This window comes from Cryptomeria japonica, chromosome 4 (genome assembly GCF_030272615.1).
Source record: "Cryptomeria japonica chromosome 4, Sugi_1.0, whole genome shotgun sequence".
In the NCBI taxonomy this organism is placed as follows: Eukaryota; Viridiplantae; Streptophyta; class Pinopsida; order Cupressales; family Cupressaceae; genus Cryptomeria; species Cryptomeria japonica.
This window is the reverse complement of record NC_081408.1, coordinates 220,638,577-220,710,665: the sequence shown is the minus strand read 5'-3', so window position 1 is coordinate 220,710,665 and position 72,089 is coordinate 220,638,577. Positions and strand designations below refer to the sequence as shown.

The following is a 72,089-nucleotide window of genomic DNA, read 5'->3' as shown; positions in this document are numbered from 1 at the left end:
ATCAATGTAATATCAAAACTATTGTTTTTAAATTAAGATTATTTCAAAAGTTTTCTATATTTATAAATATCAATATAATATCAAAACTATTGTTTTTAAAAAATATATTTGTTTCTTTTACATTGAATTCTCAAATCTTTCTATAATTTAATTATTTAAAATAAATTAAGAGTATATCAAAATTATATCAAAATTATCTTTTTATATTTATAAATATGAAGATAGTAATAAAATTATTATTTTGAAATTTTTTGTGAAAGATTTCCTTTTGAAGTTCTATGAAAAAGTAATGAATGAGAATAAATATGTTTTTATATTTTCAATTTTATTATGTTTCTAAAATTTAATTACTTAAATAAATTAAAATTTTGTTAAAGTATCTTTCATATTTATAAATATCAATATAGTAACAAAATTGGTTTTATTTATTTATTGCCTTTATATTCAATTCTCAATTCCATAACATCATTATAATATAATGACTTAAACTAAATTAAAATTATAAACCAAATTAAACCTTAAGTCAATGGGTCATTGGTGTACTGGTGAAGTTGAATGGCTCCAAATGAGCCCACCAGAGATCATGTCTTGGTGAGTGTAGTTTAAAGGATTCAACATCATAAGGGATGTGGTGGGATAAACCTTAACCATAAACTAAATTGAACTCTATGAATAAATGAAAAAGTAATTTATAACAATAAAGATGTTTCTATACTTTCAATTTCATGATATTTCTAAAATTTAAGTTCTTAAATAAAATTAAGATTATGTAAAAAGTATTTTTTCATATTTATAAATATCAATATAGTAACAAAATTGTTGTTTTTAAATATCTATTACTTTACTTTACATTCAATTCTCAATTCCACAATTATTCTATATTTTAATTACTAAAAATAAACTAAGATTACATTGGAATTATTCGTTCATATCATAAAAATCCATAAAAGAAACCAGACAAACAAATCTATATCTTTCTATGAACAATAAAAATAATTTAACATTAAGGGTTGGTAGGCATGTGATGATGATGGAATTTCTTGATTTTCACATATACATAATATAGTCTATCATTAAAAAATGGATCATGAAAATTCTAGAAATATTAATTCATAAACTATCATGTAATTATTAAAATAAAATAAAATTCAAATTTAATTAGGTGATTTTTTTTGAATTAATGTTTTGAATCACTCTATAATATGTAAGAAAAAAAAGAAAAATAGACCAATAGGTCATTGAAATATTACCCTAAACCAAATTAAATCCAAATTCTAATTTAAATGGGTACTAAACTCTAACACTAAACCAAATTCAACCCTAATCCTAAATTTTTTTAATTGTAACCCTAACCCTCAATTGAACTCTAACCCTAATCTTAATTAACTATTAAACCTAACTAAACTTTAACTCTGATCATGAACCAAAATCTACCATACACCTAACACTAAATCAAATTGAACCCCAACACTAAACCTAACTAAATAATATTTATCAAATTTAACCCTAACAGTAATCCTAATCTTAATAAGATCAAATGAAACTCTAACAAAAAACCACTTTTAACCTTAATCCTATACCAAATTGAATCCTAACCCTAACCCTAAACCAAATTGAATCCTAGCACTAAACCAAATAGAACCTGAAGCCAAATTTTATTCAAAATCAAATTCAAACTTAACGTATACTAAATTCAATCCAAACCCTAAATCAGATTAACTAAGTTTTTAACATATGCTAATAAATAGAATGACTAATAATTGATTGGTTAAATTGATTAAGTTTTTAACATATGCTAATTCATCCCCGCTCTCAATAAATTTTGTCATATATTGATGAATACTATTTTAAAAAAATGTGATCTCTTGACGTCCTCTACATGGATTTTATTTATAAAATATAGGTATTCTAGTTATTAATTATTGTTATTATTGAATCAAAGTTATAGAACCCTTTTTGTATATTTCTTTTGAAGACATATTTTTGAACTACCTAAACAAGAACAAATATATTAATTATGAGTAAAATATCATTTTCTAAAATAAGTATATTACAAACTTGATGATATGTTGAAGTACAAAGTATATACCTTATCTTCACCTATGAGCAAGGAGAAGATTAAGAATGTACCAAAGAAATGATTATTATTCATATCACATATTTATATCTTAAATAGATTAAAAAAGGCCTTTAGAAAACAATGATAAATCAATAATATATACAAAAGTCTTAAATTTACTAAGTTTCTAAATTTATACTAAAAAATCTTATTTACAATTATATTATATTTTGAAAAAATAATAAACTAGTATAGATTAATTAATTTCATATGGTTAATTTCTATTGGAATTTAGTCTTATTTTAGAATATGAAATGATTTGCATGAAAAAATAATTCTAAATTCATTTTTAAGATAATCTTATTACAAACATTTAAAAAATCAAATTGATTAAGTTTCTAAAATATCAAAATAGAAACTATTTTTTATTGGATAAGAAGAAAACAAATTCTTCTCCAACTTTTCATTTATATAGTAGGGTTAGAAAAATTATGTAAAAAAGTGGATAAATATCAATATTAAAACAAATGTTTTAAATTTTCATTATTATTATATTATATTATTATGTTTTAATAGAAAGTTGCTATTATTAAATTCAAATCAAATTTAATATAGATAACAAAATCAGTTAAATAGAAACATGCTCATACAAATTTTTAAAAAAAATCAAATCTAATGTGAAATTCCAAATCTAATTTTTGCTTTATCATTAGAAATTTAAAACAAATCAAATCCAATTTGAAATCTCATTAAATGTAAAATTAAACTTAATCTCAATAATGATACTTCCGACATATTTTATCTTGATTTTTCTAAATATAGATATGCTAGTCATTGGGTCTAGATCTACCTATATAAGAGATTATTTTAGTTCCCATCTTTCTATAAAGACGGAATAGGTGAAGGGAATAATTAAACTGGCTAAGAGGATTTGGGACAGGGTTCAATGAGTTTTTTTTTGTGGACTGTAATTTTGCCAACTTATTGGCCTTTTTCCATCATTGGGTGAATTCTAATCTTTGAGCGTTTTCGTCAATGAGGGCTGTGGGAAGAACAACTGCAACCTACTGTGTTCTACAACTTTAGACGTACAAGGGCTTTTGAATTAAGTTGAATCAACTACAATGGAGATTTCAATTGATAGGTTGAGCTACATGCCTGAGCATTTATTGTGCTGCAAAATTCTTTCTCTCCTTCCACTAAAAGACGCCATTCGCTCCTCCGTCCTCTCCACTAGATGGAGACACCTCTGGAAGCATATTCCCTGTCTCCATTTCTCAAATGACTTTTTTGAATCACTGAATTATCCAGAGAAAGTGCGAAGTGAATACTTAGAATATACAGTTGATAATATTCTTCGCCGCCATCGCGAATGCTTAGAATACCTAAAACATATAGTTGATAATATTCTTCTCCGCCATTCTGCCAAGCTTGAAAGTTTTAGTTTTTATTTTGTGCAGTCATTGAGAATAGTTAATGTTGATAAAATTGCAGAATGGATTGACTGTGCAGCTGCTAAAGGAGTTAGACATGTGGAGCTTCAGAATAGAAATTCATATAACACCACCTCTTTTTGATTGTCATTCCCTCAAAGTGAAAAATCTATAACAATTACTGATTATTATCTTCCTATCTTTGATAGATTATTTGAGCAACAAATATTGGAAAATAAGACAACTCCAATTTCACAAACTCATAAAAAATGTGTAACACAATGAACACAATATTTTCGGACAGTTGTCCCTGGAAAAACCCCTAAGGGAAAACCAGTACTACGGATGAGAACTATATTAAAACTTCAGCAAATTAAGAGATACAAATACTGCTTGCCTGTTACTGGCAGAGCTTCGACGACCTCCCAATTTCTCCTACTGAGATTCTACCCCGCTACTATCCCACAGAGCTTCGACGACCTCCCAATTTCTCCTACTGAGATTCTACCCCGCTACTATCCCAACGCTATCACTGCACCCTTGCTAACACTGCAAGACTACTTGCTAACACTGCAAGTTCTTCACACAATTCATTCATTCATTGTTTTCCAAATGCCCCCTGACCCCCTTATATACTACTCTCATTGGAAAACCAATGGCCGAGATTAATTCTCAATCAACAGCTGAGATTAAAAACAACTAAACAACCCTAACCAAATTGGTTGCTAGAAGTTTCTAAAAAGAGTCAAATAATTAATAAGAATTGTTTGAACTCTAACTACATTTGTTAGCAAACAATTATTTACTAATTATTTAGCAAATGGACAAACAGCTGTCCAAGCTAACAAACTAACACTCCCTCTTAGTGAGGAAGTTGTTCTACATGACACCCAACTTCTCTCTAAAGAAGATGAATTTCGCCTTCCCCAATGCCTTTGTCAGAATGTCTGCTACCTGCTGATCTGTAGGTATAAACTGTAGCTGAACAACTCCACGTTATACACAATCTCTGATGAAGTGATACCTGATGTCTATATGTTTCGACCTATCATGAAACACCCGATTCTCAATCAACTTAATGCAACTCTGATTGTTGCAATGTATCACTGTAGTCTCCACCTTCTGACAAAACAAGGCTACTAGCAACTTCCTAAGCCATATAGCTTCACATGTCGCCATGCTAGCTGCTATGTATTCTAACTCTACAGAACTCAGAGTCACAGACTTTTGCTTCCTGCTGAACCAAGAGACAACTCCTGATCCTAGACTAAAACAACACCCTGAAGTGCTCCTCTTGTCTATTGTACTGCCTGCCCAATCTGCGTCAGTATAGCCCATCAACCTGATTCCTTCACCTCGAGCATATCTAATCCCATACTCGATTGTACCTCGTAAATAACACAACACATGCTTTGTCGCTATCCAATGCACTCCCTTTGGCTCAACCATGAACTAACTAAGAGAGTTAACTGCAAAAGTTATATCTGGCTTGGTGTTGACCAAATACATGAGAGAACCAATCAACTGCCTGTATAAGGTGGGATCTACATCCTTCTCCCTGGATGTGTCTACCTTCCTCCAATTCGTGATCATAGGTGTAGACATGGCTTTGCAATCTTCCATCCTAAACCTTTTCAAGATTTCAATGCAATATTTCTCTTGTCCAAGGAAAATCTCTCCACCTGTCTGCCATAACTCCATGCCTAGAAAGTAGTGCATAAGTCCCAAATCCTTCATCTCGAACTCTATTGCAAGGTCCCTCTTGCACTCTTCTATGAGCCCTAGTGAACCTGTTAGAAACAAGTCATCCACATATAGAACAAGAATGAGAATCTCACCCCCAACCACCAAGTAGTAGAGATTAGCATCCGCCTCACTCTTCACAAATCCCATTTCCTGCAAGTAACTATCAATGCATTCATACCACGCTCTAGGAGCCTGCTTGAGTTCGTACAAAGCTCTCTTTAATCTACACACGTGGGTCTCTTTGTTGTGTGCTACAAAGCCTTCTGGTTGTTCTATGTATACCTCCTCTTTCAACTCACCATTGAGGCACGTTGTCTTGACATCCATTTGATGGATTTGCCATCCCATTTGTGCTGAAATTGAGATTACAGCTCGTATAGAAGTATAGCTGGCAACTAGAGCAAATGTCTCCTCATAGTCTATTCCCTCCTTCTGAGAGAACCCTTTTGCCACAAACCTTGCCTTGTATTTCTCGATGCTACCATCTGCACCGTGCTTGATCTTATAGATCCAACATGATCCAACCACAACTCTATATGTTGATCTAGGCACTACCTCCCAAACATCATTCTGCATAATTGAAGTATACTCCTCAACCATAGCATCTTGCCACACTTGATGTTATGCAACCTCCTGATAGCTAGAAGGTTCACTATTTACCAACTGACTAACTAATGCAACATAGTCATCAAACTTGCCTGGTTGTTTCCGTTGTCTACTACTCCTCCTTGGAGTACCCACTAACTCCTGAGTATTTCTTTGTGTTTGTTGAACCTTATGGTTGTTGCTACCAACTATAAAAGATGAAATATCAACCTCCATGTCTTCTTGATGCATCTCTTTTTGCACCTGTTGCTCCATACTCTGAGAACTCTCACCTCCTGAGCCTATGCTTGTACTAGTAACTTTACTAGAGCTTTGTTGACCTTGATTCGGTTGAGTGATCCTTGGAGCTTGTGTTGGCTGCTCACTCTGATCATCTGCTTGCAAATCTCTGGACCTTCTAAATGCCTTGTCCTCCATGAACTTGACATCATGTCGAACAATAATCCGCCTGGTCCCTAGAATGAATATCCAATATGCCTTTGAGGTTTCACTGTACCCCACAAAGTACCCTCTTTCTGCTGTCTGATCTAACTTGGTACGTGTATCCTTTGGAATGTGACAATATGCCAAACTCCCAAAGATCCTGAAGTGACTAACATATGGCTTCTTCCCAGTGAATGCTTCCTCTAGTGTCATCTTCCCTAGCACCTTATGTGGAACTTTGTTCTATATGTATACTATCGTACTACATGCTTCTGCCCATAAGTAATGGGGCATGTCCTGATCATGTAGCATAGCCCTTGTTGCCTCCAATATGGACCGATTCTTCCTCTCAGCAACCCCATTCTATTGCGGGTTGTAAGGAACAGTCCACTCTCTCTTGATTCCTTCCCTGGTACAAAACTCTTGAAATTCATTCCCCCTGTACTCGCCTCCATTGTCTGACCAAAGAACCTTTATCTTCCTTCCTGTTGAGTTTTCCACAAGAGCCTTGAACTCTTGGAAGCGATTGAAAACCTCATCCTTGGTCTTCAAGAAGTATATCCAGGTCTTCCTGGAGAAATCATTAATAAAAGTACTAAAGTACTCATACCCTCTGAGAGATTTCGTCGACATTGGTCCACATACATCTAAATGTAGTAGAACAATAACACCCTTGGATCTAGTGTCACTCCTTGGAAAAGTTGCTTTCACAAACTTCCCCAACACACATCCCTTACATACATCATCATGCTCTATGCTCACCTTTGGAACACCTATCACAGTCTCATGAAGCAATTTAAGTGCTCCAAGATGTATATGGCCCATCCTCCTATGCCATAGCTCTCCAAGATCTCTAGGATTACTGCTGCTCATGAGTACCTTAAGAGTATCAAACTGCAACCTATAAAGTCGACCACTCCTAACTCCAATAGCTATGGGCGATTTCCAATCCTTATGCTTAATCAATACATTTGCCCCTCTAAAGAGTACATTGTACCCTTTGTCCTAAAGGACAGATACAGAAATCAAATTCATCCCTAAGCCTGGAACATGCAACACATCATGAAGAGGAATCATCTTACCATTCTCCCTCTAAAACTGAACAGTCCCTTTCCCAACTGAGTTGAGTTTGGACATGTTTCCCATAGAGATTTGGATTCTGGTGCTCTCCTCCTTATAACTGGAGAAGTATTCTCTAACTCCTGTCATATGAAATGATGCCCCACTATCTATGTACCAAACACTCTGTGAGGTTGAGCTAACCATACACGCTATGAGTGCAAACTCATCTTCCATTCTATTCAAGAGCTCATCTGCACTTGCTGAAGCTGCAACTTGCTTCTTGCCTTTCTTGTCATTCTTCTTCCTTTAAGGGCAATCACTGACATAGTGGCCAAACTCGTGACAGCCATAGCACTTGATATTCAACAAGTCTTTCTTCTTCTTCTCACCTTATGGATTTGATCCTTTGCTAGACTCCTTCTTTGCTTTTCCTTTACCCGCTAGGGCAACGTTCTCCTATTCTGCCTCACTTTTTTGACTCTTATTGTTGGCTCCATTGACAAGGCTTAGTCTAAGCTCCTCCTGAGTGAAGTCACTCCAAAATCGATCCCAACTTGGTAAGGTGTCTTGTCCATCCACAACTTGAACAAAGACATCCCACTGCTTAGAAAACCCATTTAGGGCTATCCATACTAGCTCATCATCACTTGGTTTATCTCCAACAGTCGCTAACTCATCCTTGACAAGTCTGAGTCTGGTGAGGTAACTCGTCACGTCTTCTCCCTTATTCATTCGGGTATTCCTCAACTTTTCTCTGAGAATCAGCTTCCGATTAGTGGTAGCATTCTGGTACAGATTCAAAATGGCATCCCACATCTTCTTTGCAGTATCTAACTCAACAATATGTGGAACTATATGGTCCTTGACACCATCAAGGATTAGCCTCCTTGCCTTGGAATCGTCCTTCTTGTATGTTGCAAGTTGTGTTGCATCTGTAGTTACAGTCACAACAATGGTAACATATTCCTTGATACCATTCTCTTCTAGCAATAAAGAAATTCTGGCTTTCCAAACACCAAAATTAGAGGCTCCATCCAATCTATCATGATCTCTTAAACTAACTGAGGTCGTCTCAAAGGTTAAAGTAAATAAAAATTATAAAGAGGTTAAACTAAGTTTTATAAACCCTCAGTTTCCTTCGCCTAGGGTAAATCTCTTCTACCCTTAACTTAGCTCTGATACCATGTGAAAAATCTATTACAATTACTGATTATTATCCTCCTATCTTTGATAGATTATTTGAGCAACAAATATTGGAAAATAACACAACTACAATTTCACAAACTCATAAAAAATGTGCAACACAATGAACACAATATTTTCGGACAATTGTCCCTAGAAAAACCCCTAAGGGAAAACCAGTACTGCGGATGAGAACTATATTAAAACTTTAGCAAATTAAGAGATACAAATACTGCTTGCCTGTTACCGGCAAAGCTTCGACGACCTCCCAATTTCTCCTAAGATTCCACCCCGCTACTATCCCAACGCTATCACTGCGCCCTTGCTAACACTGCAAGACTACTTGCTAACAATGCAAGTTCTTCACACAATTTATTCATTCATTGTTTTCCAAATGTCCCCTGACCTCCTTATATACTACTCTCATTGGAAAACCAACAGCCGAGATTAATTCTCAATCAACGACTGAGATTAAAAACAACTAAACAACCCTAACCAAATTGGTTGCTAGAAGTTTCTAAAACGAGTCAAATAATTAATAAGAATTGTTTGGACTCTAACTACATTTGTTAGCAAACAATTATTTACTAATTATTTAGCAAGTCCAAGCTAACGGATTTGGAGATTGCAGATTTTACATTTTCAGAAATACCCACTGACTTTGGGGGTTTCTTGTCCCTTAAAACATGCTCTTTTTCTAGAATTGAAAATTTGACTGATGACAAGCTTCAACAGCTCATAGCATTATGCCCGCATCTTCAGAAATTGGTGCTGAAAAGCTATTTTCAGTTAAAAAATTTAAGAATTAGGGCTACGGGTCTTGATAGCTTGAATTTGACAGGTTGCAGTTGGATAGAATCATTGACAGCAGACTGTCCTCGACTGGTCAAACTCAAAGTGTTGAATTGTGACAGGCTATTTAAATTGCAGCTAAATTTTTGTGTGTTTCTACAAGATCTGACTGCTTCAGGTTTTGGGTCATTTGGAGGAGTTTCTACTGTGAAATCATTAAAAACATTATCTTTTATGCCATGCCCAGAGATCTCACATCCTCCTTTTCTTACCCTGCTTGGCAGTTTTCCTGATCTTGAAGAACTGAAATTAGCAGCCATCTTCTTCGAGGTTAGTAATTTCTTTTGTTTTTTAAATTATGTACTTTTTTATTTAATATAAATGACGTGCACTTTTTTTAAATCTCAGGGCATGACAGTAGGCAAGATGGTAGTACCGAAGGCAAGATGTGGCAGCGCAGAAGTTGTTAGCTCACACAAAGTTTCCAAATCTGAAGAAGGTATACATAGAAATTTCATCAGAGATGAGTCAAAATGAAATAGCTCTCCTGGCTTTTCTTCTTCAATATACTCCATCTTTGAAAGTTATGAGTGTCAGCCTACCTTACCGCCCCAAAATTCACAAACAGATGTTCATAGATCAAGTGCTGCATTTAGATAGGATGTCTCGTGAAGCAGAGATAAGAATATTAAATAACACAGAACTAGATCCAATTTGAGGAGGTAGATTAGAAGAAAGAAGAAACTAACAGGCCCTCTATTTTTATAGGTTATAGAAAACCTATAGGAAATTCATGAAGATTACAAGTTTTATCAATAGCATGCGTAGTACAATCTTTCATGATAAAGAACTACATCTATTTTGATTTTGGGTTGGTCATAAAAAAAAGGAAGAATGATTAGGAAGGAATCCTGCTTCAATGAGTCAATGGGCAGGGCAACTGTTTGTGGTAAGAGCTCTTGGTTTCTGGTATCTTTGGTTTGACTCTAAACTGTTAGTTTTGAAATAATAGCTGTTGGTTTACAGCCTTAGTGCTGTTGGTCCATGTTGTTGCTTCATTGTTGTTTGTGGGCCTTCATCACTGTATCTTTATTCAGCTTTGTGAAAGGGGTTGGGCCCTTTCCAAAACCCTCCTTTACCTTGAATAAAATAAAACATATAATTTGGTGTGCCAATTTTTTTCAATAGATTTTAAGCTCCGGTTTGCCTTTGCTCTTCACTGCTTCGTATTATTTAGGATTTTTGCAGAAGGTTCTAATATTAGACCTTTCTTTTCATATCATGTCAGTACAAGGATAGATAAGATGAATGAATGTTGCAGTGTACGCAGGAGGTCTCTTTCTAAAAAATGAACACATATAACAAATGTGTTTCTACCCCCAAGAGGAATTGACTCAATATTTTTTATGATATTTACAGATTTATCTGTGATATAAAATGTCAACTCTTACCTGAACCTCTCAAATTCTCCCATTCTGAGCAAGGATGAGTCCAACTGCCTCAAATTATTTTACCGATTTCTCATCCAGTACTCCAGTTTGGTCTGAAACTTTTGTGGGCATGCTGACCTATATGCTGCAACTTTTATAACTGAAGATTATGGCTTCTCATTCTTATCTGGAGGGACATTTTTGTTGTTTGAATTTTGGTTTGTTATGTCTGGGATTCATGTTCACACAAGCACTTCTTAATGGAACTACTCACATTCACATTCATGTACTAACAAATTGTTTTGTGCTAGGAAGGCCTAAATTTGATGACTGAATGTACACATCTTTGTCATAAGTTACAAAAAATTTACACCTTTTTGTCCTAAGTTACAGTAAAAGTTGGGAATTGAAAAGACATTTTTTGGTTGGGTTTTGGTTTGTTATGTCTGGGTTTCGGAGTCTCACAAGCACTGCTTTCTTACCAGGTGTGTTTCTGGAACACCTAAATTTGATGGCTGTATGGTTGTACATAAACATTTTTTTTCATAAATTATCGGGTAAATGTCCCCATGCCATTGCGTAGTTTATTTTGGCTAGCAGCAGCTCCTCAAAAACAACTTTTTGAGGACCAAATTGTGGAGCAAGTGCCCCCATGGAAAGTAAAGTTGCTACTTATTTTTATGCAAACCTCTTAAATTATTTTTGTAAATGAAATTATTAGTAATATTCTTGCAAATAAAATTTGTAGACAAAAATATGGCAAAGCCACATGTTTTTTTATTTAGGTTTTTTCAATAAGCAGCCACTGCTTATTTCTAGCCCCCCCTGTTTTTCAAAGCTAATTAAAATTTTGCATGGGAACACTCTGCTTAAATTTAAGCAGAAAATGTTCATAAGCAGCCGCATGGGGACATGGGGTAAGGGTGATTTTTCAATTCTCTAATAGAGTAGTTTCCTACATGTTTTCTCCCTGCAAATAATTGGTTATTGATTTGAAATTTGCTTACTACTTGTTTTTTAATGATTAAAACACCCAATAATAATTTCACAATCATCACTACAATCTTACTAATTCCCCAATGAGTTAGCCATCTATAAAGCCTTATTTATGTGATATACTATGTACCTATACTTGTTGGTTTTTGTATTGCTATTTGACTATATCTTCTTAGTTTACAAACTTTATCAATTTCTCATTATGGAGAGACTTAAAAAATTGTGATGAGAGTCCTTTTTTACAAAGAGTGATACAGTGAACTTTCTGAGCTAATTGGTCAGGTATTTAATTTCTAGTTTTATTGGGTAAATATATTAAATTAATAATATGTAGGCGTATTAAAAATGGTTGATTTTGTTTTAACAATTTACATATTAAAGGGTAATGGGTAGTTTAGAATGATTTTATCTTATTTCTAATTATTTTATTCTGATTATAGATCATGATGTTTGATCAGAAATATCGATGTTTCAAAGGTGCACATAGTCAAATCCAAAAATCAATGAGATTAGTTATTATAGACTTCAGAAGCTTTATTCTTTTAGTTCAGAATGTGTTAATGAAACTCAATTTTTAACTTTATTGACTGCCGATACATGTTAGTTGATAATTTTAGTGAATTATATTTTTTAATATAATTGAGAGTTGCCCTCCCTTACAAGTCGTTATCACCCATTGCAAGTTAGAGCATCACTGCCAATTTAATTTATTGTATGTACTGATTTCCATAATTGTATGTATTGATTTCCATAGAAGACCACAATTGATCCATAGGACTAAAAGTTATATATAAATATCAACTGCAATTTAAAGTATATTATACCTTTTTTCTCCAAATTCTACAATTAAAAGTATACAAGCTATTCACATAGGTACTTTGTATGTTTCTAGTTCTATGGAGTTTAAGTAATCTTCATTTTCTCTATAATGATCATATTGTATTAAGATATCAACATCTCTATCTTTAAACAAACTGTAATGTGATGAATAAGCATGGATCTATTCTAAAAGCCTCTATAATAATTCCCTTAATTACTACTTTTTTTTTTTTTTTTTTGGATATTCCTAATAGCCTAATCTGAAATTTTGTGCACTTTCAACTATATTAACATTGGGTTAGTAACTCCCTAATAGCACAACATATAGCCAACAAGATGGATTCTTTGTTTAAGAATTACATAATCCAGCTGTACTACTAATTTAAGGCCTTAATCTCTTCACAATAAGACATAAAATTAATAAAACTATTTAAGGCCTTAATCTCTTCACAATAAGGCAGAAAATTAATAAAACTAGTAGGATCTGACTGGGTCGTAATTTTTCTATTTTGAACCATAAGAAACCATAATTTTCAGATCATCTTGCAACAAATAAAATCTTCAACAAAGATATTAGTATATGCTCAATAAATATTTACAACCATATTTGGCTAATTTAAGATGATTAACAACAATTAAAAGACCACCACCTTTGTTAAGATAATATGGGACTAGGGTGCAATGCTATCCCAATTATGTCGATAAGTCCTTATCCACTTATCCTGTCTACCCCTTCCAAGTAGATTCTATGACCCTTCAAGAGAGGTTATTAATGTCAATCATTTAGTGAGCAAGGTAGCTACTTATTAACAACTAACCCTTACTAAGATATTCCTTCCTTGGTTAGAACACAAAAACACAAGAAAAGAGATACTAAGTTTTCTCACAAGGATAGCCCGATCTCTTCTTCATTTGTATTCATCTCTTGTTATACCTTTTTCCTATAATCCATAGAATTGCTAAGTAGAATAAAATGACATCCATCGTCTACATGTCATTGGTTCAATGGCATGCAAGCTATTGGAAAAGTTGTTGAAGCTCCACTGATAACTCTTAACATCCATCACTTGAATACCTAGGTAATAGGAAACTAACTATAGGATACAATCGAATCACTCTACTTGTAGATAAATCTCTCTGGTCGCGAACAAGTTGGAGCAACAATAAGCTTATGTATTGGAGGATCATAGGATTTATTGTTTTAGTGATCATCTCAAAAGGAGACGAACAAGCTACCTTTTGGGGGCATACAACCCTCTATCTATGCCCTTGTAGAGTCCATTACTCCAATCTTCATGTGTTAAGATGACCCTTGTACCCAACTTGGTTCTACAAGTGGAAGATGCTCTATAATAAGATAAGAAAAACCAAAGTCCTATGGCTAGTTTCATCTAGGACTGTTCTATTAGTCATTAGGACTAGCATATTAATAGGGACATGATAGCCTTTTTAATCATAGGGTCCACCCTTTAGGATGGTACATAAGCTTTTAGAAGGATGCCCCACATAGACCATAATAGATGATAGGAAAATCATATATCTTGCAATTAGACCTTCAACAAGAGATTGTGAAACTTAAACTAGTATGACATTATCTAATTAAACTTAGTTTTCAGTCTTGCATCAAATTTTAAAGTTAGGTAGTTTGCGATGGAACATACTTATCAAGATGGTCCAGTTTCAAGTATAAAATAGGCTTTTCTACCACCTCGGTGACCTCACCCTCTAGAACAACCCTTAGTCATTCAACATTAAGATAATATATACATATATGAGTTACATCAGCCTAATGCATTATGGTTATTCATAAACAAACTAACTGATATTGAGAAGGATGTGTTATTACGATTATCTAATGACCACCTTGCCTTATTGAAGTTTGTGAATTATTTTTTGATCATCAAAGGCTAAGCCAAAATTTTATATTAATAGAGTAAGTTTGAACTTTACAGAAACAACAAAAGGAGAGTTTGCAGAATGAGTAGTGGATAAACCACCAAAAACATAACAGATAAAAATCGAACAACTGAAATAATACTACTATCTCTATCTCCTTTGACTGAGAAGTTCTTGACTAAACATATCTATTAAATTTAAAACAAAATAGAGCATAGGGACTCATATCTCTCTGAAATTAGAAAAGAAAACTAGCAAGCATTAGGCCCTAAGAGCACTACGACGACCCCTACGACGGCCTCGACCGCCAGCCCGACCTCTTCTGCGACCTGAACCACTGCACTCTCCTCCATCTCTAGCAGGTGGCATGTCATTTTGGGGCTCCCCACTTGGGCGTGGAGTTGGGGGGGCAGGGTCGGTTATCTCTTCATCCGGAAGGAAGCCATTGAGAATGGTGTATTCTTTGAACTCTTGCTCCTTACTTTGATCCCTAGAATGCTTCGAAAGAATTCGCCATTTCAGGAATTCAACCATTGCAGTAACATTTTGTCTGTGTTTTCTCCTAGCATGACCCTTAAGGTCCAGGAGTAAAGGATAAAACATGACATTAGCTCCATCTTCATGAGTGGCTTTAATATCTACCGGCTTCGGGACACTGGAACCAGGCAGAGCATGGGAAGAAACCTTGTCCAGCCCACCAAGTAAATCGGGCTCAAATAGCTCAGAGACAAGGGAGGAAGTGAGAGATTTTGAAAAGCCAGCATTCAAAACAGAGACAACAAACTGTGAAGAGATCTGCGTATTGTCTTTGTAGAATTCCTTCCTATCAAGGTGGCCCTGTCCCAAGATCATCTTCGTTGCCAAAATTACTTGAGGATTTACCGTGCGAAGAAGCCGCTTAATCCTTAGGTCTGTGATTTCCTTGAAACAACATTGGCAAAGAATAGGTTCAGAAGCAAGCTTGACGACAATTCTGAAATTTTTTGCCTTGATAAATGAGGACTAGATGAAAATAAGTTAGATAGGAATACAGGGCGGAACGAAGAAAATATGAAATATCTTCAATTAAGAAAACAATCATCCCGAGGAGTACGAGTCTGTCGCCTTTAGTGAGAAGTGCTTGAAAAGACATTTCAAACCCGCGGCCAGGTGAGAATTAAATGTTTGAACCCTTGGGAACACCACCTCAGACACATTTGAATCGGCCACCTTGGCTTGGAGATGACGGAGACAACAAATCAGGAGATGACGGAGATGATGTGGGGAGTCATTTAATTAAGTGATAACCAATGAAACATGGGTAATTAATTAACCAAGATAATAGAAAATCCTTGCATAGTTTAGAAAATGTAAAGGCTAAGGAATGACTTGGAATTCCTCTTACATACTCTCGACATGTATGATTTGGTATCCTAGTCCACACGAGAGGAGTAGGAGATTTTGCATGGTGCCATCCCTTTTGTGCATACATGATGAAACTCCTTGATTATCTCTCTAGCATCTAGTCCTAGTGTAGTTGAGTAGCACGTAAGAGATGATCATGTCTTTCTTATTGATATTTTCTCTTTTATGTATGTGGTTGTCATATGTTCTTGGCTTTTGGATTTTGCGATATCCCTCATGTTTGGATGTTGTTTATTTTAATACATGATGCTATGTATTATTTGTGTTTGGATGATTGTTTGCCCCTCCTCATGTGTCTTATGTGTGTGAGTGTCTTTGGCCTTGTAACTATCTCCTAGAATAGATGGAGTGGATCTTTTCATTCCATGTCCTTAGGTGGTGTGTATACCACCCTTGAGATTCAAAGGATAGGGGATAGAGATTTCTTAGTGGATCCATTTTCCATGTATTTTTCTTACACTATTTAGTTGATCCAATGATATGTAATTATGTATTGTAAGGACATTTGAGTCCTCTTGTAATGTAATATGATTTTATGAACCTCTCATTGAGATGGATGTAATAGCATTTGGATGGATCATGTTAGTGTTTTGATGTTGGAGTTGAGCACATATGCTTTGTTATTCAATTAAATTGATTCTGTATGGTTAAGGTAAATGAATGCAGGAACTTGTAGTTTGAACTTAATATGAATCTTAGAAGGAATTGTTTTATTGTCTTGGGTGGTGTTGTAGATGCAACATGCACCATGCACCATGCCCTCATCATGTGCCCTTGTGATATTCTCCCCATGTAGAGTGTTGTAAGGTGTTGCTTTTGTAAAAAATTGCCATAGTTGTGTTGCAAATTTTTACATAGGGTAGGAGTTAGGAGTTTTTGTGAGGTCACTATGGACCTTCCCATTTTTTTGGTTCTCATTTTAGAGGTTGCTTGCACTCGAGGGAGTCATATGTTTATTTCTTCGCATGAGTCAAGTTTTATCATTTTCAAGCTCTTGTGGTTTCGTAGGCCTTTTTGGGTATATCCTCCATGTTTGGGGAGACTTAGTGACCAATCCCTAGCTCTAGATTGCATACTAGCCAAGACACTAGCACTAGAGTTGGATACTAATGCAATACTAGGACTCTAGTGCACAGATAGGGTTGCAATGCTAATCTTGGACACTAGTGCATTTATGAGATTGGACCTCTAAACTGCGACATCATCATGGTGTACTACTATCTTCCTTGGGCACTAGTGTCCCATCCGGGTGGCAATATCTCTTGGATGTCCATTTCTATACAGTGATTGCTTAGAACTAGTTGTTGACCATTTGTTAGGGTCACTTAATGGGTGGAAGTTGGTTCCCTTGGTCTTTGGAGTCTCCCTAGGTTGTCATGATGATGATAGGTGTCCTATAAATAGGATTTATGAGATCTCCTTACCTTAGGAAGCGATTCATTGCTTGGAAGTGACTTGTCATACTTCAATTGGTTGAGATTTGTATTCTCCTAGTTGAGAGATCTCTTATGTAGATTGAAACTCATGTTGTAGGTTTGTTGTTGGTTGCGTTCAATGGATTGGAGGCGATTAGAACCTCATCCTACTCCCTTGCCTCCAAAACCAATATAATCATCATCGGCTTGAGCAATATGGGCTCTTAGACTCTCTTCAACAATTTCAATCTTCTACGTGTGTTGTAAGTATTTTGGCCTTGAGTTGGTTAGTGTGGGTTAATGTGCATTAGAGGTTGATGTTTCCTTCATCTTGTCATTCATGTGTATTTGTACAAGAGTGGAGTCATGAGTTGTGTCGATAATCCTCAAGGAGTCATCCCTTCTCTCTCTTCATTTCATCATGGTGAGTTGTCCCATGTTTGTTTTTCTTGGACGCTAGTGTCATCTTGGTTGTGCACTAGCAAGGTCTTTTATTGGGATTCTTCACTGTTGTAGTGTTCTTGAGACACTTGTGTGCACATAGTAGTGTGAGTGTGATAAGTCACTATTGTATCTTTGGTGTTGTTAGTTGTCATTTTTTAAAAATGTTGCTCTAAATTTTTTTCCCTTGGCCCTACAAATGGGGCATTACAACATTCTATGACTTGTTTATGTGGAGATGAACATATATATAAGGATTATCATATAACAACAAGTGGCCAATATTATAAGATGTCACCGATAATTGAGTTGTTAACAGGATAGTTAAGTTGCTTTGTCCAAGAAGTGAACTTCCTGACAAGAAAAGTACATATAGATGAAGAAATTAGCCTATTCAGGGTTCTTTTACCATGAAAAAAGAAGGCATAAACTGAAGTCTTTTTATCATGAGGGTGGCATATACCAAGGGTTGTTGGAAGCCATCAAAGAGAATAGACATTGTTGATAGAGGAGTGGAAAGAAAAGAGAAAATTCCAAATAGGTGATAGTATGTAGAGGTATGGATACCAAAAGGAGATGATTGATATATAGGGATGAATACAAAGAATGTGACATATAAAATAAGGATTAAGTAATTTCTTGAAGAATTTTTTAATATGAAAGATAATAAATTGGGAAAAGTTTGAAATTGCTTGTTGGAAAAACTTTATAAATTTTAGTTCTTATGAGAAGAGGAAACACATACAAGGTTGGAATTGATGATATGAAGATAATGCTAAGAGGTTTGAAAGAAACTAGAGTAGTAATGGAGAAGAGGAGTGAAAAGGACATGAAATTGGTTGTTGATGAACTTGTGTGTACAATAAAAGAAGAAAATAATGTATAAGAGATTGAGGATGGAATAAATGATGAAGAGGTAGCAATAGAAGGTGAAGTTACAACAACATGTCCATGCAAAGACATGGAGAGTTTGTTGAGTGAGGTTGCAACATAAGCATGTCTTTGGAAATGCATGGGAGAATAAAAAAATAAGTTGCAATAAAGGAGGGTGTATCTACTAAGGTAGAGGACAAGAGAAGAGACATTACAGTAGAGAGTGTAGAGAATATTGTAGTAGTAATAGAAGAGAAGAGTGTAGGAGATGTTATAGAAACTTTTAAATGTCCTCCAAAGGACATAAAGGCAATGGACATCATAGAGTGACATAATATATAAAGGGTGGTAGTAGAGCATAGTGCAAAAATGATGTGAAGAAAGAATGTGATACAACAAAGGACGTTGGAGGGGTGTATAATGTTGAGGTGGTTAGTTTAGAGGAAGTTGTAGAGTGCATTTGGTGGAGGAGGTTGAACCATGGTGGGTTAAATCCTAAGGGGAAGAGGAGAGGAGTTAAAGAGGGTGAGATGAGGAGATGAGTTGTGAAGAGAAGTATTGGTTTAAGGAGGTCATGATATGGTAGACATGGGTCCATGAGAGGGAAGAGACGAAAAGGACACTTGGTATAAAAGGACGATCTTTGTCCCAACTAGATGTTGGAAGAGGTGAAGGAGGAAGACTTAAGGGGTACCTAATGCAATATTGGGCTCCAATTTAGGTTGTTTACAATATAAAAAAGAAGCTCTACTACCTAAACCCATTTTGTGAGCCCAAACTCATGAAATTTATTACCTGGCATATTTGATTGATGAGTATTTAAGTGTATAAGAAATCAACTTCAACCAAAAAAAAATTAGGTTAGATTTTAATCCAATTTAGTTTTTGGCTGGTTACTTGCTAGTTTTTGCAAGTCTTCTTTTGGGGGGATATCTAAATTAAAATGGTTAAGTAAGGGTTCCATCACAAAGAAGGCCCAAGTGGGAACCCATGGTTAAACTTTGATGAAAAATGAATAAGTATTGGCCAAGTTATGGTGTAGTGTCCACCCTTGACTTGACCTATTTTGACTAGAGTTGACTTCTATTTCATATTTGATACTTATTTGGACTATATTTGATGATTTGGATGATGATTACTCATGTGTTTCGGTTACTTACTATGATGATTAGACATTATTTGACATGTTATTTCGATGATTTATATGATGATGACTCTATGATTATGGATCATGTGATTTGATGAATTTTATATGCTTACTATGCGATGGATTATTGATAGATTAGATTTATCATGGTTTTAATTATGGCTACACTAACCCTATTTTGTGGTTACATATGATGATATGTATATGAGATGTGTTTGATACTATATGTCTGTCTTTGTGAGAGGGACGATGTCACATCACTCATTGCGAGTGGGATATGTCATCGCGATTCTCTATCACTTGTCTATTATGAGATATATGCACATGTTTTATCGTTGTTTTGTGGTTGGAAGGTTTGCAGGTACCAGATATCGACTCCACCTGGCTTCATAGGTCTGAGTGTGTCTTTAATTCCAATGGCTTATGTGATTCAGAGATGACTTGAGTTCCCTTTACATACTCTAGGTCTAAGATGTTCACTGTGAGTTTTCAGCATCTTGGTGTAATTCGCCATGTCAGTTAGTGAGCTTGGTCTTCTTGGTGTTGTATGTTAGAGATGGTTGATTTATTTTAGTATGCTTAGATTAATTATGTGACTCCTGATGTGTGGTTTTACATTTAATAATGTTTATTTTTAATGTATTTAGTTTATTCGTTTTGAGTATTTAATTATTTGGTATTTATATTTATTTAATTATTTTATTTTATTTTTTAATGGTAAGTACTATTGTTTATGGGGATAGCACCCTATATTAATATATAAATATTACAAAAGTTTTCCATCAAAGCCTGATAGTAAAAACAAAGGAAACACCACTACACATCCACCACCCTGAATACATAAACCCAAGCCTAAACATGCACACCAGAAGGCAGAACCAGACTCAGACCAAATACAAATCATTTGCCACCATTAAAGGTCTACATGATGACCCCAACAAATTCTCTGACATTAATCACAGTTTCAGTAGCCCCAGCCGAAAACCACCATACCTATGAGTTTGTTATCCTACAAAATGGAGCCATATTCCCATTCTGCACTGCACACCTAAAAACTTCCCAAGCGTTCTCACCGAATGTTCTCATCATCTCTCTTACCTCTTCCTTCTCTAAACGCCTGCGTTTGACCCTGATCCTTTCACTTCATCACTCCCTTCATTTTCAGACTCCTCCTAGTCGTCCTCTGAATCAAAGGGCAAAAATACTTCCGGCTGGAAGTAGGTCTTTAGTATGCTCATCCATTCATTCTCTGGAAAGCTTAAAATGGAGTTGGCAATGCTATCCCATTGACGGGTTTGACAAATCCACACATCAACTCCACAACTCTCTCCCTAGACTCAATGACGTCCACAAGAGGCATAATAACAACTTCATATATTGTGGAATCATACCAATGGCGGTCGAAATCGAGGGTGATCCCAACAGGACCCTTAATAGTGTTGTAGGCATGCTCCTCTGAGATAAACAAGATGTGGAGTTGAGCATCCAACGTCTCCTTGTAGTTCATGCATCCAATGTTGCTAAAGTGTGCCATGGGCGAAACCGAAATCAAACACGAGCACAACCAAAAGCTTTGTGCCACAACTAGCAATCTTTCCATATAATGAGGACGAGACATGAAGAAAGCCAATTAATAGGCACTCAGATATCTAGATGTTTCCATTTGAAGAAACACATGCCAAATCTACCAATATCACTCATTCTTCAAAAAAATATGTCCTTCTATCACTCTTTCCTATCACATGTCGCTCAGAGCGCCGTCGATGCGAGTATGAGTAGAAAACCTGCCAAAATTGTGTGAATCCACTGCCACCTATCCCAAATTCATAGGCCTATCTGCAAGGACATCATCCAACCCCATCACATTTCTTTTCCAATAAGTCTTTTATGCTCAGATCTGTAATCTCCTTACTTATTGATGTTGAATCCACTGTCACTTCTGCCATGTCTGAGTTGACCCCAAGATTAGCAAAAAGATCTGCCAATTGATTACCTTCTCGATGGATGTGAGATATTTCATATGGACTAATTGCTTGAAGTAGAGTGTATATACGTGGAAGCCATTTAGCTAATTTCCAATTTAGTAACCTGGAGTTAGTAACACCAATTATAATTATCTGAGAATCTCCCTCTATATGCACATTAGATAAACCTTTTTGTTTGCATAACTGTAGACCCGCCTCTAGAGCTCTTATCTCTGCTTCATTGTTTGTAGCACAGCCAATATGTCCATAGGTACCAAACAAAATATTCCCTTTATCGTCTCGAATGACTGCTCCAAAACCAGCTTTCTTGGGGTTGCCTCTACAGGCCCCATCAAAGTTTAATTTTACTCAGTTGCTATGAGGTTTTTCCCACCTAACTTCTTTCCTATTTATTTTCTTTTTGGGATAATGGTATATAGTATTTTTGAAGGACCAATTATTTTCCATTTCCAAGTCCCAATCATTGAATCTGAATTTCTTGACATTCCTTGACTTGCCACAAATAATTTCTTCTACAACTATCTTCAGGTTATCAATGACTAATTCAATTTGTTTAGATATTTCTTTGAGTATTCGTTTGTTTGTTTCTTTCCAAATATGCCATGCAACCATTGCAATTCCAATCAACCACAGAGCACCCCGCTTTGTCTGACTAAAAATAGGCCAAGAGACAAGAAATTCTTTTAGGGATTCATTTCTAACTGTGCACAGATTAACCATACTCAGGAACCAATCCCAACACCTTCGAGCAAAAGTACAGTTGAAGAGTAAATGATCCACCGATTCTTCCCTAGCTTTGCATAACACACACCAACTTGGCCCATGAATACCTAGACTTAAGCTTGTCACCTGTGAGGATTCTCCCATTCAGAGCAATCCATAAAAAAGCCCCTGCTTTAGGCATTACCCTGTTATTCCAACACAACTTGCTTGGCCAATTTGGATTGATAACTCTATGCCTTTGAAATTCGTATCCCAACTTAACACTATACTCACCAGACTTAGATGCACACCAGAATATACTATCTTCTTCATCTGAGGCTAAAATCGTTCTATTTCACAGAATACCTTCAAGCATTTTACATAACTTCGGGTTGCCAATCATTATCTATTTCCAAACCTTCTTTCCATGTCGATCCTCATCCTCAAAATAATTAACAACCTACACTCCTATTGTGGATTCAATTGTGTTAATCCAATCCTGGTCTTCAAAAACTTCTGTTAAATGCAGTTCCCCATCCCATGAGTCCCTCCAGAATTTTGCCTTACACCCGTTACCTATTTTCCAAGAAATATGGTTCGTGATGATATGCCTGCTTTTCCAAAGGAAATTCCAAGTGGAAGACCCCTTTTCAGTGTCTACAATTGTGAATATTCGATTAGGTTCATTAGAGTCAAGATATTTTTTCTAGAAAATTATGCACCAAAGTTTATTGGGGTTTTTATACATTTTCCAAGACAGTTTCGCACCAAGGGCCAAGTTTTGAGCATTCATTTTTCTCAGCCCCGCACCCCCATCCTCTTTCAACATGCACATGGTGTCCCAGTTTATTAGTGGAGTCTTCCTTTGGTCTTTATCCCCATACCAAACAATTTTTTTTAGAAGACCATCTAATTTTGCACCAACCAGATTAGACATTTGAAAGCATTGCATGCTATAGATTGGACAATAACACGGATTTTATCATTAATAGTCGACTAGTCTGTGTAAGCCATCTATTCTTCCATTGCTCTGACTTTGCCTTGCATGAGTTTAGAACATCTTCCCATATTTGAGTTTGTTACCCATATTAATTCTGATCCCAAGATATTTAAGTGGGAGATCAACAATACTATAACCAAGGAGATGAGCAATGCGATTTTGAGAAATTTTGCCTGTATTGAAAAAGAGTACTTGCAATTTTTCTTTATTCATTTCCTAACCCGACAACAAAGAATATTCATCTAAGACTTCCAGATTTCCTTTGGCTTCCATCAATGAAGCTTCTCCAAATAGAATTGTATCGTCTACGAATTGTGAATGGGTAATGGGCTCAAGCATATTGTGGACTCGAATACCATTCCATTGCCTAGCCGCTTGCTTTGTTTTAATTAGTTTCCCAAGTACCTCTACCATGAGAACAAAGAGGGAAGGGGATAGGGGATCCCCTTGTCTCAACCCATTGGTAGCTTTGAAGAAACCACATACCGCTCCATTTACTAGTAAAGAAAAATTAACTGTGGAATGCAGAAGCTTATACAGTCTATCCAGTCTTTTGGAAAGCCGTAGCATTTTAGTACCTTAATCAAATATTTCCAAACCACCTTATCATATGCTTTTGCAACATCTAACTTTATGATCATACCTTTGATTTTCTCCTTGTGTATGGAGTGCATGACTTCAGACAAAAGAATAATATTGTCCGCTAATTCTCTTCATGGAGTAAATCCATTCTGGTTCTCTGAGATGAGGTTAGGTAAAACCTTCTTCAATCTAATAACCATTTCCTTCAAGATGATTTTGTATATAGTATTGCATAACGATATGGGCCTGAAATCATGCATTGAAGTACACTCCTGTTTTTGGGGGATTAAGGCAATGAGAGTATTATTCATTTCTTTTGTGAATTTTCCTTTTTTCCTGAACTCTTCCACGACCAACCAGATGTCATATCCCAAAAATTCCCAACATTTCTGGTAGAATTGAACAATCATCTCATCCGAACCCGAGGCCCTATGTGGATGAAGTTCGAATGTTGTTCTCTTAACCTCCTCTAATGTATAAGGTTCGCTTAACATTTTCGCCTCCTCCTCAGAGACCAGCTTTTGCAAAATTTTCGATAGCCTAACATCTAATGCATTACATGCCTGATTGTAATTGCCCAAAACTCTCTCAAAATGTTGTAGTGTAGTTTGCTCAATCTCAACCTCTGTGATTCTCAATGCCCCATTGTTCTCTAAAATTAATGTTTATCGATTTTATGATTATTCGATATTTATTTAATATTTACTTATTTAACCTTTATGGTTGTTTAATATTTATTTAATATTTGTGATTTAACTTTTATTGGTATTTGATTATTTAATTGCCTATGGTTTATTTGTTTATTTGATATTAAATATTTATTTGGTTCTTTTATTTATTTATGAGCCTTTGGTTTATTTAATTTAATTTTCCTATTTGATTATTTATGTTTATAGCTTATGTATATTTATAAAGTTTGACCTTTATTGAAGTTGGGTGTATAAACACATTTTATATTTACCTTACCTACCCTTTACTCTTATTGGTTGAATTTGAAATGGGAGGTAAAATTATATTATATGGTGAGGTTAGTAAAATATATTCAAAAACCGAATATTTTGATTGATCGGTATGGAGGCTAGGGTTTTCGTTATTGTTTGGTTTTTATTATTGTTTGGTTTTTATTTTCATTCTTGTGATGTTTTTCAGGTTGGCTTCTTCTCTCTAAAAAATATCTTTCTGCAATTTTCTTGGCTCTTGAATTTCTTTTGCATTTGGACTTTTGTTGGAGCTTTGTGGACTAAGTTTTGGCTTGGATTTGGGGAGCTCTTCTTCAACTACATTCCATTACACGAGTTGCAGGTCAGCGCTCATGTTCCTTTGTATTTTGGTTTAAATGGCTTCTCTGTATGCATTGTGTTTACAAGTGTTTTGGGTATGGGTTGAAGAAATATATGTATATTCTATAGTTTTATTATAGTTTCTGATATAATAATTGGGGAGGAACTTTATATTATATGGGATTTTATATAGTTTTTGATTAGGCAAAAATAGGTTTTGAGGGGACCCAAAACCCCTTACAAAAGAGAAACATGGACTAGAACCCAATAGATAAGGCTACTCAGAAAGATAAACATTAAACAATAGTAGCCCAAACCAACACAAGAAAATAGGATAGCAAGAAACTATACCCAAAGATTTACATGCACCCTGTATGGAACAGACAACACGCCCAAACCACAAACAAGAAACCAAGGCAAGCCCAATAAAAATGCTAGCATACACCAAGGAATGCACACAATGGGGGGTTTTAGCTAGCTCCCTCAACTAGAAGAGGACAAACAACACATTACTTCTCCCCTTTTTGGGAGCGAAGGGTCATATGAAAAGTAGTCGCAGATTTAGATTTTTTCCTTTTCACCGATATCCACCCTTCTTCCACCTTCGTAGTGGAATCCATCCAAGAAGTCGAGTGCAAAGGACTCGAGAAAGAGCCAGCTAAGCCCAAATGACCAGCAACATCCAAAAATCCAACAACATCGACTTCCTCCCTATTAGCAACGGGAAGGACAACCACATCAGAAGAAACACTAGGCTGCGACCCACAAGGCCCAGTAGCCACCATAGTTCGTGAAGAATCAGAGCCACCCTCCCTAGAGGAAGCCTCCCCATCCTCCAAAGGAGCCATAGTAGCAACCGGGCAATCCTGAGCAACCACTTGGGAGAAATTTCCCTGTGAAGAATTCTTCACAACATAATAATGCTGAGTTGAAGCACCGTTCCACCAAGATGTAGAACATTTCTTAGTAACACCAATATCACATTTAGCAACAACATGACCCATTTTAAAGAACTTTCTGCACTTGAAGGGAATCCCTTCATAGTCTAAAGACTGAATCCAATGGCCCTTAGAAGACATAAGCTTAATCTCTATAGGCAAACCATTAGACACATCAATGTCCACAAAAATGCGAGCATAGGTGGAATGGTGAGTATTAAAAGAATCAACATCAAACATCAGAAAGTTCCTAAGAGCCTCATCTATTTCCTCCAGAAGAGAATCCATCCAAAGATGAAGTGGGAGGTTAGGGAGAGTAACCCAAATAGGCATCTTGTTGAAAGTTTCAGAAGAGGGATTGAAATCTTTGTGCCAAGGCTTAATCATTAACACAAAACGATAATCCTAGTTGAAGAAATGAGCACACAGAATACAGGTTTTGTCCTCCACATTCTCAACTTTTGCTATGAAAAACATTTTAGCCAAAGGGAAGATATGAATTGTACTAGACAAGATGGGATCCCAGTGCTTGGATATCCACACATGAAGTTCTGGAAGGCTAGACCAAAAACCTCTAAATCTACAAATAATACCATGAGCAGCAAAAACAAAGGCAACATGATCAATCTCAACCTCAATATTCTCCTCAAAAGAAATGGCAATGGACCTGTAGACAGGAAAAGGCTATGTCACAGGATCAACCCTCATCTTAACCCCAACATTGGAGTGGTTAACCCTAGGAGGCAGAGCAGACAAAACACCCTCACCCGAAGAGGGAAGAGCTTGCACTGAAGGCAACAAACGAGCACCTGAAGTGGAAGGAGAAGCCAATGGGGTAGAACCAAAACCACCTACAGAGACCTGCAGGCACACCATAGCCCTTGAACCACCCACATTGGCATGATCAGGATCCCCCGAAGCAGAGATAGGACCACCGTAGGCAGAAGAAGATCCACCTTTCGCAACACCAATAGACAGAGGGGATTCAAAAATCCCCAGTGGGCAAGAAACACCTCCAGTAGCCATCCGAGAAAAAGACGATCAAGGAATTTTATATAGTTTGCTGGAAATATTATTTTGGTCTTTCTATAAATGTCATTCACGACCTTGAGAATCTCCTCCCTATGAAAATCTTTATTTGTTGATCCATTTGGTTGTATTTGAGTATGATTAGTTTTTGCAAGTTTAATAGACTAAAGGTGTTTGGATTATGATTTTGTTGGAGTTTTTGAGTGTTTGAAATGGTTCTATATGTGTATTGTCCTGAAGGAAGTTTTGATAGATCTTTGTCTATAATTGTTTATCATTTATTTCGTTTGTGCCTTCTTATTCCTTGTTTCTAGGTGACTCTTTCCATATGATTTTTGAGCCCTTTTGTTAAAGACTTGATTTTATATTTTTGCTGAGAGTTTTCTGTGGAAATTTTTGTATTTGCATTATTAGTGTGAATGTGCGAACCAATTGAGTGAATGTGTGAACCAATTGTGTGAATGTGTAAACCTATTGTGTGAATGTGCAACCATATCTGATTTATGTGTTTTTCATAGTTTTGCTTAATTTGACTTAATTTTTCCGATTGAATCTTGTACCAAAGGCTTGTTCTCAGTCTGTAGATGATTTTTAGATTTGAATTGATTGTTTTCTAAGTCTTGTTATGGATTATCTTGAGGTCTTGACATCTCTTATACTTTATGTTGTTGTATGAATTCTCCTCCATGTTGATGTGCCATGTGAGGGAGATGCTTATGTTGCTATTCTTAATCCAGAAAGTGAATAGGCCTCGTCATAGCTTAATTACATGTTTTATGGAAGATTATTGATGACTTTATTATGCCCTTTTGTTGGCCAAGAGGCTCATTGTTATACTCGGTGTTGTTGTAGCCTTGTGTGTGTTGTAGAAGTATGTGTGGATGTTCTTGGCTTCATATGAATGTTATATTTTCATATTTCATTATGGTTTAGAGCCACTTGTGATTTATTTTCGGGCCATATTAGGGGGAGTGGGCTTCCTTATGATGATCAAGGTCACGAGAGATAAGCTTGCATGAGGTTCCTTGTAAGGATGCATGAAGTCTAAATTGCCAGAGCACATTGGGAGTTTACCATGAATTGTAAATAAGTGATAACCTAATAATTAATGGGTTGGGTAGTTAGATTCATTAATAAAGATAAAATTGATGTGGGCCTCATGACTTTATCCTAGGGAGGATGTTTTAGGATAAGCATGAGAAGGCCATTGCTATGACAAACCAATCTCCCTTGATCTCTCATAGGATGAGATGGCTCCACATGTCCATCAGGCTAGTGCCTTATGTTGTTATATTTGTTATGTTATAGGATGACATGTGATGACACTCCACCCCTACATGTGTTCCTTGATGATTCATGATTATGCCTTATTGGTTACATTTATGTCTTGTTAAGGTGTATGCCTTTGGGAGTTTATTCTTGTTGTTTTGTGTTGGTTCTTGCATGAGAGTCCTTGTGTGATTAATCTCTTTCGTTATAGGTGCAAACTTAGGTTAGAGTGTGTGTTAGGACCTTGTGTCATCTCCTAGCATGTGGGGTGGTTCCTTTGGTTCCACATGGTCGGGCGGTTGGTATTTTTTAGCCATTGGGATGTTCTCTTAGATTCTTCTTGCATAGATGTGGATTCTTCTCCATGATGATTATGGATGTACATTGTAGCATATTTATGTAATAAATATGATGAAATTCATGTAATGTATTATTCTTGTATGTAGTAGTTGGGATCTTATAATAGGAAGAGCTATGCTCATGATGTATTTTATGTAATTGTAATTGTAAGAAGGTAGTAGATGGAATTTAAGATTATGTCATGAATTGTTAATAAGACTATATGATGTATCACATTGTACTTGGGTTAGTGCAGGCAAGGGGGGCCAAAAAGTGGCGATGTGACAAAAATAGCCTTCCTCACTTGCCTAAAAACGCGAAAATTCATGTTGACTTTTTGCTTGGCTTGGGTGTCAGTACACCTTGGCCTGGTAATTACCTATGCAAATCGGATATCCACTTTTTATTTGTAATTTTAATTTAAAAAATATATTATATGTTACATATTATATAATATATAATATATTATTACATTATATAATATATATAATGTAATAATATATTATATAATATATTATTACAATATATATATATATATTATATAATATAATAATATATTATATAATACGTATTATATAATACATTATTATATTATATTATATTATATTATACTATATTATATTTAATATTATATTATATTATATTATATTATATTATACTATATTATATATAATATAATATAATATTATATTATATATAATACAATACGTATTATATAATATAATAATATATTATGTAATATATTATTATATTATGTAATATATTATTATATTATATATGTTATTTAAAAATAATTTAAGTATAAAAATCGGATATCCGATAAAATCTATTTGATTTTTTGAGACTTTTTTATTTCGACAGTGACAGCCCGTGAGTCATTTTTAACTCACGAGCCGCGTGATTTCATCAAATTCGATATCCGGTGCACCCGATATCTAGTGTTTTGGCAAAAAATTGCTAAAAAATAGATTGAGAGGTAAGAATTTTATCGTTTTCAATCATTTTCATTCATTTTTTGTATTTTTTGTTAATGTTTATTTGATTTTTCATTGAAAATATGGTTTTTTCATGAAAACTAGGTTTTTTTAAAATCTAATACCTAATTGTTTAAATTTGTTAACTAAATTTAATTGTTTACATTCAATTAGGTTAAAAATGGGGGATAATAATGAAAACCTTGACCAACCACAACTGCAACAACCAAACCCTCATTTACCAAACCCCCCTTCAATTCAGGATTTGATTGCACAAAATTTGAATGAATTGAGGGGGATTGTAGAAGTATATTGTAGGATCCCTCATCTAAACCCAATGTTTGATCCTCTCATGTCAATCATAAAAAGTATGGAAACCATGACTAAGGAGCATAATGTTGCCCTTTTGTGGCGAGATTCTATGAGGGAAAAATATGCAGATGGCTTGTCGTATAAGGATATCAAGGATCTTGAGATATCCAAAGCCGAAATCGCCTCATTGTTTGTCAATCCCCGTACTGGTTAGCCCGTAGATCCCATAAAAACAAAAATTTCTATTAAATGGTGCACAAATGATGGGATTGTGAAATTTTTTTGGGAGTGTTGGTGGATGGTTTTCGACAAACCACCCAACAACAATCTTGATATCCCCTTCTATTTCATAAAAAAATTGTATGCTAAGTTTGTTTTAAACAAACATGTGAGCTACTTTGACATCCAACCTTTCTTGGGTGTAGGTTTAGGTATGCCCCAAAATAGACCTGGGGCAGTTAGAGTAGTCCAGGGCCCATATGTCCTCCCTCCTCCTGTTGATCCCCCACTTGCAGTGCAGCATCCTAATATCATTTGTGAGGCGACTTCACAGACCATATCGACTATTCACTCTTTGAGTAGCCTTTTGGTTTCTCAGGCTGCATCAGTAGCTCAGCCTACTCTTGATGGTAGCGGTGCATCCGGTGACGTTGACACATCATCCTCGACTCCACACATATGCATGCCCCATAGTTGTGTCATGTGTGGGCACGTATGCTTGGGTCCAATTGGACAGCCCGTTGATCCTCCTGTGGACAGTGCAGATTATGAGGTGCATGAGATGCATGATGCACCAGATGTTATTACACAGACTGGAGGATACCCTAGGGAGTCCTCACATGCTAGAGGCGAGGAGGCACCGACATCATACATTGATGATGTAGTGGTAAGATTTGTATTTTCACAATTCATGTTATATTTTAATTAAATATTTATAAATTAGATAATATTAAGTACTAATTTTTATTTACATGGTCTATTTAATAGTTGATGACCGACGATGAGTTGAGACAGATTCAGGAGGGCACTTTGTCGGCCATTTCATTTGGCCTTGATAGCTTGATGGTACTTATATTATTGCACCCAGTCGTTTGTATTTTATTGTACATACATGCTCATCATTTATATTGGTATTAATTAGATTATGTAGTAACTTGCATGTATATCTTATTTTATTCTTGTAGGGCACAAGCAACACGAGTGCGAGGCAGTGTGATTTAGGATTTGGTAGTGTAGTTGGAGACAAGGGAAAGGTAATTGAATGCAAATATGATTGAATGAATAGTTTAAATAACTTATAGTGATTATACATGTCTAGACATAGATTGATAGTTTCATATACTTGTGTATATATACAGAGAATTCTTGGCTTCACATCCTTGATGACTACACCCAGTATACCTGAAGAAGAAGAAGAAGAAGAGATGCCTCGAGTAGATGTGTGTTTATTTTATTTTTTGATTAGTAGATATAATTTGTTATTATCAGTGACAATTATATGCTAACTTGTATCAATGTCATGTTTCTAAACATATGTAGGTTGTGTATGAAAATATTCAAAATATACCTCCTCTATCGAAGACATACATCAAGAGTCCTACAAAGCTGAAGAGAAAACGTGGAGATGAGGTAAACATGAATAGTTCAATTATAGTTCATTTTTATGTTAACTTTTCGAATGTCAATTATATAATATAACTAATATTAATCGTGGTTTGTTTTTCTTGTGCAGGATCCTTCAGAGCCGAGCAGTGTGGCGAAGAGGATCGATTTTGATGATCCATCAGCAGCTTAGGATGTTGTAGATAGTTTTGGGATGCTTACATGTCTAGTTGGTATGTATATTTTGTATATGGACATACATTCACGTATTTAGACATACATTTTGTTTTAGTTGGCGTTTATGCCATATTTGTGTATGGACATACATTTGTAATCATTTGACATTTTTATATATACAGAAGTTGATATTCGATCATATAAATTGTTGCTCATCTGTGCATGGTGTTATCATGGAAATCTTTAATCTTCATTCCAATAATTAACAATGGTTAATAATGGCTATTTAATGAACAATACAATTCATTTCATTTCATCGTAAGTGTTGTTTTTATAATGAACAATATAATTCATTTAATGAACAATACAATACAATTAATTTAATGAACAATACAATACAATTCATTTAATGAGCAATACTTGATACAATTTATTATTACCCTATGCATGGTCCTATTTTTCCCCCCACCTCGGTCGAACGCTCAGGGTTTTATTAGGGCAACAATTTTTCAGTTGGCAAAAAAATCGTCAGTCTCACTCAATCGAATGTTGTCGCGTGGTCGATTTATCGTTCTGCTCGTCGTGATGACGAATCGTCAGCTCCGACATGTCCAGTTAGGCATTATTACCCTACGCATGCTCCTATTTTTCCCCCCCATTCGATCCAACGCTCGGGGTCATACCCTACTGGCGTCGTCCCTTGAGTGCCCTAAGTGCTCAAAATTGTCAAACGTTGACGGGCCCTAACTCGGAATCCGTGGCACCTGCGAATGATCCGTTTAACCTATGGGGCCACGAGAGGGGTCCCTACAAAAGTCTATCTCTATTTTTCAAGTTGCCCTATGGTTTTATTAGGGCAGCAATTTTTCTATTGGCAAAAAAATAGTCAGTGTCACTCAATCGAATGTTGTCGCGTGGCCAATTTCTCGTTCTTCTCATTGCGATGATGAACAGTCGGCTCTGACATGTCCAGTTAGGCATTTTTACCCTACGAATACTCCTATTTTTCTCCCCCACTCGATCCAACGCTCGGGGTCATACCCTACCGGCATCGTCCCTTGAGTGCCCTAAGTGCTCAAAATTGTCAAACGTTGACGGGCCTTAACTCGGAATCCGTGGCACCTGCGAACGATCCGTTTGAACCTACAGGGCCATGAGAGGGGTCCCTACAAAAGCCTATCTTGGTTTTTCAATTTTCCCTACGGTTTTATTAGAACATAAATTTTTCAGTTGGCAAAAAAATCGTCAGTCTCACTCAATCGAATGTTGTCGTGTGGCTGATTTCTCATTTTGCTCATCGCGATGACGAACTGTCTTCTCTGACATGTCCAGTTAGGCATTATTACCCTATGCATTCTCCTATTCCCCCCCCCAACTCGATCCAATGCTTGGGGTCATACCCTACCGGCGTCATCCCTTGAGCGCCCTAAGTGCTCAAAATTGTCAAACTTTGACGGGCCCTAACTCAGAATTCGTGGCACCTACGAATGATCCGTTTGAACCTACAGGGCCACAAGAGGGGTCCCTACAAAATCCTATCTCAGTTTTTCAAGTTTCCCTACGGTTTTATAAGGGCAACAATTTTTCGGTTGGCAAAAAAATCGTCAGTCTCACTCAATGGAATGTTGTCGCATGGCCGATTTCTCGTTCTGCTTGTCGCGATGACGAACTGTCAGCTCCAACATGTCTATTTAGACATTATTACCCTATGCATGCTCCTATTCCCCCCCCCCCCCCCCCACTCGATCCAACGCTCGGGGTCATACCCTACCGACGTCGTCCCTTGAGCGCCCTAAGTGCTCAAAATTGTCAAACTTTTATGGGCCCTAACTCAGAATCTGTGGCACCTGTGAATCATCCGTTTGAACCTACGGTGCCATGAGAGGGGTCCCTACAAAATCCTATCTCGGTTTTTCAATTTGCCCTACGATTTTATTAAGGCAACAATTTTTCGATTCGCGAAAAAATCGTCAGTCTCACTCAATCGAATGTTGTCACGTGGCCGATTTCTCATTCTGCTCTTCGCGATGATGAACTGTCTGCTCTGACATGTCCAGTTAGGCATTATTACCCTACACATGCTCCTATTCCCCCCCCCAACTCGATCCAACGCTTGGGGTCATACCCTACCGGCATCGTCCCTTGAGCGCTAAAATTATATATAAACAAGCATTACACTGTAGACACATAATGATCATGAATATTTCCATGTATTGTATACACATAATTACCATTACACTTTCATGTGACATCCATGAAGGGATATGCAAACATGATTTTTTTTTTCATTATCAATACAACTACACCAATGTACTCATGTACAAATACATGGACATTATCATCAATATAACTAAACCAATTTGCTCATGGACATTGTATATCATAATAATAATGTTACATCAATTCACATCCATATACAAATACAACATCCCACTTCATCTACATTAGACATCCTCATGTCCTAAGAGAAAAGCTTACGTACAGCAATGCCTGCATATAAATGAAGACCAAAATAAGTAACCTTTTTATGCAGAATGAATGTGCTACAAGAAACAAATTATAACACTCAATACAAATTAGTTTGGCAAATTATAAATAGATCATTTCAAACATTTTTAAGATGCACAAGATTGTATAGTTACGAAACTTACCAATTTCTCTGCAAAGTATACAAGCATAACTTTGAAGAAAGACGCATGTTGATTAAAGCCCTTCTCACTGCATTTCTCTGCATGGTTGAAGACGATGGTAGATATGGTCATTTCTAAATAGCAATACATTCACTTGACTTAATGTTTATGCACAGAATTTTATCTCAATAATGCACAAAAGAATATGTACCATCACCAAGAGAGGGTCTTGTCAACAGCGAATGATCTAGCATGAACTGTATATCATCAAAAATCATAATGTGATGTACTATTGTATTTCATCAATAAAGACCTGCATGAGCATAAAAGTTTTGCGATAATTATATCATCAAAAATTGTAAAGCTCATCAAATGCATGATAATAAGTCGTGTTGCAAAAATACGTCCCTTCCAATTATATCGTGTACCCGCTATGTGCATGTGAAAACCATGTTGCCAAAAAAAAATGTTCATCAATAGACCTGCATTTTTAAGACATCCTTAATATACACGTAACAAACTTGATCATTAAGGTTTAATGATCATTGTTCGAAATGAAATGCATGATAAAAAAAATAAGGCACCATTAAAGACCTACTACTCAAGTGTGCTTGAAGGGTCATCTCTTTGTTTAAGAGTATCCAGTATTGCTTCATGATCAGCAGTAGTCACTGTCCATAGCTATTTGGTCTTCGCTTTTGCTTGATGCTTCAACAACTTGACATTTGTAGCTATAATAAGGTGTGAATACATTATAATGGTTTTGTGTCTCTTATAGTCTTCAAATGCAGGTATGCCATTCTTTCTAATCATTTATGTTCGCAATCAAGTTCCCACAACAACAACTGAACCTGTAGGATATGTGAATCCGTCATCATCTGTCACTGGTTGTGTTAGCTTTTGTTTTCCCTGTACACATTGTGCCAACCAATATTTTGATCTCTCTTCATTCCCTTGCGATGCAACAACTGCAAAAACATGTCCTGGTTGTACAAGATCTAATAGACGATCATACTCAAGTGAACTTTCCATGTCATCATTTGACAAGGATATTGTTTGAGATAAAGGAGTTAGATAGTGGGGAACCCACGTATCAACCCACTCACTTGAATCGCACTGATCCCAATCACACCGAACACAACTCTAACAAAAACAAGCCAACGCTCATGTCCAAATGGTCCATGTACTTGCATCTGAGCTGAGAAATGAATGCATCTTTGAAGAATCTTTAATTCTTTGACAATCCAATCTATCTCCTACTGTTCCCTCCTCAACCCACCAAAAGAATCTGCTCACTACTGAATCAAGAGTACCTCCATGTGACAATGCTGAACTACACCAATCAACAATAGAACATGCATCAGAGAAATTTGCACTTGAAATCCTCATTTGCTCCTTAACTAGATCTCTCTTCAAACATGCACCTGCTCCATCATGCTCTCCCTTCCCATGCCCTGCCTCAAAAAACACCAAATATGAGGTATACACCTCTCCACATGCATTCTACTCAACCAATAAAACATACGGGCATTCTTGAATTGACCCGTACAACTATCTGACCATATTATATGTCGGTCAATTGCAATATCTTTCTCATGCAAGAACTCAAAAAAATTCTCGAAAGAATGTTGCACATACTCAGAGGACTGTGATCTATCATCACTCATATAAAAATGATACTCCCTGATTATCTTTCTTTGCTCTTCTATACTATTAGGAGCATGTCTATATGTAATGTGAACATAAATAGCAATCTGGACTGAATTGTAGTACTGATACTGTACCTCATTCTATGGTTGCAATGTATAGTTCTCTGCAAAATCAACCATCGATACAATAGTGCCAATCGGGAAAGAGTTCTTACACATCCTGAACTGTTGATCCAACCACTGAGACCTATGGGTGTGCCTTGCATACTTGTAGAAAATATTTTCGTTAAAATCCAAAATAAAATCAGCAATACTCACTTCTCTTGAGACTAATTTGCATCTAGAACCTTCACCTCCACTCTTCAAAGTATATTTCATTGTCTCATATCTTTTTTTCTCAACATAATTATTTCCAAACTCGTGTTCGCTGCCCTCATGAAAACATGAAACAAACTTTGACAACCCACCGCATTCTAAGCACTTCTCATTCAAACAATCATTTCTATAGAAATAGCAGCCATCATCTCTAGGGCATAAAAATAGATCTTGCAAGTCTCTTGATGATCTCGGAAATAGCATTGCACCACACTCCTGCAACATCTCATTAGTATGCATCATAGAACGAATATGACATAAAAGTTCATGGTACATTGAAAACTCCACATGGTACTTGCAACAACAGGTATTGCAAATCTTAAGAGGAACACAATAAAATGGTTTCAAAGATTCAAAGGCCCTTTGTGATATTTGCAAAGTTGGATGTAATTCACAAAATTTTTTTTACAACATTGTTTGGCTTGATTCCAAGAAATGTTTGGGATGCGGTGTGCGGTCTCGGTTGCCGATTCTTAATTTCAAAACGTCCTTTACATTGGGTGACACTCTAGAATTAGAGTACCAAAATTGTTGAATCTCTTCCTTCACATTGTCAGTCAACTTTCTATCAACACATGGAAGCCTCCCACCAAATGCCCATGTATCTTGTTGAAGATGATCGACAAGTCTTTGTCTTCGTGCAAGTACTCTATCCAAAGTTTTATGGTTTATGTTAAAATCAACACAAGTTTGTCTCATTTGATGAACCTTCCTCAATTGACGGCTTACCAAGGAGGTTGTAATCACTCTTCGATCTGCTCTCTTATCTCTTTCTTTGGTATTATTTCCAATAGAATTGAGAGCATCAAATAGATTTTTTGCAATAATAGAATTTCTCTCCATCTTCTTGTTCATACAAATCTTCAATTTGTTTAGCAATGGTCTCATCTTTATCATCTTTAGCAATTGAACAAAGAGTTGGCATTGCTCGGTCAATGTCTTATTGCTAAAATTTTGGTTGAAAAGTTGTGTAGCCCACAACCAAATGGTTCTTGTTGACCTCTTGCCTTCAAGATTCGCAATAATGTTCTCATCGATTTCAAATAACCATTTTGGGGATCTTGAAGGTCTTGGATTTGGAATTTTTCTTTCATCCATGAGAGGGTCTTCATTTCTAAAGTAATTACACAATATGACCCCTAACGACATGATTTGGTGTCTTAAGGGGTCCTATGGTGTCGTTAGGGGTCATGTGGTGTCCATAGGGGTCATATGGTGTCTTGGGACACCATAGGACCCCTTAGGACACAATATGACCCCTTAGGACACAATATGACCCAAAGTGACCCAATATGGTGTCATTAGGGGTCATATGGTGTCCTAAGAGGTTATAAGGGTTCATGATGTCTTAATCTCTCTCTCTCCCCTAATCTCATAAGGGTTCATGATGTCTTAATGTCATAAGGGTTCATGATGTCCTATGATGTCTTAATCTCTCTCTCTCCCCCTCTCCCCTAATCTCTCTCTCTCTCTCTCTCCCCCCTAATCTCTTTCTCCCTCTCCTTCTCTCTCTCTCTCCCCTAATCTCTCTCTATCCCTCTCCCCTAATCTCTCCATCTATCTCTCTCCCCTAATCTCTCTATCTCTCTCTCTCTCTTCCCCCTCCCCATCTCTCTCCCTCTGTCTCTGTCTCTGTCTCTCCCCTAATCTCTCCACTAATCTCTCTCTCTCTCTCTCCATTAATCTCTTTATCTCTCTCTACCTTCCCTCTCCTCCCTCTCTCTCCATCTCTCTCTCCCTTCCCCCCTCTCTCTCTTCCTCTCTCTCTCATCTCTCTCTCTCTCTCTCCCCTAATCTCTCTCTCTCTCTCTCTCTCTCTCTCTCTCTCTCTCTCTCTCTCTCTCTCTCTCTCTCTCCCCCTCTCCTTCTCTCTCTCTCTCTCTCTCTCTCTCTCTCTCTCTCTCTCTCTCTCTCTCTCTCCCCCCCCCCCTCCTTCTCTCTCTCTCTCTCTCTAAAATCAAATTTATATATTAAAATTGGATATCCGATTTTTGTAGTCAGATTTTCAAATTTCAAATTTCGGCTCAGGAATGCTTTGGTATTTGGCTTGGAAGTGACAAGCCTGGAAAGTCAACTGAAAAAACGTGTTTTTCAGTATTCCTTGATTTTCCAGACTTTACACTGGTGGCTAACGACTTTTTTTTGTAGCCAAAATTGATAAAACGAAAAGGGTTTTTTAAGGACATTCCCAGATTTCCAACAATATAAGGCTTGTCTTATTTCGACTTTAATAAATAATTATTATTTATTTTCTAATTGAATTCTGACAATAGTCCTAATTGATATATTGATTGAAAAACACTCATAACTTTCAAACAGTATAACATTTTTTGAATCCAAAAATGTGTCATATCCTATGCTTCATCTACTATAGAGAAATTTTTTTTTTTAAAAAATTTCATAAGGTTTTGACCAAGTTAAGGTGGTCAGACGTAGGAGTTTCTGAATTTATGAAAAGCTGTAGTAAAAAATTCATAAATAATTATTTACTTTATAAAAAAATTTAAAAAAATATGTGTCACATCCGGACATGAGTCTAATACTTATATTATAAATATTATAAAAAAATATTATGATTTGATTGTGATTAGGGTGGTCAGACATACATCTACTTCTTATTTTTTTCTTGAAATTTTAGTACCACTGCATTGAAATTTGAAATTTTCATCAAATAGGATTTTTTTTTTCCAAAAAACAACTAGTAGCTTAGAAACTAAATTCAATTTTCTATATATTCTCTTCTTACATATTTTAAAAATAATGTTCACAACTTCTTCAAATTTTCATGTCAAGTTGCATAACTCTAATTTTCTAAAATTTCATTGCCACACTTAAGGGCCTGTTTTAGCACACCATGATCCTACACATACCCACTTATATAATAGAAGAAATGCCCTTAAGTGTATTGGTAAATGAAATGGAATGAATTTATATTATGGCTTTATTGTATTAGTTGAAATGAAATTCTATGAAATGATTAGGATGTAAATGAAATGTGAAGGAACCTTAACGAATGGGTTAATATTAAAGAGAATGTTAGGTAATATGATTAGATGAATGTTTCATGTAGATGCATTGGTAGAAAGGAAATTATGTATTGCATGTAAGGGATTGTTAAGTAAGAAGATTGCATTAAGATTCTTGCATTATGCATTTGGAATTAATGTTAAAATAAATGGTCATGTTAGGGAATTAGATCAAGATGCAATTGAAGATGGAGTATACCTATGCATTAGGATTGCATTATCATGGAAAAGAATAAAGATCATGTAGATAGGAAATGCTGGGTTAAAATACATTTGAATTCGGTGCATAGAAAGAATGTAGATCTAAGGGGGCTAGTCTTGCATTGAAATGGTTAAATGTATCATGCTAGAAAGATGTTAGAATAGTACACATATCATATTGGATAAACATCATAGTAGATTGTATATCTCATGGTTAGGAAATGGATATAATGCATTAAGTTAGAATGGAATGTGATTATCATGTGAGTAGGATATCATTATGGTAGTTAATTAAGTAATGACATTGAAGTACCCTAGAGAAAGATTAATGTTGTTTTTGTTTATTTCCACTTGTGTAAATTAATGAAATGTGTAATGATGCATGTTCATAATGGTTAATTGGTTAAGGAATGTAATTAGATGGAGATGTTATGAGTTGCATTAGTTGTTAAAGGATGTTAAAAATATATATTTTTCTCCATTAGTATGTTAGATGCTTAGTTTTTCTAGGGTATTTTGGCGAGCATTACATATAGAGTTTCAATAGTTTCTTAGGTTTGCAAACTAACTAGTTTACTAAAATAGTTTGTCGTCAACATAGCTACTCTATTGAGGACTTGCTAGACTGACATACTCACAGACTTTATGCCCTTACTGGACTAAGATGCTCAGAGATCTAAATTCTAATTAAAAAAAAAAAATCTTTTCTACCCAAAACATTAGTTCGTGAACCACTTGGTTCGTCAAAAGGCCAAGTCATCGAAAAAAATTTAGTTTTGGCAAAGATAGAGAGTTTGTGAATTATGCGGTTCAATGAAAATGTTCGCAAGTTCATGGTTTTACCAAATTGTTAAAACAAAGAATACTCTCGATAGGTTCTTTAGCTCTAACCGAAATGCCAAAGTGGTTCAAAAGTTCTCTAAGTGTCAAAAACAAGTTTTTATATGATAATTTCATTGACGAACACTTATCAATTTTATGAAGCATGGAACTAGACGTTGAGATCTCAGTAAGGTTATTTTTTGCAAGAACTTTAGAGGAAGTTCTCAAGTTCCTTAGGAAGCCTAAAACCACAACAGATCTTAAGGACAACATTCCATGGAAGAAGAAAATGCATAGACTGAAGTATTTTGCCCATGAGAGAGGCATAGACAAGGGCTATTGAAAATCATCAAAGAGAACAAACATTATCAATAGAGTGATAGGAAATAAAAATAGAAAATTCCAAAGAGGTGATGGTATGTAGAGGGATACCACAAGGAGAGAGAGATGAATATGAAGAATGTGATCTGGAAAAGAAATTGTTATATGAATAAGACATTCATTTATTGTTGTGGTTGCTAATATTTAAATGAGTTATTTGAGTTGTTTTGTGAGTTTTTATTTTGATGAGTCACTGTGATAATACCTTCCATCATATGATCTACATCAATTAGGGGGTTAAATATAAGGTTAACTATATGACTTCTGATTTAGTTAATGAGGGTGTAAGGGGGTACAAATCATTGAAACCAACATTTTCGAAAATCCCCATTCTAGAAAAAGCATAAGGGTTGGTCCTAATTTTAAGGAATAGGGTTTTTAGCTATCCCAAGTATAGTTTAACCTTACCCTTGCAACCTCGTCTCATATTCAAGGTTAAGGTTGTATTCCGAGGAGATTATAATTTGATTTATGACAATTAAATATATGGGTTTTGTAAGCATCCAATCACACCTATATGGAGGATTAAATGAAATAATCCATCATAATAACTTTTAGGGTAACCTTAATGTCCAATATTTGTCTAAATTTATTAAATATACTAGATTACATGTGTGTAGGTAGATGATTTTTAACAAAGAATAGGCACAATGATACCCTACATGCATAAGACTACAAGTATGCCTTTTCCTAAGGGAGTATAACCCCTCCCAAAGTGGTATTCTTGATATAAGACACACATTCTATTTTATAGAAGTCACTCAAGTCATTTAACTATTATTTAATTTAACTTTTTATGAACACCATGCTTTTTCATGTCCTGTATACTCCTTAAAACATTAAGAAACAAGATTATTTGAAACAAGATTATTTAGATAGTCACTAGTTTGATCCATTTAGGCAACATAATATAGTAGTTTTCCAATTTCTAACTATCTTGATAGCTACAAGTATGCTTAAGATTTATGATTTATTGGTGCTTAAGCATATAAAAATTAGTGATTAAGTGGAGTAAAACCAATTTAATGCTTTTGTCTTACTATCGTTGTTATATTCTTTTGTACTAAATTTTTATGTAGCTAATATAAGTAATTAAGTGTTGCGACTCTGAGATAGAAATATAAAGGTATTGTGCAGGAGAAACATACATTAAACATAAGGTTCACTGTAGTTATCTCATGATTCTAATATCCTTGGTCATATTGATAATATCTAGAGCAATAATGCATTATTCCATGAGATTGCAATCATATGAAAAGGATAATATAAAATTGCATCTAACTAAGGTATTTGAGCTACCACATATATTTTTAATCTAGTTGTTAACATAGCTAAATATCTACTTTCATCACTTGAGCCATTTAGATTGGAAATTATCCAAAATGGTCCCACCTATCTCCTATTTGTCTTTGTTGACTCGGCCCAATATTGATCAATTCCAAAAAAATCATGTTTTTTTCCCCTTCTCTCTCATATACTTATGTAAAATGCATTTTAATCATGTCATAAGGGCCTATCTCCCATTCCTTTCATTTTTAGCATTCAAATGTAGTTGTTTTAAGGCAATGGGTAGAGACAACGTGCCTTATTAATGGCATGGTTGTCTCTTACTTCTCTAATGACATATTATGGAGTATTAGTCCTCAACAAATGTCACTCTTCTCTCTATTTGTTTTAGGATAGAAAAATGCCATACCCTCTATCTTTCTTTCTTTCTTTTTTTTTTTTTTTTTTTTTAACATTTCATTTTTAATGCTATTATTAATTATCAGTATTATATATTAATCATATTTACAATTAATATCATTTTTATATGTTTTATTTATTTATTGTTCTTTATGCCTTAGAACTTAATTGGATCAAAGATGATGATCCTCAAAGTATGGGTATCAATACTCAGTCAATAAGACTAGCGAATCAATTATCCTACTAATCAATTCTTATAAAACATCTAAGAGGAGATAAAATAGTATAATCAATGATCACTCATAAGAGTGGCGATTGACTAATTGTCAAAGTCGCAACATGAATCTCACGAGGTGCTCACAATCAGAAGATCCTTATAATTATGATTCAATCTCAAGGATAAAAAAACAAGGTCAAATGACATTGAAATTATTCTTAGACAAACGTTGATAAATCTATAGTGTTGCATTGCATCATGTACTTGCAAAACTATTCAAGTTTTTCACACACATCTCACCACAACAACATTAATAACTAGTTAATAAAAAAGGTTGCACACATAACTACAACCATGTTGTCAACTAAAATAGAAACCAACCAGTTCTAAACATTTTCAATCTACTCATCAAATGTAAGAACTAACAATCATAAATATTAAATATATAATATTAACCATTGAATCCATACAAACATTCAAAATCATCAAGTATGATTATCGTTCAAATGTTAGAGTTCCCACCTTAGTCACGATTAATCAAAACATCAAAGGATTAAATAAAAAGAAAATATAGAATTTATGGGGATGTGACGCAAACACTTATTTAATACTAAGCCAATACCCCTTGTATAGTTGTTCATATGCCACCTCTTCCTTTTAGTACAACTGCCATCATTATAATCATAATTGTGGTGTCCATTCAAGATGTGGTTCTCATAAGTTCCAACGATCTCCTCAATGTCAACATCATGGCTAGTCCCCTCGCCACATGAGAGTCATGCAAACATGGTGTCATTGTTGGCAATGATAGTAAGAAGTTTCCATAGACGATCCTAGATCTTGTGGATTTAGAAGAAGAAAAAGATAGAGGATACCATGAGTTGAGAAAGCATTCTTTCTCCTAAACAATTAAGACAAACCCCTTGATAATGGCATCCCTCTTCCCACCAATAAAACTAGATCTTTAACAGACTGTTAAGAATGTAACTTCATTTCACCCATATTTCATGTGAATACGAAAGTAGAGGCTTGTCGAAGAAACAATCCAATTGATCATGTAGGGAAAGAGCACCTGTTACCCCTCATGTTTCAATAACTATTCACTCCTTGCACACCCAATCTTGCAATTACTAACTTTACAAAAACCAAAAAAACAAATAACTGAAAACCCCTTAATAAATTTCACATGTACCAATAGCTGTCAATTTTTTTTAATCATTTTTGGACCTTAATTGGCCCATTTGTGCACCATTATTGGTAGTCATAGCACACAGAGCATTTGTGCATAAGTATTGGCAATTTTAAGTACATGATTATTGAGACATTTTAAGTAGGCATCAAGAAACACTTTGAAATGTGTACTTTTTGACTAATGCGCATTACTACCAAATACCAGAACAATAGCTATAAGCAATTAAGTCACATACAAAATATACAGTTTTATCAGTATGGAAAGTTAGCGATAACCAGTACTGATAAGCTTCCTAATACATTATTCCTGCGCCAGGACAAAAAATGCAGCAGACACCTCCCTCGAAGGCAATGAAATGCTAAGGCCTCCTCCATGTCATCGCTTCCTCAGTCCTTCAATCCCAATTTCTTTTTATCGATGGCGCTCGCCAGCGAAAATATTCCCAATATTCCCCCTCAAAATCCTGTCTGCGGTTAATTCAAAATTTCAGTCATATGCTGATAACGAAGTATGGATATCATGGAAAATAACTGCGTTTTATTTACAGTAGCAATTTGTCATTCGGATGGACTATGAAAAAACTCATGTTCATAACAGTAGAAGATGCTATACACTGAGAAGTAATTCACTGCATTGAAATTAAACAGGGATGGGAATCATCCAAGGACATTGGTGGTCCTAAACAATGAACACCAGGCTTGGTGTTTTGAAACCATGGATTCAGAAAAGAAAAATCAATCTTCTCTCTTTTCTATTCATCATTAACAGAGGTGGCATTGAACAAGTCCATGGCAATGCCACTAGACTCGTAACTGAGGATGTCACAACATTCTGTAAGCAGGATCGATTCAAACAAGCCCTTCCAACTCTGCATTTTAACCATTTGGACTTTTCCTTGTATAACTCTCTCTTGCAAAGTTGCCTTAAGTTTAAAGATCTTCCACAAGGTAAACGGGTTCATGCTCACATCATTCTAACTGGATTTACCCCTGAAATTAATGTGGGTACCAAGCTCATCACGTTGTATGCTAAGTGTGGCAGTTTGGAAGATGGCCGAAGAATATTGAAGGAAATGACTGAATATGATGTGGTGTCCTGGACTGGATTGATCGCAGCTTACTCTAAGCGGGGACAAAGTAAAGAGGCCTTGAGCGTGTTTTATGAAATGCAGGAAGCAGGTATTAAACCTAACGAGTTCACTTTTGCGAGTATATTATCAGCTTATGCGGATTTGGAAGCTCTGGAACAGGGTAAAGTAGTTCATAAAGATATAATTAAAGGCGGGTTTGATTCGGATGTTTATGTGAGTAATGGTCTTGTTAATTTGTACGGTAAGTGTGGGATTATTGGCGATGCACGCAAAGTATTTGACAAAATATCTAAACGAGAAACAGCTTCATGGAATGCCATGATTTCTGGGTATGTTCAAAATGGGTGTGTAAATGAAGCACTAGAACTGTTTGAGAAAACCCCTGAAAGGAATATACGTACATGGACTGCAATGATGACAGGATATGTACAGAATGGCTATGTGGAAGAGGCGCTGAAGCTCTTTGAGGAAATGCCAGAACGAAATGTTGTGTCATTCACTGCAATGATTGCTGGACTTGTTCGCAACAAGTGGTTTGATGAGGCCCTGAAGCTGTTTGGAGAGATGCAAAAGGCAGGCGTACAGCCAAGCTCCGAAACCTTTTCTGCCATTCTTCCAGCATATGGCAGGTTGGGAGATCTTTGCAAGAGCCGGGAGGTTCATGAAGAAATAAAGAGACACAGATTTGAATCCGATGTTTTTGTGGGAAGTGCCCTTGTGGATATGTATTTTAAATGTGGGAGTGTGGAGAATGCACACCGTGTTTTTGATCAAATGGCGGTGCAGGACGTTGTCGCATGGACTGTACTAGTTGTAGGATATGCAAGTAACGGATACATAAATGATGCTGTGAAACTGTTTGAGAAAATGCCTGTTCGGAATCTGGTTTCGTGGAATGCAATGATTGCAGGGTATGCACAGAATGGGTGTTTTGAGAATGCCCTTGAGCTCTTTCAAAATATGCAACTGGGAGGTATGAAGCCAAACATGGACACTCTTGCCAGTGTCCTCCAAGCATGTGCGAGCTTGGGAGATCTCTGTAGGGGTATGGAAGTTCACACAGACATGATTAGAAGTAGACATCTTGCTGATGTCTTTGTAGCTAGTGCACTTGTAGACATGTATGCCAAGTGTGGAAGCATTGAGGTTGCCCGGAAAGTGTTTGACAAAATGCCCACCCAGGATGTAGTTTCATGGACTGCAATGATTGTAGGATATGCTATGCATGGGTATGGCAAAGAAGCTCTTCAACTCTTTGATGAAATGCAAAAGTCTGCCATAAGGCCGGATGGTGTCACTTTTGTTGGCGTTCTTGCTGCATGCTGCCATACAGGCCTAGTGGATGATGGGTGGCAATACTTTCATTCAATGAATGAAAAATTCCACATTGTTCCTTCAATGGACCATTATTGCTGCATGGTTGATCTCCTTGGCCGTGCAGGGCAACTGGATCAAGCACGGGAATTTATCAACAAAATGCCAATAAAACCTGATGCTTCTATCTGGGGTTCTTTGCTGGGTGCCTGCAGAAATCATAACAACATAGAACTGGGCCAACTTGTTGCAGAGAACCTTGTTCAATTGGACCAAACAAATGCTGCACATTATGTGCTTTTGTCAAATATCTATGCAGTTGCTGGCAGGTGGAATGACGTGGACAAGGTTAGAAGAATGATGAAAGAAAGAAAAGTTAAAAAAGTACCAGGTTCCAGCTGGATTGAGTTAAATGGCAAGGTACATATTTTTGTTGTAGGAGATAGATCACATCCACAAACACACAAAATTTATGCAGAGCTAGAGAACTTGTCTGGACGGCTAAAGGAAGCAGGTTATGTGCCTGACAAAAATTTTGTGCTCCATGATGTAGAAGAAGAACAGAAGGATCATATACTTGATTACCATAGTGAGAAGCTGGCCATTGTGTTTGGGCTTCTTAACACATCCTTTGGAACACCTATACGGATTGTGAAAAACCTTCGAGTGTGTGGTGATTGCCATTCTGCCACCAAATTTATATCCAAGATTACTTCACGAGAAATTGTTGTGAGGGACTCAAATCGATTCCACCATTTTAACAATGGGATGTGTTCTTGTGGGGATTATTGGTAATGCCATTTGAAACAGATATTAGATTGTATAATTCTAGCCTTGCACTCTTTTTTGCAGTTTTACATTTGTAGATAAAATTGATTTTCATAATACTACCAGACTGTAATCTAAAAGTATGAAATTTTTAAATCTTCCCAGAGTAACCTGTAAGTTAAACAGCTTGTAAATTAAAACAAAGAATAATCAAAATATAATCAAATTCTGACTATTCATAAGTAAATTATAAGTTGAAGGGCTCTATAATGAATGGTTCATAAGGCACAGCACTTATTGATGTTTTGCAAATGGGGTTGCAAGCTAAGTGGGTTTAACCTTGGAGGAAACTCCATGGTTAAGTGTGCTTGAGTTGTAGTAGTATTGGGATGGGTGACCTCTCGAAAAGGCATAATGCATCACCTCTATGAGCATCACCTAGATGCAATAAGTGATAAGTGTATCATTCATTTTCATGAGAGATGGATTCTTGTGAACCACTACTCATGAAACATTGGCTAATGAGTTTGACTCGAAAACTACACAGTTGAATCCTAATAGAAATATCATAGTTTTTAACTATTTCAATATTTTACAATTGACTAGCAATGGCTTCTTTTTGCTAAATCTGCAAAAAGCTTAAGATTAGTTATTTCTGTAACTAATAATTATTGCTTCTGTCCAACAAGAACAATTTAACCTTGGCTGGGGAAAACTTTGGATTTTGAAGCTAACATAACATTTCAAACTAGTACTATAAAAAAAATGATGGTAATAGTTGTTTTCTTCTTTTTAATTATTTTAAAAGATATAACATGTGCATTTAGTTTAAAATACTTGTAGTCTTAGCATCAATGATATGTCCATTCATTTACCTTAGCTTCTTATTTTTTTCAAAGGGTAATTAGCTGATAGGCTATTAGTGTGGGATTTTTAGTCCGAAAAATTGTCAACCCCTAATAATTGCCAGTTAGAAAATTGTTAGATGCTAATTTTTTTCTGAAAACTTGTGGGATAACAAATCAAAATATAATGGGAAATGTGAAATGCATAGGATAATAAATCAGCACTAGCGGAAAATGTGACAAGTATGGACTTACATTTATTTTGGGTTTATTGATTACCACAATCTTAAATACACTTAAGGTTCAAAGCAAACACAGTTTTATCTTAGATCCAACTTGGCTATTCGTGGAGGTGGGAACACCCAAATTGAGGCTTGACCGAGGAAAGCTCCTATACAACCACAACCGTTTTCTCCCCTTGTGCTTGTGTAGGTTGAAATTCATAATTTAACAATAGTTTGTAGGTGCATAAAGATAATGCTTACAATGACAGAGACCGGTGCAAAAATTTCAAGAGAAAAGACCTAGATAAGGGTGCCCATTGCTCTAGTCTTGCACAATCTGGTATACACATTGACAAAAAAGAGTTTTGAGTCCCATGATCCCTGATTTGAGTAGTTTCCATAGTCAGACATCCTTTGGACTAAGGTGCCTTCCACATATGTTTGACACTTTCAAGCTCTGTTTGCTACCAGAGGTGCACCTTTGTATAAAACTGTTCATTTTCTATAACTTTCACTGGTTGTCTTTAATTTTGTTTCAGTAATTTATGTTGTCACTTATGCGTGCTTCTAGACTTGATTATCTCACATCTAAATCATTCAATCCACGTTCTTTGCAACAAACCTGAATAGGACCCACATTTTTTTATTCTCTTTGATTAGAGTTAGTCAAGTATAACAGTTGTGGTACATTTGAATTCTAATGTTTTATGGAAGAAAGGTTGTTTCTAATTAAATTACTACCTCAACGTGTCCATCTCTTTTTCAAACATTTGGTGAACCTAACGTTTCTTATATAGCTTTGTATTTTGAAAAGCATGAAATCTAATTTACATGCATTGTTTATGTTTTCTATGGTGTTTTCTTAATTGCTTAATTTATTGGATGTTATAAATTTATTAATTACCTCATTTAAAGACATTGATTAAAAACAAGTTTTCCTTTAATTAGACTAGAAAACCAAAACTTTAAAAACATTTTTTTATCAACACATATCTTGGATAAAGTAAGCTTTTCTAGCCATGTTGGATCTATTTTTACAAGATTTTCATGCGTATGATGAGCCATTTAGTATTGATGATTTTGATATTATAGATGAAGCCTTTGGTGACTTCATCTCAATTGACTCATCTTCTACACCTCCTAAACCATCACTTTGTCTAAAATTACTTAACATGATACATATTATTGGTTATAAGAATGAACCTAAAAAACTTAAGATTGTTGCGCATCTTCATCCCGATGTTTCTCAACCTTGAAAAAAGTCAATGATTGTTGTCAAAGGTGTTAAGAATCCAATTAGACCTCCTAATTAATAACATATTGCAAAACAATTCACTCAAATAAGTAGGCTTAATCAGTAAATGTCACGACAACCTCATTAATGCAGTTGTTCATATGTATAACATGAGAAACACTAAGTGACATAATCCTATAGCATTTGTTCCTACTTCTTCTCTTTCTACTTCTAAACTAGTGGTTTCTTGTGTCCCTCATCTAAATCAACAGCTTAGAAAGGAATATGATCTTGTTGAGCAACTTCGTGCTACTCCAAGTAAGATCTTTCTTTGGGAATTGATTCAAACTTAGCCTGCATGCCACAAGATACTCAAAGAGGCCTTGTAGAAAATAGTTGTTCCACTTTCCTTAAGAACAAATTATTTAGCAACCTTATTAGAGTGTATGCATGCAACAATGCCAGATATCGTGTTTTCAAAACATGAGTTACTACCTTTAGAAATTCAAAATCGATATGAGTCTGGTCATGATTATTGTGCTCATTAATAAACATGGGATAAAGCATACCTTAAGTGATAATGGATTAGGTCTTAATGTTTGTAGTATAAACCTATTACATCAAATCAATTTAGATACCTCCTTCATTCAACTTAATTCTCTCTTTATTTGTAGCTTTGATAATTACAATCACATTGCATATTAAAGTAGGCTTTGTGGATTTACCTATTCTTATTCATGTCATGTATGATACTCTCACATATAACCTTCTTCTAGGAAGATTGTGGATTCATGCTATGCAAGCAATCCCTTCTTGAAGCAGTCACTGGTGAGGAGGGACCTCAAGGAGATCAATCCGGACCAGTCAGCAAGAGTAACACAACGGAAACACATAGGTATGATGGAGGCAATGCAGAACAAATAGTTTTATTGCATGGAATTTGATTACATCCAATCCGTCACAACTGAGTTACAACATACCGGCTCACATGCCTGGTAGAATAGGTCACAACCGGGACCTTGAATTGAAAGATCTATCTTCTATGCACCATCTAGCTACTTCATTCTCTTCTTCATTACATTCTAAAGAATAATTACAAATATATATATATATATATATATATATATATATATATATATATATATATATATATATATATATATATATATATCGATCCAAAGGATCTAGTTGGCCCAAAAGGGATCAAAGCCCGAATGACAAGACCTAACATGAAAATAACAAGGTCGGCCTCCGCCAAGGGATTCCTCTCAAAAAATCCAAAGGATAAAACATAGATAATAGGAAAAGGTCGGCCACACACCAAGAAACATCGAATCAACGCCAAGGCTCCGCAAGCTTTGGAATGGGTTCCAAAAGATCACTAGAATACGTCCAGGCAACCGATAACAAAGAACTGTCAATCCGGTAACAAGAGACTATCATGGAAACCGGTAGCGATATCTTGCCGGAAAGTGATCCAAATGCAATGTGGTATGAAAGCAAGAAAGATGATCAAGTCTTCAAGTAGAATCCAACTCCACAGGATCCGATGAGCCAAAACTAAGACACACAAAAAGGAAAACTGAAACTGCAAACAAGAAGCAAAACATAAAGGAAAATATTTTTGGTTGATGCAAGATTGTTGTGAAACAGGGATGCTACTGCATCAGACATCCGAGGTTAATGAAAAAGTGAGCCTCTCACTTTGTTAGGGTCAGAGGGAAACCAAGGCGGTCTACCTTTGCCTGAGAAATCAAATATGAATCTTCAACTGGTCTGCCCTTCCACTTCATAAGATATTTCTTATATAGACTATTCCGAGTACTACGCCCAATCCTACTATCCAAAATCTCTTCAATTTGATCTGGTTCCTTTCGGGGCAGCTGTTTCTCCAAGTCTGCAACACTGTCCTCACTAAATTTTGGTTCACGGTACTCATGAAGATTTGCAATATTGAAACTTCATATGCATTTCTAGAACCGAACTTCCTCAAAATCTTACAGGGTCCAAACTTTTTCATCTGCAACTTATTATAAGTTCCAACTGGGAATCTCTCTTTTCTCAGATATACCATCACTTCATCACCAGGTTCAAGTTCCTTATGTCTGAAAAATCCATAACTCCGAGTGCAACATGAATACCATTTATTTCACCTACGCCTGTTTGAATAGCGTTGGGTAAACCTGTTTCTTTTTTAGATGAATTGTTATAATCTTGATAAGATTGTTCTTCTGTTTCTATAAATTCTTCCTTTCCTAGATTAATTGTTAATTAGTTCTATGTTAGCGTCAATATATTCTTTTTATTCTTTAGTTAAAGAGTCATAAGTTAAAGGATATTCTTCTTCAATATCCTCCTCACTCTTCTCATCTGCCTTCTCCTTATATTTGTTGTTCATGTCTTCCAAATGTTGCTTAACCTGAATATACAATGATGCCATGTGATTTGCAAAGTCTTCTTCTTTTGAACTCTTCTGGTCTTCACTGCTAATGTCTCTCAATTATACTATACCTCTAGAGTGCACTCTGGTAACAATCTAAAAAGGTATTTTTTCTGATACTTCTATTCACTAAATTGTTGTAGGCATACTATGCTTGTGCAAGGATCAAATCCCAACTTCTGGTTTTATCTCCCACTAAACATCTCAAAAAATTTCCCAAACTCTGGTTAACAACTTATGCCCATCCATTGGTCTGTGGATGAAAAGTAGAACTGAACTTCAAATTTGTCTTCATCTTTCTTCCAAAGTGTTCACCAAAAATAGCCAACAAACTTAGTGTCTCTGTTTGAAACTATGCTCTTAGGTAATCCATGCAATCTCACCAATTCCTTGAAAAATAGGTCTGCTACATGCAATGCATCTGATGTCTTCTAACAAGGTATGACATGAGCCATCTTCGAAAATCTATCCATTACCACAAATATAGAATCATTCCCTTGGTGCCTTAAGCAATCCAAGTACAAAATCCTCCCAAGGTCTTACCTGTACTATCAAAGGTTTATACATTCCCACATTCTGGCTACTACCTTTTGCAAGTTGACAAACTCTGCAACTCTGCACATATCTCTTAACATCCTTATGAATCTGGGGCCAAAAGTACTGCTCACTCACCAATGCAACTATTTTGTCAATGCCAAAATGTCCGGCTAAACCTCCACCATGTTTCTCTTTTATCAAGTTCTCTCTCATGGAACTCTTAGGTATGTACAAGTGAACTCCCCTGAATAACATCCCATCCTGAATAAAATAATTCAAACATTTGCTTATGTCAACCATAATCGTTTCTTTACATGCTTTCCAAGGTTCTACAAAATCCAGGTCTTCATCATACAAGGTCTTCAAATCTTCAAAACCTAATACTGTCACTCTCATCTCTGTCGAAAAATTCCTTCTCATACTCAATGCATCAACAACTTTGTTAGATTTTCCACTTCTATGCTTCAACACAAAGATGCAACTTTGCAAAAATTCTACCCATCTCATATGTCTCTGATTCAACTTACTCCAACTGTTCAAATACTGCAAAGCTTGATGATCCGTATACAACACAAACTCCTTTGGCAACAAGTAGTGTCTCCATTTCTTCAAGGCTTGAACTATGGCATAATATTCCTGATCATACACTGAATATCTCTTCTGGGCATCATTCAATTTCTCACTGAAATAGGCTACTGCTCTCCCTTCTTGACTCAATACTGCTCCAATTGATGTTCCACTTGCATCACAATCCACTTGAAATCATTAATTGAAATCTGGTAAAGCTAACACAGGCTGCTCAGTCACTTTCTGCTTCAACAATTCAACAATTTTGTTTTCTTCAGTGGTCCACTTGAATTCCTTCCGATCTCCTCTCATGGTCTCAGTCATAGGGTTACAAATTGAATTGAAATTTCTGATAAACTTCCGGTAAAAACTAGCCAATCCATGAAATGATCTTACTTCTCCAATGCTTTCTGGTGTTGGCCATTCAACAATTGCTTTCACTTTCTCAGGGTCCATCTTCAAACCATCCTCAGATATCACAAATCCCAAATAGACTAACTCATCCTTCATGAAAGTACACTTCTTGATATTTCTCAACAACTTCTCTTCTCTCAAACTTTGCAAAACTTGTCTTAACTGCAAAAAATGCTCCTCTTTTGTCTTACTGAAAATCTGAATGTCATCCAAATACACAATAACAAACTTACCCAATAATTTCTTCAATGCCTCATTCATCAGCCTCATGAAAGTACTCAGTGCATCAGTCAATCCAAAAGGCATCACCAACAATTCATATAGTCCTTCATTTGTCTTAAATGCTGGCTTCCATTCATCATCTTCTTTGATCCCAATATGATGATATCCACTCTTCAAATCTATCTTTGTAAAGTATTTTTCTCCACTCAAACAATCCATTATGTCATCCATCCTAGGCAAAGGAAATCGATATTTCACTATGATCTTGTTTATTTCTCTTGAATCGGTACACATTCTCCACTCTCCATTCTTCTTAGGTTCTAATACTGTTGGTACTGCACAAGGGCTCAAACTCTCCCTGATCAAACCATTCTTCAACAATTCCTGCACTTGTTTATTCAGTTCTTGATTATCTGTTGGTGTCAACTGATGTGCAGCTTTGTTAGGCAAACTAGCTTCGGGAACCAATTCCATGCAATGACTAATACTTCTATCTGAAATGATGTCCTCATATTTTGTTAGCAAATCTCTTATCTCTTCTAGGTGCTCTCCTTTCGGTTCTGGTCTCTCAGTCTTCTTAGGAATTAAGGCTAAACACACATTCTCATATCTCATTCCATCCATGAATTTCCTTCCATCTACTAAACAGGTTCTGGCATTGGTATAGACTTTATTCTTCAAAGGTTCCTCCAAAGGTAACAAGGTTTTCTTCACCCCATTGGCCACAATAGTGTATGTATTCTTCCTCCCACCATGTATTGCTTGTTTATCAAACTGCCAAGATCTACCCAACAAAAGATGACAAATATCCATAGGCATAATCTCACACAAAACTTCATCATGATAATTCCCAATTTTCAATTTCACCAAACATTGTTCACTTACTAACAACTTATGTTCATCCTAAATCCATGCTATCTGGTAAGGCTTAGGGTGTTTCAATCTCTCCAATTTCAACTTATTCACCATATCTTCTGAAACAAGATTATCTAAACTACCACTATCAATAAAAAATTTATAACACTTATTGAATACCTTACATTTGGTCTTGAACAGATTCTTCCTCTACAAGGGCTCTTCATCTCCTCCGATATGACATAAATCTCTCCTCATCATCAACAGTTCTCCATCTTTCAATTTTTTGTCTGATCCAATGGGGTTTTCTTCCACCACTATTGTTCTTCCAGTATCCTTTGTCTTCTTACACTTGAATACAAGGTGTCCTTCTCCTCCACACTTAAAGCAAGTTCCTCTAAATGTCCTCTTGTCCTGTCTTCCAAAGTTCTCATTCTGGTAACTATCCGACTGTCTCCTCCAGTAGAAATTTCTATCATCCTTCTGGTATGAATTAACTTCTTTGCTCGCTTTCTTGTCCTTGTTCTGATCTATATTAGTTCCTCTTCCTCCGGTATATCCTCTTCCTCCTTGAAACCTTCCACCTCTACCGCTTTGTCTCTGCTCATGTCTTTTGTTCAATTTCTCTTCAGACTTTAGGGCATACTGGTAAGCCTCTTCAACACTCTCCAATTTGATCATATTGAGTTCATCTTGTATAGACATCCACAATCTATTCAAATATCTTGTAAATTATTCAACTTCATCATCAACATGTCTGGATCTGATGTTCAACTTGTAAAATGCTTCGGTGTACTCATTCACACTAGATTCCTTCTATCTCAGATTCTGCAACTTCCGGAACAAATCTACTTGATAATTCGTCGGCATAAACTTTGATTTCAACTTAGCAATCATCTAATCCCATGTCTTAATATTTTCTTTACCTCTTCTTTTTCTATCAACTTGCGAATTCTCCCAACAAAGAGATGCATGACCTTTCAACCAGGTACAAGCATATTTCACCTTCCTCTCTTTTGGTGTGTTTTCAAAATCAAAATACTTCTCCATTTCCAAGATCCAATCCATCAATTCGTCTGAATCTAACTTCCCATCATATTCTGGTGGGGTAAAATGAGGTTTAGTTTTCGCCCTACTCAAAACCCTTAAAAACCTTTCTTCATATGGATCAACCGCTGATACATTTACTTGTTCTATCGGGGCTTCTTCTCCTTCATCTTCACTCACATCTCTTCAATATGTCAGCCTCTTCTCTGGGCTGTCTCCAAAAACTTCTAACCGGGCTGCTATTCCTTGCAACATCTCCATCCTAGTAGGGTCTGCATTCCCACGCACTCCACCATTCCTAGTTCCTCTTCGCCCCATCAATTCACACTAGTCCTCTGCAATTGCAGGTCAGATCCACAATCCACCACCCTACAACAAGAAATTTAGGACACACAACCTCCAAAATGAAACTTCACTCTGATACCACTTGAAGCAGTCACCGATGAGGAGGGACCTCAAGGAGATCTATTTGGATTGGTCAGCAAGAGTGACACATCAGAAACACACAAATATGATGGAGGCAATGCAAAACAGATAGTTTTATTGCATGAAATATGATTACATCCAATTGGTCACAACCGGGTTACAACATATCGGCTCATAGGCCTGGTAGAATAGGTCGCGGCCCGGACCTTGAATTGAAAGATCTATCTTCTATGCATGGTCTAGCTACTTCATTCTCTTCTTCATTACATTATAAAGCATAATTATAAATATATATATCGATCCAAAGGATCCAGTCAACCCAAAAGGGATCAAAACCCAAAGGACAAGACCTAACATGAAAATAACAAGGTCAGCCTCTACCAAGAGATTCCTCCAGAAAATCCAAAGGATGAAATATAGATCACGGGAAAAGGTCAGCCACACGCCAAGGAACATCAAAATCAACGCCCAAGGCTCTGCAAGTTTCAGAATGGGTTCCGGAAGATCACCAGAATAGGTCCAGGCAACTGGTAACATAGAACTGTGAATCCGATAACAAGAAACTATCATGGAAACCGGTAGTGATATCTTGCCGGAAAGTGATCCAAATGCGATGCAGTTTGAAAGAAAGAAAGATGATCATTTCTTCAAGTAGAATCCAACTCCATAGGATTTGGTGAGCCAAAACTGGGACACATAGAAAGGAAAACTGAAACTGCAAATAGAAAGAAAAATAGAAAGGAAAATATTTTTGGTTGATGCAAGATTGTTGTGAATCACGGATGCTCCTGCATCACTTCTACTCTTTAACACACAATAAAGTTTATTTATAATAACAATTTTTACACAATGGAATTTGATAATTGCTTACAAAGTTGTTACAGATGGAAGTAGGATCTAGTTCTCCTTTAAATTCTACAATTCCTTCTTCAACCAAAGTGGACACGCCATCTCCTACTAATTACACTCCTTTGCTTGAGGAGGTACTCTTAGAGGTTTATAAGGGGGCATTAGACTTTACACCTTCCCATTTATGAGATTTTAAAGTCCTTCCATTAGAATCTAAGACTCAAAAGGAAGATTTAGTTGCATACACGAAGACTTCAACCTCTTATAAACTATCCAAGATTAACTTTACACTTGCTTCTACTTCAATAAAGTCTTCAAATTCTTCTTCATATGACATTGAGACTCATGAGGCTCCATATTCTCTATCAGAAATTACATCTCTTTATGGTCCTAGTTTTAATATATTGTCTAAGAGTGGATACAAAGGAATTGATGCGAGTTTCACTTCTACCATATGTTCATTTGACATATTCTCAATGGATAATTCATTGGCTGAATTCATGGGAGCTTTTAATAACCTTCCTTGATATCATCATAATCATGGATTTCTCTATTATTTAAATGTTGAATCATACTTTGGGAGAAAATTTGAATTATCAAATTATACCTTGGAAATGACTCAAAAACTCCCTCATTTGCTAGATGTTCTTGAACTTAATAATCTTCTCATACGCAATACTATTGATGTGTTGGTCGATCCAAATAATCCTAAAACAGTGATTACAATTGGAAAATGCTTGGATGATGATGAACAACACAAACATTCTTCTCTTTTACTTGAATTTATTCAACTTTTTTCTTGGATGCATATTATTGATCCTCAAATTGTGATGCATAATATTTTGTTGCATCTCAATGTCAAGCTTGTGAAATAAAATATTCAAAAATTGAACCCCTAGGTTGCATTGTTTGTTAAGGTTGATATTGAGAATCTTTTCAAAGATAGCTTTATCAACCCTATCAACTATTAACATTGTTGCTATTGCTAAATCGGATAATTGTATTTGAATGTGTATTGACTTTAGAGACGTTAACAAAACTTCCTTAAAAGATGACTTTCCCCTTTCAAACATAGAGATGATTGTTGATTCCACTGTTGGCCATGTCTTATTGTCTTTTATAGATGGCTTCTTTTTGGAAAAATAGTGTCTCAACCTTGCATTTACATGAGGTTACTATTTATAGTAAGTTTTTATTTGAGCACGAAATGGCGTGAAATTATCTCGAATTATTTGGATTGGCTAGATAAGAATGACGGTAAATATTTGTCACAAGATCATCGCTAGTTTTGAAGATATTAAAGTTTTTCATTTTTGTAGGGTGTGATGAAAGGTTTAAATTTAATTTTGAGGACTTTACACCCTCCAAAATGTCTTTAAAAGTGGGGATAAACAATGTAGTGATTTACGAGGTGATAGAGACTTCACGAGATTTCTGGTGCTTCAAACAGTTCGTCAATCAAACACACAGTTCACAAGTTATGACCTCCAGAAGTTTGGACTCCTAAAATAGGAAATACAAAATGCACCAGTCACATAAATGAGTTGTAAAAGGGAGGGATATGTGTTGATGTGTGTTTTGACACATCATAGGGAATCTATAATGGATATAAGGCCGACTCTACTTTATTGGGTGGTTTAGCCCATGGTTTTGTAATACTGTTTGGCCATTTCTTGTATTGTATATCCTATATATGAGGTGCATGAGATAGAGGTTGTGTGTAAGAGTCTTATGAATATTGAGTTACCTCTGAATCTCTAATTAGTGGTACTCCTGCGAAGACCTTTCTCTACAAGTATATTGTAATCTGTTATTGATTGTTGAATAATATATTGAGCTGCTTTTGGAGTATGGGGTTTTTCTCCCGAAAGGGTTTTCCCCACGTAAATCACTGTGTTGTGGTATGAATGATATTATGTTTATTTTTGTTAAGTTTCTGTAACTACTATAACAATCTGTAAAAAAAATTTCATTACCCTCCTCTCAAGGTTAGTGTAGGAAGTTGTTCTGCTACTTAACTTCCTTACACTTCTTTTAGTATGACCAAATCTTTATTAATCCTCAAGATCGATATAAAATAACATTAATAACAACATGAAAAATATTCATTGGGTTGTCATGCCTTTTGGATCAAAGAATGATGGTGCAACATATCAACATTCTATGACTTGTTATCTTTGACTATTATATGCATAAAATATTGGATGACTATGTCAATGATATCTTGGCCAGATCTATTTTGTGCTAGGATCATGTTAAAATCCTTCATCAAATCATTGAAAAGACTCATAAATATAGCATGTGCTTGAATCCTCATAAATGCACCTTTGGTGTTGATAACAAAAGATTATTATAACTCATTATTTTGCATTGTGAAATTGAAGCAAATGTAACGAAAAATGATGCTATAGTTAACTTGACACCTTCTAGAAACATTTCTTAGCTTTGTAGCTTACAAGGAGAAATTCAAGATATTTGTAGATTCAACTTTTCCTTTGACTGGATTTCTTTAAGAGGATAATACTTTTAAGTGGAATGTGAATTTTCAAAAATATTTTGATGATTTAAGATCTTACTTAGCTAATCCTCATGTTTTATAACCAACAATTTTTTATCATCCCTTTTTTATTTATACTTTTGTTTCATCTAATGATCTTGCAACATTATTGGCACGAGATGATGATGATGGTAAAAAACATGTTGTGTATTGCATAAGACACACTTTACTCAATTATTAAGTCCCATATTCTACAACTGGGAGACAATGTATTTCTCTTGTATTTGTTGGAAGTATGTGTTGATGTGTTGCTATGGTTGTCATTGGTGTCAAACTTTTTTCAGATTGGTCTGGAATGTCTGTGGTGCAAAGTTATCTTGTTGTGTTGATATTGTAGTTGTTCTATTGGTTATTCCAGAAGTATTTGGGTCTAGAAAGTGTTATTGATGTTGTGTATTATTTCTATCTTTGTTGGATATGGTTTTGGTGTAATGGATATGATAGTTATGTCGTCCGGAAACATCTCTGTTCTCCAGGTGTTGTGGCATTGTTCGTTGTTGGTAGCGATATTCTATGTTGGATCTATCCTTAGGTCCTGATATGATTTGTGGGAGATTGTTTGATATGTTATGGGTCTCACCATAGTGTGTGGAGATCCATATTTGAGTTATTTTCATTGAAGAGTATGTTTTGATCGTTAATTGCTTATATGGATGCATAACATGCAAATATGCTATTGGTTGTGTTCCAATGATTATGGATAGGTGAATTAATTTTTGGAAGATGTGTTTTGGTCTCCATTTTCTCTTGGAGTGGATTAGCATTTGTGTTTTTGGTTTGGAAAGTATATTTTGGTTCAGGATAACTTGGTTCAAACTATGATGATCTATCTTATATATAAGGAATATGTGTGTTTGAGTTAGATCTAGAAAGATGTGGACGATGTGGTGAAAAGCGGTGAAGTAGAGAGAAGATCAGAGGTAGTGTGAGCAGTGAAGAAGAGTTGTATTCAAATGATATGCAATCTATATTGAGGCTATAGTAGAATTATGAGATAGAGTGATGACAATTGAAGTTTGAGTTGTATGTTGATGTTGGTTGCTTGATGTAGAGTTCAAGGACAACTTCGTGATCAATAGACCCTTCTTTTCAGATCATTTTCTATATCTTGTCTCGAGTGTAGTTAGCTTCAGGTTGTGCAAGTCCTCTTTTGTATAGTGCCCCAAGAGCAACTAGCCTTGGTTTGCAAGTTTGGAGAATTAATCTCTTTTCTTTGTAATATGATATACATAGTGGATATTGTTGGATATTAGAGTTGTTGGAATGTGTTGTTGTCATTGATGTTAACATATTCCTGTGTTGTAGAGAATTGGTTTGTTATAGAGAGTTGAGTTGGTTTAGTTGCAGATGTGCTAATGCTAATTAATGGGTTTTGAGATACTTATCTCTAGTTGATTTAGTATGAGTTTCAATGTTCCGGAAGGAAATTTGGTCAATTGATGTAATCTACTATAGTGATTGGTTTTTATGTTAGTTTTATATTGCAGAGTTGTGATTTTTGGTCTGTATTGCTTTAGAATTGATTCTTTATGTGGTGTGGATTTTGGAGAGTGTTTGGGATGTTCATGTGTGTCGTCAGTTTGGATGATTCACAATTTGGAACTTCACAAGCATATCTTTCAGTTTGTCAGTTCATGTTCTTGAGCTCCGGTGATGGAATAATGATGATTCTTGTTATCTGAGTTGTTGTGGTTATTGTGAAGGAATTCACATTGCTTGTTGATGTTCTTTGATCATGTTCTATTCATTTTGGTGGTCCACGTTGATTGTAGTACGTGTTATTGAATATTTTATGGGCCAGGTGTTATTCTTCGTGTTATACGACTTTCTAGATGACTTGATGGTTGTTGCATGTTGCAGATGATCTTGGAGAGATATTCGGTGGTGTTGTGTGTTCAAGGGTTTGATTTGGGTCCATGGTGTGTGCTTTCTGACATTGTATCGGTTTGGTTATGGATCTATGTATCATGTGATGTAATTTTGTAATTAGGTCTTATGTGTTGAGCCGACCTTAAGGTTGAGGTTGATGATTTGTATAAATAAGTGTTGTAATCATGTAAGTTGAGTGTCTGTGAGTGTTTGCAGTTGTGTCTAAGATATGTGAGAGTATTGTATGTGCAAACAAGAAAATTTATCTTTTGGTAGTATGGTAGAGAAAAGAAGTGTTGTTGTGCAGACAATGTGCTTAACTAGAGCTGTAATCAAGCATTTGGAGATGTTATTCTTTCAGTTCATATAATTCAGATTGTTGTTTGATCTTTGTAAGGTAGTGAGCCTTCCCAAGGTTGTAGCCCTTTGTTATTTTTGAGCAGTGAGTTCTAGGCAGTGTGCCTGAATTCATGTGCATTCCTCATTGTAATATTTTCACATACTACTGCAGAGTATCATCTTATTGTGGGTAGGTTCCCATTGTATTTTTCCCTTAACTGGGTTTACATGTCAAAAATCTATGTGTTATGTATGATGTTGATGTGGTGTTTATCTTTTCTATTGTTGTTCTTGATCATATATGAAGTTAAAGTTAATCTGTTTAAGTTTGGTGAAAACTAATTCACCCCCCCTCTCAATTTTCCTGCATTGTTGCTATCAATAATTGGTATTAGAGCTAGATCCTTTGGAAGGAGCTTGGCCGCTTGAGGAGATCTGGGATGGCAGATGTTGTTTTAGAGAAGGAGAGTCTGAGATTTGATGGAACTAATTACTCTAAATGGAAGAACCAGATGGAAGTTCACTTGAAGTGTCTTGGAGAAGATTATTGGAGGATCATGAAGGATCCCTACATTATTCCTCAGAATTGTCCTATTACTATAGCTGAGAACAAGGATTTTGAACATAAAATAAGAGCTAAAGAAGCATTGTTGAGTGCCCTGATTGATGCCAAGATGACTAATGTGATGGGATTGAAGATTGCACATGAGATTTGGGAGAAGATAGAAACCCTGTATGAAGGAGATAAACATGTGAAAGTTGCTAAATTGCAGAGCTTGAAAGGAAAGTATGAGTTGCTGAGAATGGGAGAAGATGAGAATATTTAATCCTTTATGGCTAAAGTGAATGATCTTGTGCTGAATATTAGATGTGTTAGTGGAGTCCTTGAAGAAGATGAGATTGTGGCTTAAGTGCTGAGATCTCCGTCTCCTGCTTATAAACATAAAGTTGTTGCTACTGATGAGATCTAGATTGTGACAACTGTGACAAGAGGTATGATGGTTGGTAAGCTTTCTACTTTTGAATCAAGCAAACTAGGTGAATCACATGGAAAAATTGAGATTGCATTTAAAGCTACTATATTCGGGAAGCAAAAATATGATCCATGAGAGAGTTCAACTAGGGTTTCTAGATATGAAAGAGAGATGAGAGAGATGGAAGATCTTGAAGCACTTATTGCTAGAATATTACCTAAGGGAGCTGGTAAGTATGAAGGGAAGTTACCTTTGAAATGTTTTTCATGTAATAAGATTGGTCATTTTGCTTCTAGGTGTCCTGAAAGAGCGGAAAGAGTGTCAAAGTATGATAAGCCTTACAAGCCTAATCACAAGTATATATATCAGAAGAAGTGTTATTATGCTGGTGATGAAGGAGTGATAGATGATGAGTCCGAGAAAGGGAATTCAAAAGATGAATTTGTGTTCATTTCTATCAAGGAAGATGATTTGGTACCTACTGATTCGACAAGTTGTATTGTTGAAGAGAGAGCTTTGGCCTCTAAAATTGATGAGAAAGATGGATGGGTGTGTAAGGCCTTCCCAAAACCAAGTTTTGATTAACTTAGTGGACCATGTTTGACCCTATTAATAAATGCTTTACAATTCAATATAATAGACTGTGTTAGACAAATAGATTGGTGAGAAAAGTAATTGAACCGAGTTATAGAGTTATTGCACCTTGTGGTGTACATTTTGATGTGTTATGAATTTGAAATCCTAAAAGATCTATTGATTGGATTATCTTGATTTAACGTATGTCAGCTATGTCTGGATGTAGAACTTATATAATTCTATGATTGGGTAACATTGATGAATGTTGATGCTTCATTTATATGCTTTATGATATAGAACTCTACGTGATTCTAGAATAGGACGAATTTGAGATAGTGTATGTCATTATTGGAATTGCAGGACTTTACTATGATGATAGAAATAGAATGCATGTTTTATGTATGGAGTAAAATTATGAGAATTGTGATAACTGCTTGTGTGGTATTATTTGGATAAAAGATGTATTGGTTTGTGTAAGTATATATTGTATGCAAGTGATGATGTGTATTATTATTCTTGTGATTTATATTATATGAGGTTATTTGAAGTTACTAATGTGTAAATTGAGATGCGTAGGAAGTTATCCATGTGACCATGGAAATATTACAGAGAACCAAACCTAGACCTATGTATGTTCGTAAAGCCAAAGTTTGTCTATTTAGAGAGACAACACCCCGTTTGTGTTATATTTTATTCGTAATAGTAAATGATACATGTGTGTTAAGTGTTATTTAATTGATTTATGTAAAATCCACAAGAGACGATTTCATGTATAAATTTGTAAAAGTATTTTCCTTGTGTCACTTGACACGTGTGGATTTATGTTTGAATTTTTAAATTTGTCTCTTGGTGGGAATCGTTTAACTATAGCTTTTTCAATTAATGTGATGGGATTTCCATAAATGCCTTGGGTAAAGAATTTTTGGGATGGTCAACATAGGTTTGACCCGAAAATAAACTTCAAAGGGGTTTAAAAAGCGTTAAATGGACTCCAAGGGGTAGTTTATTAGGGTTTCCTAAAGCCCATAAGGTATACCTAAGGGTTAGGGGTAATTTTAGGCAAGTTTCTACTCCCATGTGACCTTTTTGACACCCTAAAAAGTGACTTTTCTAAATTGTGCGAAAATTGAAATTAGAAGACTTGAACTAGGTTGCAAACCTTCCTTTTCGAATGAGAGTTCCCTTTCCCATTTTACTTTACCTTCCTTTTTAGTTTTAGAAACTTGTGAGAACTCTCACAAAGGGCTTCTTAAGCAAGAATTGGAAAATTAGTGGGTAATCACCCACTCTCCATTTTTGGAGACAAAAGGATTTTGGGAAAAAAAAAGGATAGAATTTGGTTTGAGAATTTTGGCTAAGGGTAGAAAGAGATGAACCGTGGAATTGGGCTGCTCATCCTCAACAAAACTAGCATACCATTGGACAGTTTAAGGTTGGCTGTATTTTCCTTATAATGATTTCTTATTGCATGTGTTTTGAAAGTAATGTTTGTGTAAAAGACTAGTTTTTCGTGCATGTTTTCTTGGAAATTTATTTGGTATTTTGTGTTTATACAACGTATGTGTTTTGGGAGTAATCAAGACCTCCTACTCTTGGGAGAGAGGATGGTCTTGTGGGTGGTAGAAGTGACATCCTTCGAGTGAGAGGCTCTCGTTATGAGAGTGATCACAAGGGATTCTATGTGACCCTTGCTGCATGGCTTGTTTATGCATTGGGGGTCATAAGGAGGGAAATAAGGCATGAATGCCTTGGGGGGCATAAGGAATGTGGGGTTGTTACACTTGATGTATTTGGTTTGCCATGAGGTGGCTATATGTTTTACCATACTTGCAATCTCCTCAGGGTACTTGGTCCACTAGCACCCTTGAAAAGACATCACAATGTGTGGTGCAGTGTAGCCTTGGTTGGGAATTGTGATTGTGGTTGTTTTCCCTTGACTAATTGTGTTTGCATGTGTGTAACCTGTATAGGGCTTGGTTCTCCAAGCTTGTGGGTGGCTACTAGTTAGCCTAGGCTAGGAGGTGAGCACTCCATGGTCATATCCTTGATCTTATTTGCAGGTTGTTGAAAGAAAGAGATTAGGACAAGTGGAAAATTCGATGAAGTTATTTGTTGCAGAATCCATATGGAAATATCTTACTATTCTATTTTAAAATGTCCTCATTATAAAAGTTGAGTGACCTATTTGTAAAATGACTATAGTGTCTTTTAAAGTAATTCCTAGAAATGTAATAGTTTATTTGTTATATTGCAAAAGATGAAATGAATAAATCTGGATTAGTTTTCTGAAGTTGGGTTTTCTGAATTTAATAATTGTTGAATATATTAATAATGTGGGGAAAGCAACTAAATTTATTTTACCCCTTTATGCATGTGAAATAAATCCAGGAAATAAAGAAATGATTTAATGATTGTATGCATGTTGCTTGAATAAAAATATTGCAGTTTAATTTCCTAATTGCATGATTTTAGTTTAAGGATTCTAGATAATTATAGTTGCAAAAAATAAAATCACATATAGAATTGCAGAAATAAAGTCTAAAGTATTTATAATTATTTCCATAGTTTTAATTTGATACATTCTGGATTTATTAAGTTGCTGTTAAATTTATTGATTTCTGGAATTTACTTAGTTATAGAAATAAAAGGAAAAAAAATTTAGAGTAAATAGTTATTTGATTTAAATCATTCCTTAGTTCAATAGTTGTTGTTTTAAGTTTATTTAATTCTATTAATTGCCTTTGTTGCAAAAAGTAAATCTAAAGTTAAATGGCCTATCTAATTTAAATAATATCCTATTTCTATAGTTGCTGGATAAGTTTATTTAAATCTGCGAGTTAAATATTTGTAGAAAATAAAATTTAAAGAAACTAGTCCATCTCAGAGTTTAATAGCAAGTATCTTAGAATAAAGAAATTATATTTACATAAATTTAATTCAGATGACTTTAACTATTCTGTTGAAAATGATTCGAAAGGAAAAAAAAAATCAACATATAAATGCATGTAGAGGTTGCCCTAGATCTAATATGCAACAAAAAAAATAAAAAAATGTATATATAGATATATAAAATAAATTTATATACATATGTTTATTGTTTTTCATCCCTAATGTATACCTGTTATATATATATATATATATATAATTTAATATATTTTAAAATAAAATAAAATTAATTAAACAAAAACTATTTTAAAAAAAAAATAATTAAAAAAAATTTGAAATGGGGGTTTGGGGGGCTCGGCTGAACGCACTATGCGAAGCACAGTGGCTGGCTGGGAAGCCAAACCACTGTGGTCCGCACAGTGGGCAGTGCGGCCTAGGCCGCCACTGTGGCCACCACAGTGGACGGTGCCACTATGGCGTCCATAGTGGACGGCCTAGGGGCCGCCACTGTGGGCGGCCACAGTGGTTCCCGCCACTGTGGAACCCATAGTGAGTGGTGGTCATGGGGACGCTGCTACCTTCCCCGCCTCTGTGTAACATACGCCCAAAAAAAAAACCCCGTCCTCTGCCATGGCTGCCGCCATTAAGCCTTCGACCCTGCACAACCAAGCAAACAAAAAAAAAAGAGGAGAAAACCCTAGCCCGGTTAGGGCTAGGGTAAAACATGAATACTGATTGTTAAAATAAAATAAGGAGGCTTATTATATAAATTAAATAAGGGATTAGGGTTTGCATGGGTAAGCCCTTTAGACTTAATATATATATATATAGTGGTAAAATACCATTTTAAACCTAAAAAGAGGGAGATGTTGATGAATTAAATATTCAGGAAGTAATATTTAATTTTAATTATATATGGGTAGAGGTGTGTTTAAATATTAACGAAGTGAATATTAAATTTTGAATTTAAATAGATTGAGATGTTCATGAAATAAATCTTAATGAAGTTAATATTTATTTTAAATTTAAATAGATTGAGACGTTTATGAACTGAATATCAATGAAATTAATATTTATTTTAAAATTAATAGATAGAGGTGTTTATGAATTAAAATATGAATGAAGTTGATACTTAATTTTAAATTTAATAGACTGGGTGACAATAAAGCTAGTCCATTATAATCCGCATTTAATTTTAAATTATTTTTGTTTATTTAAGTTAGTAGGTAAAGTTAATCCTAAACGTAGTTAAGACAAACCATGTTGTGGCAAGTTATAATTGTTGAATCAATGCTTTTAAAAGTTATATTTAAAAATAAAAAATAAAAAAATTGTCCGTGTTTTGCCCAAAGTTTGGGCATGACAGGGTGATTGATAGTGGTTGTTCACATCATATGACAGGTGATAAAGATAAATTTGTGAATATGAAGAAGTTGTTAAGATTCGTGAAATGTGAATCCCACAAGCCTAGTTATCTTCTACAAGAATACCTGTCACACATAAAGAGAAAATTGAACAACAAAGAGAATTGGAGACAATTAACAACAATTGAATGTATTGCTTTGAAGTTGCTTGATTACAATGAAGGATATGTTATCCTTATAAATAAATCTAACTCTAAAGATAGAAACCCTAAATGGTTGAGTCTACAAGATAGACTGATCAAAGTTAAAATAGAATACATGAATCAGTCATGTATGCATAAAAAGAATAATAGACTAATTAATGCATGATACTCTCCAAATTCTAAACATAGTTTTATTTTCCTAGTTTGCATTATGCATGGAGATAAATATTAATTAATTATTCATAATTAATTAATTAACTAACTAATAAATGCCAATAATTAATTACTAACTAAGGCATTGATTATTTAGTGAATTAATATAATTAAGTGAATAATTAATATATGAATTATTTATTCCAACACCCCCCTTGAATGCACAATTGGGAGAGGCAAAGATGTAGGAAAAAGTATGCAAAGATGTATGCAAGATGAGTCTCAACCTAAATCTTGATGAGGTACCCATGAACATGTTGGCATTATGGATGAATTGATTATGTGTTGCATTGATGTTTTGTCATTGATGTCAAAACTAGCTGTTATGGATGGTTATCGACAAACAGGTTTTGGTTTCTGGTAGAAGATCTAGTGTTACCGGTAGAAGATCTAGTATTACCGGCAGAAGAGACCATCTATTAGACACTTTTGACATGTTTGGATCAATGGAGTATGTTTGATTTTATGTGTTACATTCTCTTGGGACATGTTTTGGTCAGTTGGTATTGACTTGGTAATCGGATGCTATCATAGATTCTTGTAAATCCTTATCAACATTGGTTTAAGTTTTTATCGGTAGAGCTTTCAGTGAAGAATCGTGACAGGATGCATAAGTGGTGTTGGTCCGACTTCTAGATGGATCTCAAGATGCTGAAGATGTTCTTTGATCATGCTTCAACTTCTTGAAAACAATGCTTTGGCGTGGTGGACCCATAATAGGTCTGGTGCCTATCTAGGTTATGGACCGATATCATGCTAATGCGTATACACGTTACCAAGATGTTTCGGGATGATTTATGGATTTTTTATTTCTGTTTTGGTCTTAAAACGACATGGTATATCATTGTAATATGAATTTATATAATAATCTTATTGTAATATCTTTTAGTGGCCAACCTAATTGGATTAGGCCTTAGGGTTGGTATAAAATGATGTAAGATCTCATTGAAGATCAATGGTATGGTATGTAATGTGCAAATATTGTAATATCATTCAGGCAGAGGATTAGGTCGATCATAGGTGATTGAATTGGGATTAAGGAAGAGGTCAAAGGCCTCTAGTATTGAGCTTAACCAGGACTATAATCAGGCATGGTAGATGCTATTTCTGAAAATTCATTATTTTGGATTGTTGTTCATTTATCTTGAGATGGTTGTAACCTATAGCCTCTTTGTAGTCAGTGAGACTCTTTTGTAATGAGTAGTACGCTCTAGGAAGTGTGCCTTCTTGCATGTGCAGGCCCCTCATTGTATCACATACTTTCTGTAGAAGTATCATCTAGCTATGGGTAGGCTTCCCACCGTGGTTTTTCCCTTTCCAGGTTTTCCACATACAAATAATGGTGTTATGTGGTATGATTGCATTGTGTTGATTATCTATTTCATTGTTAAGTTTAATTGCTTGCTGGTATCCAATTCTGCTTTACCGGTACTTAATCTAGTTAAAGGTTATTAAGTGGATTAAATGTTATAATCTGTTAACAACTGATTCACCCCCCCCTCTCAGTTGTGCACTAGTTATTCTAACAATTTGTATAAGAGATTTGGTCCTCTTTTGCAGAAGCTTAACTACTTGAGGTAGATCCTATGGAAGCTAACACTTCTAATCCACCAACAACTATTTTTGGAATAGAAATCCCTAAGCTTGATGGAACAAATTATGGGATATGGAAGATTCGAATGGAGACTCATCTTAGATATCTTGGAAAGGATATTTGGGAGATCACTGAGAAAGGATACACACCTTATAATTCAGCATCTGGCAATCTTGCTCCTGCAGACTTGGATAAGAATATTGAAAATGATTGCAGAGCTAGAGAAGCCCTCTTGTGTGCACTTACTGATCAATAGATCATGGGATTGACTAATAAATCATTGAAAAAGGTTATGTGGGACAAATTGAAAACTCTGAATGAAGGTGATCCTACTATCAAAATTCTAAACTTGATGGTTACCAGGTAAGATATGAAAACTTGAAAATGAAAGATAATGAAATAATTGTTCTATTTATGGAAAGAGTAATTGAGATTGTTATGGGAATTTAATGTTGTGGAGGATTTCTGGGTGAAGATGAAATAGTTTCCAAAGTCTTGAGAGCCCTTCCACCAGCTTACAAGATGAAGGCAACTGCAATTAATGAGTTGAGAACAATGGCAAACACTTCAGTTAACAGAGACATTTTGATTGGGAAATTATCTGCTTTTGAGCTTGAATAATTTGGATCTTCTGGAGCTGTAAAGTCTGAAACTTCTTTTCATGCATCATCATCATCTACTAGCAAAAGTGATTGGAAAGTCCTATATGCAAAAGAATTGGAAGACATGAGGAAATAAGATGAAGAACTTGAGCAACTTAAATCCTTATTTGCTAGAAGAGTACCTAAAGGACCAATAGGAAATAAGTATGAAGGAAAAGAACCTTTTAAATATTTTGCATGTAATAAAATTGGTCATTTTGCATCTAGATGTCTTGAAAGGAATGCAAGGTTTGAGGAAAGAGTTAAGAAATCTTTTAAGCCTAACCAAAATAGATATAGATTCAAGAAAAGTAAACAATGCTACATAGCAGATGAGGAAGGAGTAACTGATGACTCTGGGGATGAACCGATAGAAGGCTCTGCTAGTGGATTCGACAATGGAAAGGAATGGGTGTTCTATGCTTCAAAGGAAGATGAACCAAAACTAGCTATCAAGAATGAAGAAAAGGCCCTGGCAGCAAAAGTTGAAGATAAGGATGAATGGGTAATTGATAGTGGATGCTCACATCATATGACTGGAGATAAAGGGAAATTTTTGTCCTTGCAAGAATACAATAGCGATCAAGTCAGATTTGGAGATGACAAAGTATGTATGATCAAATGTAGAGGTATTATTTCTTTGGATGGCAAGCATAATACTGATAATGTTTACTATGTAGAAGGTTTAAAGCATAATCTTTTGAGTGTTGGTCAATTGGTGGATAAGGGTTTCCAACTTCTGTTTAAAGATAGAAAATGCAAAATCATTAACAAGACTGGTTTGAAGATTGCAACTGGTACTTAGACTGGAGGTAATATGTTTCACTTGAACACTGGTAATAAGATATGTTTGATTGCTCATATTGATGAGAGTTGGTTATGGCATAAGAGGTTGTATCATGTTAATTTTGATTGTATTGTTAAGATCAGTTCAAATAAGGAAGTTAGAGATATACCAAAGATTATGAAGCCTCATAATCCGGTATGTAAGGAATGTCAATTGGGAAATCAAGTCAGAATTTCTTTTAAGAGCATACATGATAAATATAATGATGTACTTGATTTGATTCACACTGACTTATGTGATCCAGCAAGGACTAGAAGCTTTCAAGGTGATAGGTATTTCATGTTGATTATTGATGACTATTCTAGAATGATGTGGGTGACTTTTCTTAGGGAGAAGTTTGGAGCTTTTGAGAAATCCAAGATCTTTAAAGCAAAGGTTGAAACTGAAACTGGATTGAAAATAAAATGTCTAAGATTATATCAAGGAGGTTAGTTTACTTATGAATTTAACAGTTATTGTGTGACAAATGGAATTAGGAGACAATTATCTGCACCTAGGACTCCTCAGCAGAATGGAGTAAGGGAAAGAAAGGACAAAACCATTTTGGATGCAGCAAGATCTATGATGATGGAAGCCAAATTGCCTCATATCTACTGGAGAGAAGCAATGAGTACAACAATCTACACATTCAATAGAGTTCACATCAAAGGCGAAACCGGTAAGACTCCTTATGAATTATGGTTTGGACATACACCTACTATTAAATATTTTAGGATTTTTGGAAGTAAATGCTATATCAAAAGAGATGATTCAATTGGAAAGTTTGATCCTAGATGTGATGAAGGGATATTTCTTGGTTACTCAATTCAAAGAAAAGCATATAGATGTTATAACAAAAGATTTCAGAAAATTGTGGAGAGTGCTAATGTAAAAGTAGATGAGCAGTACATAAATCATACTATATCATATGATAGGGAACCAACAGTGGAAATGATCTTAATTGAACCCACAATGCCTCAACCGATACAATAAATTGAGATAGTTACACTGACACAATTAGAAAATTCAACTGTGACTAATGATCAGAGAAGTGAACCTAAAGTTAAGAAGACACCAAGGTATGTAAGATTAATTCATTCTGAAGATCAAATTATTGGAAATA

At 35.4% G+C, this 72,089-nt stretch overlaps 1 protein-coding gene across 2 annotated transcripts; it reads left to right on the top strand.

Annotated features, from left to right (window-relative positions):
• Positions 1-44,354: 44,354 nt before the first annotated feature.
• LOC131069755 (pentatricopeptide repeat-containing protein At3g62890) lies at positions 44,355-47,407 on the top strand. Of its 2 annotated transcripts, XM_058005297.2 has the most exons (2): positions 44,355-46,916; positions 47,050-47,290. In XM_058005297.2, the coding sequence occupies exons 1-2, from the start codon at positions 44,778-44,780 to the stop codon at positions 47,149-47,151; spliced, it is 2,241 nt and encodes a 746-aa protein (XP_057861280.2). In that variant the 5' UTR covers positions 44,355-44,777; the 3' UTR covers positions 47,152-47,290. The 2 variants fall into 2 exon arrangements, with proteins under 2 accessions (XP_057861280.2, XP_057861279.2); XM_058005296.2 differs by having other exon boundaries at positions 44,355-47,407.
• Positions 47,408-72,089: the final 24,682 nt, after the last annotated feature.

Coding starts and splice junctions, on each gene's coding strand:
- LOC131069755 (XM_058005296.2), top strand. CDS start 44,778: ATGAACACCAGGCTTGGTGTTTTGAAACCATGGATTCAGAAAAGAAAA.